This window comes from Diadema setosum, chromosome 16, assembly GCF_964275005.1.
Source record: "Diadema setosum chromosome 16, eeDiaSeto1, whole genome shotgun sequence".
Taxonomy (NCBI): domain Eukaryota; kingdom Metazoa; phylum Echinodermata; class Echinoidea; order Diadematoida; family Diadematidae; genus Diadema; species Diadema setosum.
Window position 1 is genome coordinate 35947248 of NC_092700.1, and position 72089 is coordinate 36019336.

General features: G+C 39.0%; 2 protein-coding genes and 1 pseudogene across 2 annotated transcripts; 2 read left to right on the plus strand and 1 right to left on the minus strand.

Moving 5' to 3' along the window:
- Positions 1–10492: 10492 nt before the first annotated feature.
- Positions 10493–14332, minus strand: LOC140239857 (arylsulfatase B-like; annotated as a pseudogene).
- Positions 14333–17594: 3262 nt separating this feature from the next.
- On the plus strand, positions 17595–20074 carry LOC140240128 (uncharacterized). Its single transcript, XM_072319938.1, has 2 exons — positions 17595–17973; positions 19090–20074. Exons 1-2 carry the CDS (start codon positions 17723–17725, stop codon positions 19331–19333), a joined length of 495 nt encoding a protein of 164 aa, XP_072176039.1. The 5' UTR covers positions 17595–17722; the 3' UTR covers positions 19334–20074.
- Positions 20075–40814: 20740 nt separating this feature from the next.
- LOC140240122 (F-box/WD repeat-containing protein 2-like) lies at positions 40815–52442 on the plus strand. The gene is made up of 6 exons (XM_072319933.1): positions 40815–40885; positions 44005–44526; positions 46303–46505; positions 47435–47629; positions 48355–48496; positions 52415–52442. Exons 2-6 carry the CDS (start codon positions 44216–44218, stop codon positions 52440–52442), a joined length of 879 nt encoding a protein of 292 aa, XP_072176034.1. The 5' UTR covers positions 40815–40885; positions 44005–44215.
- Positions 52443–72089: the final 19647 nt, after the last annotated feature.

The following is a 72089-nucleotide window of genomic DNA, read 5'->3' on the forward strand; positions in this document are numbered from 1 at the left end:
ATCGATCAATATTGATTTGAATCTCCACCTTGTGTGATAATTACATTGCAATAACATTTTTGGTTTTTATGTACAAACACAATCGAAGCGTATTATAACAACGTATACATTATTTAAAGAGTTTTATCGCATGAGAGCTAACTCTATTCCTGTTAAGTTGAGATAAAGTTGAGATAAAGCTGCTTAAAAACAGAGAAAATAATGAGAAACTAGAGGACATATTATTTATTCATGAGTTCTAGAATATTACATGTCATGTCACAAGTGAGATATTACTGGAAAGGTTGATTTTGCTCTATCTGATGATGGGGTTACTTTTATATGTTTAAAAATGGCTTTAGCTTATTTTGCAATACCGATTTTATTTGCAACATAAAAATTGTGCCCGTTTTGGGGCGACATTCCGTTACAAAAATAGGCGTGGCTTCGCAAAAGTATGCGCGGACGTCGCAAATTTGGTCTCAAAAGTTGCGCGAGACTTGAACAAACAAAGTCAAGAAGCCTCGCGACGAGGCCTTCTCGCGTTACAGAATTATAGCGCGAAACGTCGAGGGGGGGGGGGGGCAGATTCCGCCCCCCCCCCGGCCCTTTTAGGGTTAAACTGACTCAGAACACTTTATGGCCTGTTAACAAGAAATAATAGTGACTATGGTGACATGTTCTCCATGAACGTACGGGCCACAATGGTTGTCTATTTACAGATGCTACTATCTGTACTATAATAATGTGGAAGCTGTCTACCTATTCAACACCAGATATCCAGTTTGATTCCAAATTCGAACAATGATTACGAGTCAAACGCTAAACATGTTGATCACAAGAATACTGATACCACAGGGGAGAACCGGCTCATGAATTCTAGATCAAGTATTGATTAGGATATTTACCTGGGACATTCTTTTAAAACACACACAGACACACACACACATAGAAAACGAAAATCAAACACTCTTTACCCACCTCTTATCTTGGCCCTCAAAGAGGCTTTCCCAGGTAACATGCGTAAACTAGACATTCAGATTTTAGCTATGACAATGGTCGAGAGGAAATAATATTCTTTATATTGTGTATATAAGGAGAAGAATAAAGAAAAGAGAGAGAAAAAACTCCAATCAAAACTAGACCCCAGAATTCGGGAAGACCGACATAAATTATCAGGTGATCCTTTCCGTTAAGAAATAACTATTTTAAGCTGTTAACATAACCCGCGTAGCCAAGAAATATTGCATCAAATCAAGATGTCCGTATTTCAGGAAATGATTCATTGTTACATAAACTACATGTGTGCGAAATATAGAGGTGATGAGGCATGAAGAATGCCTACTAAGATACAAGATAAGTTTTGTAAGTTGGTCAAAATTTGAACCCAATTTGTACAGTATGAAGATGCCGTTTTAGCAAAGACTTGTTATTTGAATTTTGACATTTCATTTTTTTTATTCTTATACCGAAATTTGTTAATTTCTAATAATTTTGCAAGCATCGGGGATCCATGAAAGATATTACTCATCTGCTTTCAGAGTATGTAAAGAAATAGGGGGTCATCGTACTTCTTATACGAGCTAGATTGAATGTAAATTAGCGGCTTGGGCATACTGTATTTGTAGATCAGTCAGATTGACTTGAAACTTGATAAATTTATTCCTTGACGTCTTAGGCATCCGACCCATGTAAACAAAACAAAACAAAATAACAAAAAACCGGGAAAATCTATTGCATACGAGCTGCGTTTGCGCACATGCGCGCGCCCATACACATCTGTCAATTTTTGACCTGAAATATTTGCAAACCAAATTTGAGCTGGATTGAAGCAAGTTAAAATTTCAAGCCACGCGTACGCGTGTTTTCCGTCTACAGTTAGATTTTAATGACATGGATGGATAGACCTTGATTGGAAGTGGGGAACAATAAATTTCATTTAAAATGTCCATTCAATTAAGGAAATATGACTTTGAACGTGATTTCAGAAAATGACGTCATACTGACGTCACGGATTACTGATTTCATTGATAGATTAGATTAGTCGTCCTCCGGATATGATACATAAATGACATAAGTTTGGAGTTGAAAGTCGAAGATCAAAGGAGAAATAAAGAAGAAATAAAGAAAAAATTTATACGGACACAGGTGATCCGTGAGGATATGAAGAGTTTATTTGCAAAAGAGGCTAGATCCACTTTTAGTACTTTAGAGAAAAATTGGTTTGTTTGAGAGAATTTGTACAGAAGTGTATAGAAAATCAAATTCTAATTTTGCGATAATTTCTATTCAAATGGTTGTCTGGTGGTGAAATTTTCACTGTAACTAACTCAAATGGAATTCTGTGCAGTGATGTTAATAACTCAATTTTCATCAAAAATGGACCTAGCCCCTTTTGCAAATGAGCTCTTCATAATATACAGATCACCGAATATGACAACTGTTCTAAAAGAAACGAACGCAATTATGATATTGAAAAATTTAGACCTCAAAGTTGATAAATCAATCACAATGTTTTGAGAAAACACTTAAAAACACAAATAACCAAAAAAAAAAAAAAAAAAAAAACAGAGAAGAAGCATGTTTATGAATATAATGTTGCGGTAAAATCCGGCACAGAAATCATATAGCGTGCATGAATAATTGTGTGTATCTGTATTTCCGACTAATACGTGTAAAACGGCTATTATTCATGCTGACGTTTCTTTCGACCTTGATGCTCGTTGATTGAATTCCTTCCCACCGCGTTTTCTTTTTACACTAAAATACCAATCATTCAACTGCTATTGTTTTCTATCCAGTTTGCCTTGACATGGCAATTCAATATTTTTCAGTGATAAAGATGAGACGATATATTTTAACCTGTTCACTTTCTCAACATCTCGAAAGTTATGCCATTTGGATATTCAGGCTAGCGGAGATGAAATCCGCTTTTATTTGCTTTACCTCTCCTTGAAATCCTACTCAAAATTACAACTTTTACAGAAATTCCTTTTTGAAATTGATTTTTGACACATCATGTAACAATGAAACAAATGAAAATCTCCCTCTCTCTTTCCTTATCCTTCTTGTCCTGAAGCATCATGACATGTAAAACGACAATATGTAATGAACTCGACACATTCAAAATAACCCTACTGGAAAGAACACAGTGTTCCACAGTGTGTTCACAGTGTGTTCATATAGTCGACTATCTGAAAACGCTCTAATTTAACAGTGTGAAGATGAGTTCACACTGTGTTGTGGTTTTTCACACAGTGTTCACATATAGTAATGTTTTGTTTCACACTGTGAACTCATATTGTGTTTACACTGTTAAAACTCTCGAATTTAGCAGTGTGAAGAGATTTCACACTGTGTCACAATGTTTACACACTGTTGTTCTCACACTGTGGGACAGTGTGTCCTTTCCAGCAGGGAACTGTGACTTCGAATTCGAGTCTGAAATGTGCAAAATATTCATTCGTTGTGTTTCCACTTATTCACGTCCTCACAATTTAATAAGATATAACAATTCTTGCATATACCCACAATTACCCATTATGGCGTTGAAAAAAACAAACCAAAAAGCAATTGTAGGGTGTGTCCGCTGGTACATGGAAAACAAATACATCTAGATTTTAGACAGTGTCTGAAAAATAAAAAGTTTGTTTTGCTTGTTTTATCTTATCTATTCACGTGTTAAAAACTTGCACTTAGCCGATGATATACAGAAGAAAGCAAATGTGACCCTGCATCACAAAACCAACAAAACGTCGCCAGTCATGGATTTTAAGTTAAGGAAAGATTCTGAAGAGTAGACTCTTGATAGGCTTTAAAATGATGTATAACTCAATTCAAATCGACTCTCGTAACCTATCTAAATACTGGAAAGAAAGCGCACACTCTGGAAAAGTGTGAACTGAGATATTAGGCTCTGGAGTACAGGATGTATTCAACCAAGCCGTGCTAGCTGTACGATGAAAGCAACAAAACACCGCATGTAAACCACCGGAGCAACAACTATGAAGGCATTATCAGATTAAGTTGAAATCGAGCACGTTTTATCAAAATGTTCTCTCCATGATTATTGCCAATTTTCAAAGCAATATAGCATTATCCTCTGAAAAGTTAGTAGACTTGAAAGTGCAGAGTAAGCACTTCATGAAATGAAAAAGACATACCTGATCATTCTACTCTTCCTCCCCCCCCCCAAAAAAAAGGTTGTAGACAACTGATGTAAACACACTTGTCCATTCATGTTATGATCCCAAACTAAAGAATAATGTTTAAGAAGGATATCTCTTTTAGAAAATAATATAAAAAATTCAAGATTCACTCGGTTGACCCATTGCACTTTTTTTTTTGAGTCCTCACGTTAAATCAAGGGGAGCGAATTTTTGTTTGTTTTGTGATGCATGGTCATATATAGTGGTACAATCAACGTATAAGAAAATACACAAAGTGCCTGAAGATAATCTAAATGTGTTGCGACATAGCCAGGGTAAAGAAAATGTGCCTCAATCAATCAAATGACAAGCATTTGATTTCTTAAAGCAAATACAGGAATAGCAAAAAAAAAAAAACAAAAACAAAACAAAAAAAAACAACAACAACAGTTCGTTAGAAAAAAAAAAGACAAAATATGCAAAATATCCAAATATTACTATTTTGGTGGGGCAGTGAAAAAATTATATACAGGAATTGGATATGTTGCTTGCTTTAGAAAGGAAAATCTTTTCATTTATCAAAGGGATGTTACAGTTTCGGTTCAGATGGTGCTTCAGGTTTCCAATGTTTTGTGATGAGGATTGTTTGAGATCATGTGATTTTTTAGTGAAATATGAAAGAAGATATAATTCTAAAAGGAATTCAAAGTTAATTTAATGAAAATTTTCTTTGAAATGACTGAGATATCCAAAACAAAGCGATGCTAATAAAAGGAGGACCCAACATTTTTAGGATGGCTTTGTTTTACTTTGTTTCTGGATATCTATTGTCATTTCAAAATTGATTTCTATCAACTAAACTTTGATTTCTATTAGAATTGCATGCTCCCAAATATTACACAGAGCGGAGTAAGTATCTTTCAAAAAGATTTTTTTCTTTCTTTTTGAGTAAGGAGCTGAATCCTCACCTGAAATAATGCTTTACCATTCCTTTCAGCTCTCAACGATCCGTATCCTCCACGTATCACAATTTGCTGCAGTGCTGATGGTGGGCTGAAGTACAGAGGACGCATAAATCTATTTGAAAAGCCTGTCACAACATGTGAATATAGAATAGAAATTTATGTACTTTCCGCTCATTGAGTTGATTCAATGATTGCAATGATCTAATCGAGGTAATGGCTATATCGATTCCTAAAGGCCATGATCCATCAGTTCTGACAAATGAGTACATTACGTGTATCTATTGTTGCGTGAAAATTATTTGCTTCAGAATTATCTCATATTCAAGTAATGTGCTGTTCAAGGCCCCGTCACTGTACGAGCACGCTAGCCTGGAAACAATAAACTGCACATTACTTGAATATGAGACCATATCATCTTAAATGAATCCAACAAGGATTAGAACAATCATCCTTCAGCATTCCCACTGATTCCCACTGATCAGTTACTATAGCCACCCCCTTTAGACTGAAAAATGGCGAGGGGCATTTTCCACATCTCATTTTCTCCAGCCTGCAGATTTGACAGCATTGATATGGCTTCCGGACCTAACCCTGATTACGGTCGTCAGAGGGGACTTTCCTTCTCCAAAACCTAAACAACAAAAGTAATCATCTTGAATTCCCTCTGATGTAGGCTCTCCTAGTGAAAATATGTAGTCTACTTGACATTCAGGCACCAGCAATGATATAATAATCAGAATAATAGAGCTCCGCAGATATGATATAAGTATTTATCAAATGAAAAAAATGGATATGGAGAAAAGGACAATATCATTAAAGGGAAGGTAAACTCAAAGAGCAATGTGGATTGAGTGAAAGCAGCAACATTAGTAGAACACATCAGTGAAAGTTTGAGAAAAATCGGACAATCGATGCAAAAGTTATGAATTTTCAAAGTTTTGGTGTTGGAACAGCTGGATGAGGAGACTACTAGAGGATATGACGTATGAGTGGACAACAATACAAAGAAAATATAAAGGATATTCAACAAAAGTTCACTTTTCTGGAATTATGAAAGAGCAGTGGACCAACCGCTTTCAGAAAGCAGGGGGAATAATTGCTACCCTTAACATATGTAAATATCAAGTTGATGGAATTTGTAATTTTCATGAAATATGGATTTTTTGTAGTATTTTCTTTATATTTTCTTGATATTGTAGTCCACCCATACGTCATAACCTCTAGTAGTCTCCTCATCCAGCGGTTCCAACACCAAAACTTTAAAAATTCATAACTTTTGCATCGATTGTCCGATTTTCTTCAAACTTTCACTGATGTGTTCTACTAATGTTGCTGCTTTCACTCAATCCACATTGTTCTTGGGGTTTATCTTCCCTTTAAGTAAGATGCTTAGTCTTAACGGTAGCAATCAAACTTTACAGGAGGAAAACAAAGGAGGAAATATGCCAGACTGTTTTTCAGGTAAAAACATTTTTTTGACAATTAATTTTGGTCTACTTTATAGTAGAAATATACAAACACCTTTAAGATAACAAAATCATAGGACTGATGACACGAATTTATAGTCTATCAAAATATTTATGTTGACAACAAAAACAACTGTTCTTTCTTATAGGTGTTACAAAGTAGCTAAAAATTTTCATTTCGTGTCAGCCAAGTTGCCATTATTGTCTATGAACGTTGTTTGTTTGAAATATGCATCATACCGTCCAGTCATTTTATCTTATTCTTTCATAAAACGAGGAATGAGTAGCGGTAATATTTTGTAGCAGGTATATCTGCTGCTCATCCTGACTAATTAACATCCGCACGAAGCTGATTGGAAAACGTCGTCCTTGGCTTGTCTGCAGAACTAAATGACAATACATTTGGATATTAAACGTCATGTGCTGATACTCCTATTGACTCGAAAATACAAGCGATGAAAAATCCAACCAGCCATTGTTATGATGATGATGCATTTTCAATGTCAACGCCCACAAAGCTGTCTGATATCCAATTGGTCAGCTGCTTATCACGTGACGCGTGCAAGTTTATAGGCCCACTATTGCATGTTGTCACTGTAGGCGCGCAGTTTTGTTCAGTAATTTTGGATATTCCACTTATTCATCTATAATCACCTCATAGCAACAGAATATAACTTTTAACATCATCCTTTTGATGACATTGATTTTGATAGCAAATACAGTTTCGCCTTATTAAAAAGAAATTGACATGCTGAAGGGTTTTCTATAATGTTTTTACCCTTCCCTATTATGAATATTATTACCTTTAGTTTCTGGATTTTCAAGCAATGGCTGTTTTCGAGTATTTCCATTGCATGATTGCATCACATGACAGTTACATACAGTTGAATGAGTTGGTTTTTTTGTCACCCTTTATTGCAGTTTAGTTTTGAATAAAAATGATTAAACTCATGCACACATACACAACACACACACACACACACACACACACACACACACACACACACACACACACACACAGATATCACACCATCAGTGGGGCCCTGTGGCATATAAGATACGACTCCTGACTCCCAATCAAAGGACCCGAGTTCGATTGCTGTCCAGCGCTTACGTCCTTGGACAAGGACGTAAGCACTTTTTACCCGCCATGCCAATCTCTATACCCATAATGGAGAAATGGGTACCTGGCAACGCTAGGGTAATAATAATGGCGGGGCCCTCTGGTAGAGCAGTGGCAACATTTTACAGGCTACCCTGGATAAAAATGAAATATGAAATTATTATTATTATTATTATTATTATTATTATTATTATTATTGTTATTATTATTATTATTATTATTGTTATTATTATTATTATTATCATCATCATCATCATCATCATCATCATTAGTATCATCATTGTTGTTGTTATCATTTTTATCATAATCATTATCATTATTATTAAAAATGTGTTTTTCTTCGTCTTGCTGTTGATCAAATTACTATGCAACATCGACGGCTGCTGGTACTTTAGAAGTCAATGTCTTAGAGGAGTTATTCAACCCTAAATGACAAAAGAATATCGCACTGAGAAATTTAATATCATAGGTAAAAACAACGGTTTTAATCTCTGCCATTCTATAGTGTTTCAATGTTTTCATAATGTTTGAATAGATTCTACTGAATGCGATGTAGAATTGCGCTGTAATATTTGTGTTTCGTAATGATTTGAATATATATGTAGCCTTTTGGTTGTTGCTGTTTTGTTCACCATTGGAGAGGGATACTTTGGGATTCATTGTCACTTGAAACTTGTGTAGTGCGGACGGTGAGGCACATGCATGACAAAAGGACACTCAGTATATAGGACCTATATACCTGCATCACTGATTCCCGAGTGACGACCGAGACAGCGCCACGTACGACGTAGTGTAGAGCGTGACACTAAGTAGATCCCAGATGGAGAAATTTCTCCTTTTGAAATCCCGTCTGCCCAAGATATCACAAGGCATTTTGTGGGCATACGATTTCGTCACCCTTTTCATAGATGAACTAAAGCGCAAAAAGCATCTTTTTCTCTTTCTCTCTCTCTCTTTCTCTCTGTAGGCATTATATATATATAGACAGATAGATATAGATGTATATAGATATAGATATAGACATAAATATAGATGTAGATTATAGAGATATATAGATATAGATAGATATAGACATGCAAGAAATGATTTCAGTGCATTGAGATGTTTCAGAAGAAAAAAATGACAAAGTGGATTTGTGTACATGCTGATGATAGCTTTGCAACCTGTAGACCAACACCATTCCGATTTTCCAACTTACTAAATTTCAGATTTGTTGTATTTGTTTTGTTTCAGTAGTAGGGAAAAGGGAAACTGTGGTAGTAGGGAAACTCTCTGGCAGTGGCTACAAACACTGTTAATTTCAGACTGAGGCCCTGCACATATACATCACGAAATACATTATTGTAGATACAATCATGAAAAACGGAAATAACGTAATACATAACACAGTTGCGGTACACTTACAACATGGCCATTGTTGAGTATTGAGCAATCATTGAATTCTAAAGTACACATTTACACACACACACACACACACACACACACACACACACACACACACACAATCTCTCTCTCTCTCACACACACACACACACACACAAACAAACACACACACATACTAAATTTGACATTGATGCGCAAATGAGAAATGATGAAGGATATTATGAGAGAAGGTATGTTGAAATTTGCCAACGAGCAAATAAAAGAAAAACTGGATATAAGCAGTGGCTCTATTAGCAAAATAAGGAGCTGTTTATTGCACTGAAATATTGATAATAGGTTTCATCAATGCAACCAAGTTTACTCGGAAATTTTTCAGTGAAAACAGTTTCGTAAGTTTTGAGCAATGTTGAGGAATATGTTGTTATCAATGATCTGTTACAAATTTCTCAATTTAGAGGCTTTGAAATGATAAAACTGAAATGTACAGTGATATATGATCTTAAAGCTTGATTATGAGACACGCTTTCTATCATACATCATGAAATACAAATCCTTTCTAAAACGGCCGGGGAAGGGGAGGGGGTTTGAATCAACCCCAGGGTCCTCACCCCCCGCCCCCCCCCCCCCCCGCCGACATTTTCCACGACAGCCGCGCGAATTTTTTTGATCGCGCCACTCTCTGACATTTTACTTATAAGTCTTATGACACCATTTTCGCGAAATTCGGGCATACCGTTACGACGCTGCATGACCGTTTTATACGTGCTTGTCAGACCGAAAATGGCCCAAAAACGTGATTTTGTGTACAAAGTTTATGCAAATGGAGTTTTCTCACTTAATTAAAAAAAGATGAAATCAATTAATTTTAGCATAATTATGCTGAAAATAGGTTCTGACTTCAATTCTGCGGAAAAATGATAAAACAAAAGGTCGAAAAACAAAGAAATTTATAAGAAATTCATGAAATAATAGAATACATAAATTAATTTTGACACCAGATTTTTTTTAAGTAGGCCTAAATTGTTAGGAACGCTACAAAGAATGTTAACACCTCCCCAAATTAGGATTCTATGAGCTTTATTTTCTGATTTACAGCAAAATGTATGATTCTATGCATGTATTACCATAATTAACTAATAAAATGAGATTTTTTTTTTCTTTTTTTTTTTTCTTACAGTTTGAAAGATTCCGCCACAGGTAATGCATGTGCCAATGATTCAAGCACTTCCCCCGGCCACAGAAAAGAAAAAAAAAAAAAAAAAAAGCCCGGTCTGCTTATAGGGTTAACAGTGAATGAATGATAATTATCATCAATATAGTGTGATGCAACATAATAATATCGAGTCATAATATAATTATCATAATGTTGTTTCTTGGATCTGATGATTTCATGATACCCCATGCTTAGGATTGTTGCGTTCACGGGTTTCATTCCCAAGGTCCCCAGGCACCTCCGTGCAAAGCCGGATTCGCGCGTGGATCCCACGATGGATATCTTACCGGAACCGAGTCTTGATAATACCGGTCAAGTCGGTCCAGCATCATAGAGACTATACGTCCGGATAGTTATCCGAGAGATTGTTTTCCTCCAAGAGGTCCGCGGTGATGTTGAATAGCCAAAGATACTGACCTGGCCTCAAAATAGGGTTTACTACTCCTAGACCAGACCAGTCCACGAGTTTGGGTGGGGCACTGGAAAAGCAAAACACAGAAAGCACAATAAATTATATCTAAAAATGTATGTTTGTTTCGTCACTACCAACCTACACAAACTTTTCGATTCTCAACTTCAAATAATCTGGTCTCTTTCATATTCCGCTTTCTGACAAATTTTGGAGGGGGCGGGAGGAGCTTTCGCTCACGCTGGACAACACTGTGGAATTCACAAGAAAGTGTGTTCGTTGTCATGGACAGACGTGCTTCTACGATGAGCTCTTCTAGATTTTGCTACACACAATACCTTGGTATTTCCCTCAAAATTCTCTAGGAGTACCCTGATTTTCGTGTCTGACAGCCCTGGCCAAGCGCTTAAAATGTAATCTGGAGCATAAGGTAGGGGGTAATTTATTCTCTGTCGGTAACAGACCTGGTTCACTACCATGGTACTTAGACTGAACAGTAACAGAACCAAGGATCCCCTGCAGAAGAACTCAAAGTTTTATCCATACCACAAATTACTCTCAGTGTTAGAATTCTCAGACTTTACTGTCTACTAACTAGGCTTCCATGATCCGCCATGGCCTGTCTGAATTTTCCAGTCACCAACGCGGAGTGCCGCCCGGATCGACGAGTTGAAGCGTTGAAACCGAGGAACTCCTGCAATTAAGTGGTTCGACCACATCTCGGACCACGCGTCCTGGTCGGTTTGCGAGTCTTCCGGATAGTACGGGTGCACAACGAGCGGATAGATGTTGTGCAACAGCTCCTTCCTGGGTGATGGAACCTCGCCCCTAGGAAAAAAAAAATCAGTTTGTTGAGCTCGAATTGATGGTGATTAATCGTCCTTTGGGGAAACATTTACTATCAAACAATGTAAAGGAGTGGTGCACCTATGATGGATTGTATCATGAGCAACAACACTTTAGTTCAATAAAAGTGGACGTTAGGTGAAATCGATTATGGAATAACTCTTCGTGAGGCAATTGGGTGACCCCAAACCACAATTTCACAGTGATTAGACTTCTTTAATGGATAACAGGAACGCATTTTACGTGCAATTAAAATGACGTTACTTCGTTACTTTTATGGTACTAATGTACTGTTGTCATAAATCAACGCCGAAAAACATATATGCAGGGTCCTTTTCATGAAACTATCATTAGGATTATAAAAGGTCTTTACACCACTCTCAGAATAGCCGATGTCGCTCGAAAATCTCCCTTAAGACTTTCATGAAATGGACCCCCTAATAATTCGTTTGTGGTCTAAATTTTGACTCTTTTTTGTAATATAATAGTCGCTGAAACAGCTTCTCAACCTCACTGTAAGCGTCATGTCGAGTGATGGCGCGATTCCGCTATCTTGCTGGCACCGCAAGATTACAAAGCGTTAGCAGTCTTGACTTCTGCCGTCAACATAATACACTATGGTCAGACTGGACTCTATATCTTGGGGAAGGCAGGTTTAGAGTACCTATGTACTCTAGACAGGTTCTCAGAAACCGTACGTACAGTCAGGTTTAGTGCCTGCTTCGAAAAAGAATCCAGAATCTAGACTAGCCTGTTTGCTGCCCTCCCCTATATCCCTTTGAACAGTCATTGCAAAAGAGGTTATACAGTAGTTATGCCTGTTTGGATTCAGTGTATCTCAACTATATTCCATCTATGCTCTCATTCGAGATTTGATAAAGGAAACCCAAAGGGAGGAGAAATGTGGATTGAGTGAAAGCAGCAACATTAGTAGAAAACATTAGTGAAAGTTTGAGGAATATTGGACAATCGATGCAAAAGTTATGAATTTTTGAAAGTTGTGGTGTTGGAACCGCCGGCTGAGGAGACTACCAGAGCAAAATAACGTTATTGTGGACAACAATGAAAAGAAAATATAAAGGGAATTGAACAAAAATCCATTTTCATGAAAATTACACATTCCATCAAAATGATACTGACATAATAATAATGTTAAGAGTAATAATTATCCCCCTGCTTTCTGAAAGCGGTTAGTTAATTGCTTTCTCATTATGCCAGTTTGAGTTTCCTTTGAAATTCTGTGTTCAGTTAATACAATATCATTCTGGGTGTGTCGGATTCTAACATGTAGGGGAATATTATTCTAAGAATACCAAAGGAAGGGTAAGGTGAGCGCAATACATGTGTATGGCTCCAGGTCAGGGTTGTATTTCTATGGGCTCTGACCTGGTGTATAACATCCTCCGGGTGCTGTTCGTTATTCCGAAGGTTCGTTATTCCGAAGGTTCGTTAATCCGAAACACACAAGTTCCCTATACCTAGAGGTTCGTTAATCCGAAAATGAAAAAGGGTTCGTTAATCCGAACAATTGTGGCGTTATTCCGAAGGCTCGTTATTCCGAAAATGAAATAGGGTTCGCTATTCCGAACGCTCGTTAATCCAAAAATGAAATAGGGTTCGTTATTCCGAAGGTTCGTTAATCCGAAAGTATATGATAGGGTTCGTTATTCCGAAGGTTTGTTGATCCGAAGTGATATAGGTTCCGTATAAACTTCGGAACAACGAGCTTTGTTTCATTTTCGGATTAACGAACCTTCGGAATAACGAACCTTATTTCATTTTCGGATTAATGAACCTTAGGAATAACGAACCTTATTTTATTTTCGGATTAACGAATCTTCGGAATAACGAATCTCCGGAATAACGAACCTTCGGAATAACGAACCTTCGGACCAAAGAACCTTCGGAATAATGAGCTGTAACCCATCCTCCTTTGGGTAGAAACTACGAGCACTTCCATTGCCCATAATAGAAATTGAGTGCTATCAAAGAAAGACGCGTTAACAGCAATGTGCTTGTAAACAGAAAACAACTATTATTTGTTTGATACCCAGTTGCCGTTGCCGTTGCCGTTACTTACTTGAACCCTTACACTTTGCCCTTATATGACTACATGGAGATATCCATACCCCACTGGATGTGCAAAACAGAATTAAGTAGAAATTCAAAATCTCAATTCATTTTCTAAAACGGCAAGACGGACGGATATTGACATTTGTGCAGATGTATTTCAGTGGACACAATAATCATTATTAGCAGAAAAACACACTCATCGGATTAGGAGGGTATGCGTTACGTACTAGTCCCAAATCGTTCAAGGTGTTAATGACAGAAACTTGATGAGTCTTAAACAAAGGTTGCACAGATGCACCTTGAAAATCTCGTTGAAAGAGGGTTAAGTTTTTTTTGTGTGTGTGTGTCAAGATTTTGGACAGTGCGTACAAGGCTACGCAGTTTTCTGTGCCAATCGGAACTTAAGACGCAAAGGGTTAACACCCTTAGACCAGCTGCGGCCGGATTGTTTCACCTTATTGTGCCCCACATGTTGAAACCGTCCAGGGGCTTTGTCCCGTTCAGGCTACCACCCGCTACACCAGCCACGATAGTGGGCAGCTAGTCACTTATGTGCATCAGCTCGTGGTTGCTGCTGCCGCGGGACAGAGGCAGGTAGCAGCGGGCTGTGGACGAAGCCCACGCCCCGAACTCCCCCTTCCCACAGGGTCCCTTTCTCGCCCCTCAACGGCCAGTTGTTGGCGGCGCACTGCGTTGGTCCACCGTTATCTGCAGAAGATGTTACCATGGGAATAGAGCCGTGGTATCTTAATACCAAACGTTCTTTTTGTTCAGTACCACATAAATAGGCCTATGTCCCGTCCCTATTTTTTAATATCTTCCTTTGATATATATTACATTTTGAATACGTGATCCGTGGTGTGACTGTTATTTCTTAATGTTTGCTTTTAAATTCCTATATTGTTATGACATGACATAATATTATTCTCTGTGACATATATTCCCTTTTAGTGAATGTTTTATATTGGTGTACAGGAATATAATGCGCATATATTATATATCGCAAACGCATAGAAAGAGAGACGTACAGATATGACAGACAAATAGACACAACTACAATTAAGGAAATAAAATACTGATATCTACTTGATATGGCATAGTAAAATGCGTCCAATATATGGCTAATTAAATGATCATATACCGTTGACCCTTCATCACAAAATCAACAAAAAGTCGCCAGACACGGATTTTTAGGGCAGATTCTGAAAGAGCAGACTCTAAGCTTTAAAATGATGTATAACTCAATTCAAATGGACTCCCCTAACCTACCTAAATACTGGAAAGAGAGTATACACTCTGGAAAAGTGTGAACTGAGAAAAGAGGCTCTGAATTACAGGGTCTATTCAAGCGCTTAAAATCTTTCACCAAGCCGTGCTAGCTGTGCGATGAAAGGGACAAAACACAGGATGCCAACCATCGGAGCAACAACAATGAAGGGATTATTACATTAAGATGAAATTGAATATGTTCTATTGAAACATTCTGTCCATGACCAATGTCAACCTTCAAGGCAGTAGCATAATCCTTTCAAAAGTTATTAGACTTGAAAGTGAAGAGTGTACAAAGGATTTCAAGAAAGGAAAAGGGGCCTCATTCTGACAAGTCCTAGACCCGCCATCAGCACTGTTCAGTGTAATTTGTGTAAGATTTTCAATTTATTGGTTTCTCTGCTCTAGGACCACAATAAATTCCACGAATCTATACATGGAGCTGTTGAATTATGTACTACATGATGTGAAATTATGAAAATCGTCCCGAATGCCCCTTTAATGCAACGGGTCCACTGAACTACGTGTAGTTCAGTGAACGGGGGACCAGTGATGTCAATCTTTACCAGCAGAGGGCGGCATAAATTGCACAGACTCAATGCCGTATTTTTACGGCACTGCACGTACGCTACGCACAGACTCAAGTGCCGTATATACGGCATTACACTGCACAGACCATCGACGATCGCGACTGGCCTCCTCATGCACCATGTGCACGTAAGTTTACTGTAAATTCGATTAGAATATTTGGCAGATATGTCTACAAAATATGATAATTCAGGGCAGTCCGCCATGTGTCCACCACGGCTTTATGCTAACAAAGACTCGTAGGTTTGCAAAAGGTGTAGGAATATAAAGTAACTGAGCTGTGTCAACTTCATGTAGATATCTAGGGCCTACCTAGCCCCGGAGACCCGCCGTTCTGCGGCGGGACTGTACGTTGTACGTTGGGGCTGCTGGTCGCAGTTAGGGCCTACCCGAACGTAGTTCTACCCGATACCCTAACTATACACAGCCCAGTCGCCGCTGTATTCGCGTAGCGTTAACAGCGTCTGGTCGGGCTACCCGATACTACAGTACCCCAAATCTAAACTACACGCAGCCGCTGTCGTAAAGCGACAGTGCACAGCGGTCTGGTCAGGCTACCCCAAATCCCATGGTACCGTACGCTGTTTTCTATGTTTGCTGTGCATAACTTCCCACAACTTCAGCTTCGCTTCTCGCGGAGTAGAAGTGGTCTAGCTCTAGTCTAGATCAGAGATCTAGACTCTAGCTGTTTCGTATCGTATGGTATAGACCTCTACGCGGCATTTGATCTAACTTATAACAATCCTAGCCTTGGCCCTTGAAGTGTAAGTACATGTACCGCCGTTTAAGACTAAGAGTACATTATAATCTATTGTGTGAAAATTATTTGCTTCAGAACAGTCTCGTGAGTCGTATTCAAGTAATGTGCAGTTTAATGCCTCGTCACTGTACAGGCATGCTAACCCGGAAACATTAAACTACACATTACTTGAGTATGAGACCATTCTGAAGCAAATTGATATTCACACAACAATAGATATATAGGGGCCTAATGTACTCTTAAATGAATCCCACAAGGATTGGAACAATCATCCCCCAGCATTCCCACTGACTCCCACTGATTCCCACTAATCAGTTATTAAGAATGAGTAGCGAGAATCCTGCGATCTCATTGGTCGAGAGCTATGTGTTAATTTTGTACTGGCCACACGCTGAGTCACAGTGGTAAACATGTTATCGCGCACTTGTAGCAAGAGTATGCACACTTGTAACAAAGGTTCGCGCACTAAGCAAGCGGTTGCGCACTCAGTACGAGATGCCTATTGGCTAAAACAACCATGCATCAGTTTTTACTGATGCACGGTTGGCCATGCGTCCAGTAAAAACTGATGCATGGTTTGTGGGCTCTTGTTTACGGCAAGCCAAAAGGAAATGCATCCAGTAATTTTGTCATCGGGTAACACGATAGAAAAATGGGTTTTTGGCAAGAAAATTACCCATTCTATAAATCAGATGATGCACATGTCTTTTCGTGCGTCAGTCAGATATAGTGTGCATGTGGTAACTACATGGAATTTAGCCTAAACCCACTTGGCTTCACCTCATGGGTTAAGCATTCCATAGTTACCTTATGCACACAATTCCGACTGACGCACTCAGACCTGTGCGTCATTTGTATACTAGCCATCCCCTTTAAAGTTAATCCTCGCATAATTTCTTAATTTTGTGTGATATGCTATGTACAGAGGTATTCTTATTTTACTTTGCATATTTCAGGACCAAGGTCATTTCCGGAAATCTACACCTATGAGTGGTAGCACATGGAGTTCATTCAACAGTGTCCATTACCCAAAAGACATCAACCACATCAAGGCAAGCTGTAGTGCTGATGAAGCCTTGACTATATAAAAGTACATCTGCATTACTATTCATTTGACTTGTAAAATCCTGCCGTGTCTGCATGAGGGAGTGTACATCGCATATTAACTACAGCCACTGTCGGCATACAATTGTACTAATTTGTTATTATCATCCACAAGTGAGACTAAGAGTTTACTCTTTTCTTATGTTCAGGGCTTCTTTTGACCAATAGGGACAAGAGGATATTTTGAATATTGTCAAGGATCCCATAATGGCAGAAGAGAGTCAACTCGACGAGAGACCTTCTCACTCACAGCAAAGGCCGAGCTCGGCTCCCAAAGATGGACCTGGACACCCACTCGCACACAGCAGCTTATCTGATCACCAGTATCAACAGAGTCGTGCTGTTTTGAGATCTAGGAAGAAAGCCCCGTCTGTGAGACTGCAGAAACTGCCTGTAATGGTGCTTAGCTCCCTCGTAACTACCCCCAGAAAGTCACAACCGGGATCGACACACATTAAAGTCAGAGTTTCACCGGCTGCTGCACTGAGGGCGTTGCACGGTAATACTGTCACAAAACGGCATGTGCCAACTCCTGGTCCAGATGTCGAAGGGGAGCCTTTGTTCGAGGCATCTGACAGACATGTGGATGATTCACCCAGGAGGGTAGATGTTCGTAAGGAAATGCCCTCCAGTAAGAGAGTATCAAGGTTAGTAGACGAGTTGACACTCTAACAAAGTCTGGCTTTATACGTGTGTAGAAAGTTCAGTTGTTTTTAGGAATTTTTTTGATACTAGTTATAACATGGCTATTATACATGAAAGGATGTCATACACTGTATGATCTTTCATTATCATGGAGGCATAGTTCCCAGATCTTTCAGATTGTATTGATTTACTGTACGAGCTGAAATTTTCGCGGTGGTTTTATTTTCGCGAATTTCGCGAATCGCCTTTGAACCGCGAAAATAACAACACGCGAAAATAACAACGCGCAAATACTTGCGTTCAGTTAGACCGTCGCAACCGTGAAATCAACAACACGCGCAAATGTCCTCCAAGTAGCAATTCGCGAAAATATCTGTACGCGAAAATTTCAGCTCATACAGTACATTGTAAGGACTTTCAAATTGTGAGGAGTTAGCATGATCTATAAAAATGCACATTAGGGCTGCTTTACATTTATTTCTTACATGTAGGTCTGTGGAATGAAGAATACAAAGCGTACTTCCTTTCGCTTTCCCACCTTCTTTCTCATTTGTGTGCATACTTAGTCATCTTGTATCAACTTGTTTCACAGAGGAGAACACACTTTGCTTTAACTTTTTAGCGAGTAAAGATTTTGTACATAATGACCTTATGGCTACTTAGAAGGTACAGTATAGCAATATTGCTCTCATTTTGGCAACTTTCTAAATGATTTTAAAAACCTGTGCTGCATGTTTATTTTTGAAAATTTTCAGTTACGTTTATCTGAAAGCCTATTAAGACTTTACCAAGAGAATGATGTGTCACGGAAGTCATTCTTGCATACTTTCATTGACCTTTAACCTCTTTCAAATAACATGATTCTATATAAAAAAAAAAAAAAAAAAAAATGGTTAGGCATAAAACTATAAAAGTATTGGAAATGGACAGGTGTTTTAGAGAATAATAAGATGGGCGATTTTTGGCATTTCAGTTGCTATTAAATGGGTTAATGGAGATAAAAATTCTTCATAAAACTTCATGAGAATAGTGATATTCTGTGAGATTAACTGAAGTGTTCATTGCAGCGTATCTATTCTTGCTCATTATGTAAGTGTCTTCCTCCTTCACCACTGCAGCCGTGGCCTGAGACATGATCATAACTACTCCTACGGCTCGCACCAGGGCCTGCAGCCGCCCGGCGCCATGATAACAAAGGACATGAGTTTGCAGATCACCGACCTGCGTCGCAAGCTGAAGATCACCCAGCAGAAGATGAGACGGACACGCCAGGCCCTGGAGCGGGAGAGGCAGATGCACAACGAGACGCAACAGACTCTCCAGGCTCTTATGGACAGCATCCAGTTCCAAGCAGTGTCATGATGATGCAGCTCTCCCGCTTCCTCCACGTCACCTAAATGAGAGGTGCCGAAGAGCAGCTGTGCTGTCTGGAAAACCTTGATGCTAATTCTGGAGGATGCCACCTCCAACGGCACAGAGGACACCCCTAGATGACTTGTGAACTATTTCCAAGGTGCAAGAGAATGTTGACATTTCGGAGCTTGGGTATTTGTTCCAAGTTCATTGTCACACTGCCAGCAACCAGGGGCCCGTTTCATAAAACTTGTCATCAGTGACAAGTTGTCATAGATGTGACAAGCTACTGAAATCCTTGCATCTGATTGGCTGCAGGGGCCCATTTCATAAAACTTGTCATCAGTAACAAGTTGTCATAGATGTGACAAGCTACTGAAATCCTTGCATCTGATTGGCGGAGAGAAAATTTGTCATAGAAATGTGGCAGTTGTCATTGATAACAAGTTTTATGAAACGGGCCCCAGGGATAGCCTGGTGGTAGTGTCGCTGCCCTGAAAGGAGTAGATGACAGGTTTGAGTTCCACTGGTTCCTTGTTTCCTGACATGTTTGTTAAATCACAGATCAGCAGTTGCAATCTTCGAATTTCATTTGTTAGAGGAAGACAAATTGAAGCATTTGTGAGAGGGTGACAAAGAAACTCACTATTTCCAACGTGTTCGGAAAAAGTTTGTGCCACAGCTTGCAGCAAAAGATGTGACAGGTGCAAGAAGAGTGTGATGTGGATTATGTTTCGAAGGGGAAATCCAGTCCAAATATAAGTTAGTCTGATAAGAAAGAGTAAAATATTACAAGTTTAATGGTAAAATTTTGATCAAAATCAGGTGAAAAATATGGAAGTTATGACATTTTGAAGTTTTACTAATTTTTCAGGAAACAGTTCTTGAACAGTCAATATGAATATACAATTGTACACTGCAAATTGCAAAGTGAGCACGTCATCCCCTCACAACTTGCCCTATATACTTGCCATATGTACATAAAATTGTGAAATTTCCAGTTTTTCATTCAAACTCAATTATGCCCGAGGCTCCAATCCTGGTATATCTAACTGATCACTATTCTAAAGTTATTCAACCAGGAATGACATCATGTTTCAGGCTTCAATGACAGAAACGATGAATTTTCATCATTTTTTTGTACATGATCGATGCAAAATTGTGCGGGTATGACATGGTTAACTCGCTCATTTGCATATTCAAACCCACTGTACAAGAACTGTTTTGGAGAAATTAGCAAAACTTCAAAATTTCATAATTTCCTTATTTTGCATCGTTTTCCAGTCAAATTTTTACCGTTGAACTTGTTAACTTTTACTTATTTTTATTAGACTAACATATATTTGGACTGAATTTCCCCTTTAAAATCAACCAGTGGTTTGACCTAAGGATGCCTTCACAAGTAGAGGAAGGAATGTTAATTTCCTTATTTTTCATCGTTTTCCAGTCAAATTTTTACCGTTGAACTTGTTAACTTTTACTTGTTATTAGACTAACATATGGGCCTATCCACAGTAATGGGGTACATTTCAAAGACACTAGGTAATCTTATGTTTCCAATGTGAATAACCCACCAAACACTTTAGCACTGTATAAAGCTCACCTAAGAGAGATAACTTTGTCCAGATTTTGCTCCAAGCAAGCTATCTTTAAAGATTTATTAAAAAAAAACATAAAAATAGTGAACGTATGTATCAGGTGGACAGACATTTGTGTACTAATGCATGACAGTCAAATTAAATACCTTATATGGTAAATGAGCTTTTCTTTACTAAAACAACTGATATGGATAAGAAGATACAATATCACCCCCAAAATTTGAATTAAAGGCATAATTTACCATTTGCAGATGAAAGCATTAGTGCTATAAAATAGTTCTAAAATGTGAGTTAGGGATAGAAACAACCACTGTCAAAATTTGAATCCGTATAATCGATGTTAAGTGTTGTTAAATACACAAAATGTGAACAATAGTTATAATAAAAAATTTTCCAGACTAAACCGTATACAGTTACGGTTTAATGAGAAAAACCCTGATATCTCCTTATATTTTAGGTTTTATTGCAAATATTTCATATGGTAGGATGTTTTATGATACAACAGACCTACACATATGCATCAAATATGATATCTTGAAAATTTTTGAAATCACTGCTCCCAAAGGTAAACTGGACCTTTAACTGTGCACTATAGTACACTTGTAGAAAAAACTAACGTACATTGTATGTAACATGTGGACAGACATGGACATTACATTTTTGTCCGTCCATGTTACATACGTTCAGCCTAAACTCTAGAAATACACCTTAATGCACAGGTAATTTGATTTCTTTGGATGATGTTATCTCTTATCATCCATATCAGTTCATTTAGTAAAGAAAGGATCATTTTCCATGGAAGATACTTAATTTGACTGTCATACATTAGTACACCAATGTCTGTCCACCTGTTACATACGTTCACATGAAATTTTCTTCTTCAATTTGGAAAAATAAAAAAAATATATAAGTGACTCATTTAAAGAAAAAAATATTCAGGAATCACCTAAAGCCGTTGTATTTCATTTAGAATGTAAAGCACCGTGGATATGTCCGAAACACTAAATGTAACGTTGGTGGGTCCCATTACCTTGGATATGCCCATATATTTGGACTGGATTTCCCCTTTAAAATCAGCCAGTGGTTTGACCTAAAGATGCCTTCACAAGTAGAGGAATGTCTTTTCCGCAAGGATGTAGGTAGTGAGAACCATTTACAATGTGTGCATATAATATACTCAGTTGTACATTTTGTACATCATAAAATGAGTGTTGTTGACTCAGCCAAAGGCACTTGTGATGCAGTGAATCCTTGCAAGTTTGTTCTATGGACAGGAAGCATCTTTACAGAGAACTGTAAGCAAGTCAAAGAAATTTTTGAATGCAATGCTGTTTGGTGAATTACGTGTAATTTTAGATCGTCAATTTGCTATTGTTTTCCGCTGATATCTGCGGTGGTGGATCTAGGAGGACCGCACCAGGTGCATGCCCCCCCCCCCCTTTATTTGTTGTTGAAACAAAAATAATTTAAAGCAAAAAATGGGGGGAGTGTTGCATGCATCCTCCTTTGATTTTGTAAACGTGCCCACTTTTTACAGAATTCATGGATCCGCCCCTGTATCTGGGTTTCGTAAATCCTATCTTCACACATAGTTACAGGTCATATTTCAAGACTATAGGCTACTGTAAAATGGATATTTTCAAGTGACTAATTATTTTTTGCACTTGTCCGGGTAAGATGAGTTTCATTTGTTTTTCATTCTGTTGAATCAAGACATCAATTACTGATACATATGGCAAGCAAAAATATTTGCGTGCTTTTATTTTCGTGCCAGTTTCTTGTTGGGCCAAATGTGCAAAAATTTCCACTTTTACAGTATCTCCCTGATGCAAGGCGTATACACCATTTTACATCCTAATTTCCTTTCAGCAAAAGCAAGGCATTGGAGAACGCAAATTATCATTCCTAGCCTTCCATCACTTTAAACACTCAGGAAATAAGGACGAAAGAGAAAGGATTGCTTAATGCAAGGTGAGGGGCATTTGCTTGTATTTGAAAAAATATTTCGTCTCACAGAGCTGAAATGCAATGAAGGCTTTACCATAAAATCCTGTACCTTACTAAGAAATCCATCTGCTGCTTTACTGGTAGAAAGCAATCTGTTCCACGCACTGAATGTGGCCATGGAATTGAGGGACCATATGACATCTTTCCAAAGTCTATTTCAAATGCTGATGCAATGTTCCCTTGTGTGACACAGAATTCTCCAACCCTTAGTACTAAATGAAATTAAAACAGCCTTAACCTCATGCAGTGCTTCTGTTCAACTTCAAGGTCATATGCCAGTGTCAAAGTTCATTAAAGGTCACATGCTATGAAAGCTAACCTGAAAGACTTCCCTGTGGCAAATGACTTTGCAGCTGCTGCTTGACATGGGACTAGTCCACTTGGGTGAGGTATGTGACCCTGCATCACAAAACCAACAAAAAGTAGCCAGACATGGATTTTACACTGTACTTGAATTATATTAAGGGCAGATTTTGACTTAGCAGACTCTACCCTATCTTAAGAATGGAAATAATGTACACACTCTAGAAAGGTGTTTACCAAGAAAACAGGCTTTGAAGCCAAGGGTCTATTCTGGTGTGACCACAGAGATGGGATTATCAGATTAAGCTGAAATTTAGTGCAGGTTATTAAAGCATTGTACACCAATACTATTACCAATACCAACTTTCAAAGCAGTAGCACCATCCCAGGGGTCGCACTTAGCTTTTTTTTTTAACTACAGTAGCCAGGCGGACTACTTAGAATCAATTTTGACACTGAAGCAATATTTTGGCTAGCCAGACGGACTAGTAACTTCAGAATTTTACGATTTTTAGCTAGTCCGACGTGATTTTGGGTGGCCAATGGCCAGCGGACCATCGCCAATTTCGAACCCTGCATCCTGTAAAAGTTATGTTTTGAAAGTGAAGAGTGTGGAAGGGTTTTTTAACCCGTGGAGGATGAGTCCTGAGTATATTCGGGCAAGTGTCTGTGGAATGTGTGTTGTAGCAAAATCAAACCATTCTCAAGGGGTCAAGAAATGAAAAGGGATCTCATTGCTCATGATATGTGCCTGAACTACTGTATATTAACGTGAATGTATGGAATGCACCTACAATGTGCAAGGTGTAACATCAATTAGCATTAACTTTGGCCACTGTGTCAGTAAACACCCTCTAATCACTGGATGCTAAGAATTGCATTTCTATCTCGCCCAAAACTGATTCTTATTCACCCTCACAACACACATCTTACAACACCTTAAAACATACATAATCACACTCTAAAAAGTGTGTTCTGAAAAGACAGCAAAAAGCACAAGGTGCCATTGGTTTTTATGACCCCAGACTTTAGATTTGAATGAAAGAAGTATTGCTCTTTCAGAAAATACAAAAACAAAAGAAAACGAAAATTGCTAGGTTGACCTATTTTACCTTGTGACTCCTAATGTAAAATTAGCATACTGATGTGCAACTTTTGGTTGTATGATGTACTGTCACAGAATGTAATTGAAAGATCTTTGTTTCATAGCACTGTCCAAGGTCACATGCTGAGAGCAAATGTTATTGAAGGTCATATTATACAGTGAAGTACGTAGCAAGAGTTAAAGGAGACCTCCGGATGATTTTCAAATTTTTACATTTGAACATATATAAATTACTTATACTGGGTACAGAGTTTCAGGATTTATAATGATTGGGATGAAAAATAAGAATGTTTTCGAAGTTTATAACAAATTGCAATGAACAAGGATGATGACATGGCAGCCTCACCATAAGAATGCATGAGATGTGGCTGAAGGAAGCAGCTCAAAAGAAGAAGGCATGCATAGATTACACACAGGTGAGCTTGCAAGCACGCGGTATTGTAATGGAATGACACTGCTACATTTCTGAGATATGTGAGGCTCCTATGTCATCATCTTTGTTCAGTGTAATTTGTTTAAGGTTTTTGAAAGTACTGTTTCTCTGCTCAAGAACCATAATAAATTTTACAAATCTATACATGAAGCTGTTGATTTATGTACTACATGATGTGAAATTATGAAAATCGTCCGGAATGCCCCTTTAATCTTCAAGACTGTCCTGGACTATACTCTCCCTATGCAGTGTAGGTTGGGTCTTGCTATCCTTATGACAATACATTGTTTATCTTAAACTTCCCCTGTTGCTTTGATTTACTAGTGTAATCAATATACATGTACAGTGTAATTTGTTGAAAATACACACAGTATTTCATCTTTACAGATGTACGTCAGCTTCACATTTTACCACAATAATATGTGTACGTGTATATCTTATGTTCATACTGCCTTTGATTTCATTTATTCATTTCTCATCAAAATTAGCATTGCGTATGGTCCTCAATATAGGTACAGTTTGTAGGGCACAATCTGGCCATTGCATTGTTTTCTTGATACATGCTTGTATTCAGTTTGCAATTTTTTGTTTTTTCTCGAGTTATTTAATTCAAATATTTAATTCCCCAACAGGTTTAAGTTCACTTAAAAAAAAAAGATTTTTCAATTTTTGTAGTTAACATGATTTCAGTGAATGGAAGTATATATATATATATTAGTTATACACCAAATGCTAATCAGCTATGGTACAGACATATACACACACACACACACACCCACACTGACATTCACATACATGTACACATGCCATACATGTAGACAGACTGGGCTCAACACAACATTTTTTTTTTCTCAGGTGGCCCGTTTGGGCTACTAAAGGCACCGATTTGGCCACCAAAAGATAGACTTTTTGGAAATTTGGTGGCCCGACATCAAATTTTAGTTGACCTGGGCCACCAGTGATGTCAGTCCCTACATATCTGTAGATACCTACATATCTGTAGATACATACATACATGTATTCAAAATTGCAATTAGCAAAGGCAAAAAATTGTGTTTCCATTTCTAGGAAAAGGGAAAATAAACTTCCAAAATAACTCCCAATTTTGAGCAGGTACATGAGAGTTATTTTCCATTGTGAGGAAGTCCTGAGGACCGGCACTTTTCTTTGTTTATCAAAATCCCAAAATTTTGTTAGGACAAAACAAAGTATAAACGTATACACTTGAGTAGATGATAATTTCGGGACCTGAGATTTTACTCCATTGTAACAAGAATTTGTAAACATGTTCATTATGAATTAATTAGAGTGCGCTGTTTTTAGCAATGCTCTTGGTATACTCTCAGATTCAAGAAATTGATTGAATTCCATACGTACATACGTATAAATACATGTAGGTACAACATGTATCTAGAAGTAAACCACGGCAAGGGCGGATCCAGGAATTCCATGGGGGGGGGGGGGGGAGGGTGGCGGTCACCTTTACAATATTAAAGGGGGAGGGGCGCACATGCCCCCTCCATTTTTTCTTTTCATTTCTTTTGTTTAAAACAAAAAATAAATAAAGGGGGGGGGGGAGCTGATGTGCCCCTGCACATTATGACAAGGCCTAATGACGAAACAGTTTGCCTCACAGTCTAAGGATCATGGTTGCTACTCTGTACTGTTGGAATGTATTTTGGTAATGTTTGCTTATATTTACAGATTTTCTTTTTCTATCATTATGTGGCAGTTGTTGCGTCCTATCTACGATTTGTTCTATTGTGTTTGTATAATGAAGGGAGTTTTCATCACTTAGATCTTTTTGTTTTGTTGTTATTGACAGAATTTATACTTTAAAATATGTTTATGAAAGGTGAATAAATGTACAATGTATCTGTACATTTGGTGAAATCACTTTGTTGTCTGGGGATGTAATGTTATTTCAGAAAGCACATGTAGCAGAAAACACATGGTTTCCTTGAAGAGTTCTTTAACCCTATAAAGCCCAAGCTATTTTGACCCCTTCCAGGCCCAAGGGGGGGGGGGGGGGGCACATTGTGCCCCCCCTATATAACTTCTTTATTATATGATGTATCACCGTCATATTTGGCACATGGGTAGAGCAACTCATACTCTACATGACCCAACATTTAAAATTTCTCAAGGTCACCTATTGAGGGCGCTATTTGCCAAAATACAAAGAAATACATAGGAAATATGCTAAAATCATATTTTTTCTTTATATTTCTTTATCCTATGTGTATATGTTTTTATTTTATATCAATCATTTTCACATTTGGCACAAAGGAAAAGCAAGTCAACCTTCATAATTTGTTATGGTTAAAATTTCTCAAGGTCAACATGTGGGGGCGCTATTCATTACAAAATAAAGAAACATATGAAACCTGTGATGTATTGCTTGGGATAGATACAAATATTGGTATCACATCTAATATTTCCATAATATTGGAATTCTGAGTTTGCAGATTGATGATATTATCAACAAGTGATATTACAGGCAAAGCTCGCATGATAATGTCACAAAATAAAAGGGTAGTCTTTGGAAAATGCTGTATTTTAGATTATTTCTATTATATCTATTGTTTGATGCCTACGTCATATGAAAATAAAGGAAATAATAAGAAGACCATTTCAGGGTAATATTTGACCATAATTACTTCACACTTTGGTCCTTCAGCAAATTACAGCCAAGAAAACCCTCATTTCATTCATTATTATATTGTTGATTGAAATTTGAACAGAAAAACATGCAAAATCTGATGAACATGGTTGTCAGTTTACGGTTGCCATGGCAACCAGCAATATCAGACATAGCTAAATTATATATCAAAATGTTCGCAATAAGATTTTAGGAAAAGTCACCAAATTTGGTTGAAATCAGGTAAAGGGTGTAGGAGTGGCAAACGAAAATTTGGTAGGGGGGGCACAATGTGCCCCCCCCCCCCCTTGGGCTTTATAGGGTTAACACAGGTAGCTCATTGGATCAAAAAAAAAAAGAGAGTAGTTTCCGTTTTTTTTTTGTTTTTTTTTTTGCAGTGAGTTGGGTTCATTAATTAGGTAAGTGTCACTAGTGGCTATACAAATGTCTCATTCCATGTCACAGTTTCTCCATCTGTATATAATACATATTAGTTTGTGTACCTCATAAGATTTTTTTTTTTCATTTTTTTTTTATAGTGACATTCTAACCTTTTATCATGTTGCCTTGTATGAAAAGCAAAAATAAAAGAAGTAGAACAGTGAAAATTAACGGGAAATGTCAGGCTGGGACATCAAATAAAAATGAGACTTAGCAATTTGAAAATCTATTATGTAGGTGTTTGGCACCTTTCCATTAGTTTTGTACACAAAATTTAACTTAGTGAACCACATTCCAAAGTATTTAGGCACGACAGATTTTGTCCATTTGAGAGGATAAGCAGAACATATTACTGCACTCTGATTATGTAGCTTTTACTTTTTATCGAGAGCAGGTGTGAACAAATCTTTCCAGAATAAGAAAAAGAGAGAAACTGGCGAATCTTTGTAAACAAACCGTATGGAGATTTGCTCATCACTTAGATGAATCAGAGTTGTCAATTTCTCCTACTCTGGAATATTTTTAACTTTTATTTATTTATTATTTTTTTTTACTTTTTTTTTGGTTGTCTATAGTTTCTTTCCCCACACATTTTCTCTGGTCTACTCTATTTTTTTCTCTAACAAAGGAACATATTAGTTGGGATGGAATCTCCTTTTTTTTGGCCTTATATTATTAAAGGGGAAGAACATTTGTGCAGTAATTATGTTTGAATCGTATGAAATCTCTTTTGCCTTTATGAGATCTTATGAAATTCGCCGCTTTGAAGCGACCATCAAGTCTCGATGGAAATATTGCGAGTGCTCGGAAAGCGTGACAGGTTCTAAAGCAATTTTTAAAAATTGTTTTCACGTGTCCTGTAAAATTCCATTAACTGCATCCATTTTCATATCTAGGTTAGGCCTAAGTGGTAGCGAAGGATGCCACGACAACCTAGAAATTCCCATTATATCGTCGCATATTACAAGTCCAAGCGTCATGATCTTAGTTATTGTTTGCTGATTCAAACTATTTTCCCCCTAATTGCTTCGCGATTACGTAGGTGTAAGTCCAAGAAAGCGGGAATGTGGTGTACGCTTAGAGTTTAATTCTTTCTATGGATTGGACTTAATCATGGACGAGCTATTAATTTATTGAAGGCAAACGGCATTGAGAGAGTCTCTTTATATAATTGGCTCAAGAGAGTTGGACTATTCTTTATCTTCCTTTAATTCTTTCTCAACGTAGGCTGCCTTAAAGTGCAGTTTTTATTCTTCGTTATACACGTTTATCATTATTCTCGTAATAACTGTTCACTATTATAGCATTGTCAAGAAAGGCAAAATATTACATTACGAAGGATTATGATGTAATCCTTAATATTTAAAAAAAAAAATCCGATTTTTAAAAAATGTTCTACCCTCGAAGACAAGGATTTAATTAATGCAGATATCTGAAAAGAAAAATCACTATGGTCTCACCTAAAGTGTTCTTTTGAGCTTTTGATTGAAACCGCCACCGTTTGGTTACCTATTTGTTCTTTCTATTTCTTTCAATCTTTAACCGTCGAGTGGAATTAAGTTAGAGTATTCCTAAGTCAGGCAGCCCGTGTTGGTGTACTTGAAACCTATCTATGTGTAGTCTAAGATTCTTTGCACTATCAATTACTGCAATATTGTATCGGACGGTGATTGAAAGTGCAAAGATTCTTAAATGTAGGTTTGGGTGCACTAACACGAGCTGACTTAGTTGAGAATACGCTAACTTAATTCCACACAACGTTAATTGAGATTGGCAGAAATAGAGAGCGAAGTTAGGCAAACGAATTGGAGGTTTTGATCAAAAGTTTAAAAGCAAACTTCAGGATAGACGATCGTAATCTTTTTTGTTGTTTTTGGCTTAAATTTCCGCATTATTCAATCATTGTCTTCCTTTACACTTATATGCGCTCTCTTATATAGGTTTCTTTTTTCAGTTGGAAATTTTACTTTCACGACTATTGCGTCTAATAGCTTCCTATATATCGTAATACTTTTCGTCTGTGTCAGTGGTTGTCTATTCATGCACTACTTTTAGTGCATGGCAGAGCAATCAAAGATTCATTTTTCCCCCTACTAGTCCATTTAGCAGCTCTTAGTCTACACACACACACACACACACACACACACACACACACACACACACACTCTCTCTCTCTCTCTCTCTCTCTCTTCCTGACCATTTTTTCTGTTTTTTAACTCTCTCTCTCTCTCTCTTAGTCTCTTCTATGTCTCTCCTGACATGTACATCTATCTCTCTATTCGCTTGCGCCATGCTCTTATTACTACCAACATTTCACGCATAATTGTCAAGATCATTGCCATCAGTTGTCTGCGTATAGTTGTGACAGACTTCACGTGGTATGTGCGGGTTGGTTTTCCGATTTAAGGGGATGCGCAGACACCCTTCAAGTTAAACCCATTAACTGACTCGGCCAGCTTCGCTTAATGACTACCCGAGGACGAATTCTCTGAATTCTGGCCCTACACTCTATATACAACGAAAACATTTTCGTTCCGCGCTTTTGAGATAAGTAGGAAGGATGGTTTCTTGCGTTAGCTCCAGAATGAACGGCAGTACCTGGTTTGCCGTCGTCGCTTTATCTATGGGATTGATCCTCTTCGTGTGCGTGAACATGCCCGAAGTAGTTGCCGAAATGCCGAGTTTGGGTATGATAATCATTCTTCATTGAAATATTCCTACTCTCTAAAAAAATCGAGTGAAAATATTCACTCTTGAAGGAGTGAATACAAAAAAAAAAGTGAATTTAGAGTGAAATTGGAGTGAATTTTGAGTGAAAATGTTCATTTTCACTCATTTTGGAGTGACCTCAGGGATCACTTGAAGATTTTGGAGTGATCCCTGCGGTCACTGTAAAACGAGTGAAAATGAAAATTTTCACTCAAAACACTCTTTTTTTGTATTCACTCCTTCAATAGTGAATTATGTTCACTCGATTTTCTTTTCTTTTTAAAGAGTACTGCTTTTCTTTGTAGCTGTCTTCTCTCTTAGCGAGCCTGGTAGTAATATTTACATGTCAAATTGTTGAATTTTGTTATTATTTTTGAAGTACACTGACAAGAGATGTATGACAGTAGAGACTTGTAAATGTAATAACAATAGGAAATTTTATAGTTCAATAATTATGTTAATGTTTTGTGCCCGTGTTAGTCAGTGCCTTAATAATTCATGATGGATGTATGCAGTGTCACAATATAAATATACTCGACGCAGAGGGAAAGACGAGAAAAACATGCGAAGATTAGCATATCGCCCTCACTAAAAACCCAAAGTACTACAATCTTATCCGATTTTCTTGGTAACTTAAATCGGATGGGACACTTACAGTACATAATTCGCGTCTAAGGTTTTAGCTTCAAGATACCCCGTGCTTAAGATGACTTCAACAAATTGAATATCAGATCAAAAAAAAAAAAAAAAAGTTTCATGACAATTTGGCCTATAAGGTCCTACTTATTGAGAGGGGTGATGCTCTTATCAACTTGCAACTTTCTTCCATTTTTTGTCAACTTTCTTTCAATCGTTCGTGCAAAATTGAGCAAAACGGACGGGCTCGTCAGTAGGCTAATTGCAGCATTTTCGTCTTTAAATGGTCACCATTGCTGGAACATCGCCTGTCAACACAAATCAGAAAGGAATGATGTACAAAGTCACTTTGTTCTCCTCTGTTTCATATCAAAAAGGGAATGAATATATCATCTCGCGTGATTCAAATGATCGTTGCTTCTACTTTTCCTGACCCATGAAAACATGAAAATAAAACTTCAATCATCAGATTCTCATGTTTTTGTTGTCATATATTGATGGAAATCTTATTATTTTCTTCACTAATTTCTTCTTTGTTACAACAAATTGAGCATGGTTTTGAACTGGCATGTATAGGTGGACTTAACTTACCCTCCCAAATTCTTGTTTGTTTTGTTCGTGCTTTTTCGTAGCGCACGTATTTAATATTGAAGCATACTGCCATGTACGTATAATCAGTAGGCGTTTTCACATCAGCCCGATGTTTCGAAATAACGCACTGCTGACTTTGGAAATTAACCCGATAACGAAATAGGGCGCTATTTGATAATGTGAACACAAATTAGCGCGCTAATTGTATCGCTCTGATCGAGAAAATTTCTCGAGCCCAACTCGGGAAATTTCTGAAATAGCGGGATAGTAGCGCGTTATTTGATAATGTGAAAACGACTCGCGCGGTGCATCCCATCATGCCTAGCGTGTGTGACCCGATCGATCGAGGCAAACTGCACACAAATCATGAGGAATTTTTGAGAGGGCACACACATTACTGATGCCGTTTGCACATACTCAGCTGTCGAGTTAGCTCGAAAAAAAAAATCGGGCTAATTCTCTTCGGGCTGATGTGAATAAGAAATGAAATAGCGCTCTAATTCGCAATCGCGAAAAATATCTCGAGCTTGGATTTTTATCGGGCTGATGTGAAAACGCCTACTGTGCCTTTGTTTATTTATACATTATATGATCGCGAATAAGTTCATGACTTGTTGTAATCCCTTTCTTCTATTACAGGTGCACAATTTGCTTGTTTGGGTAACCACAGCGAGCCCGAGTCGTACCTAGATACGACGTGTCCCATTCGCGTTCCGATGGCTTTCTCTTGCGGTATGCATCCGAGAGATCGCCCTTGTAAGTGTGATGCCGTGTGTATCGCTTATAGCGACTGCTGCCCCGACTACAACGGACAGAACAGCGATGGCGGCGAAGAGACGGCGTCGGGTGATCTCTCTGTGGGCCGCATACCAAACCCGGACGAAAGTTTCTCCCCCTTTTGGTCTTGCGTCTCTGTCCTTTCTACGAAATACGAATTTAAATATTTTCTCATAGATCGTTGTCCCGCTCGATCACCGCTTCACAGTCCGTTACGACGTCACTGTGAAAATCCTCCGAGTTCAAGCGATTATGACACTGATAATAATGATGGTGGGAACGAATATGATGAGAATGATATTTTCCTCACGCCCGTTGCTGTGGAAAATGTTGGACATTTCAAGAATATCTTCTGTGCTATGTGCCACGGCTTTCCGCTCACAAGCGTACTCCTCTGGAGCTGGCAATGGGGATGCATGCAGGGAACGTCTGTTTCTGATACCTCGGATCTTGATGAAGCAAGTCGAAACTTCGCTTGTTATGCAACGTTTTCCGCCCCGGAGAATGTCCCCGCGAGAGGATGCATTGTTACTGACATCACCACATGTTCTCCAGAGTACATGTCTGATGCCATCTTTACCGAGGACTGCCCTCCCTATCTTGCACCTGTCCGCGCTGAAAGAATCTTTTACCAAAATATTCACTGTGCCTACTGCAACGGAATTGATGTCTGCAGCGAGTACAGGAGCCTATGTTTGTCGTATTATGCATTCAATACGGCTGGGTCTATTGGTATGACCTCTATAGCTGAGTTTTTCCTCTTCAGTGCGAATGATGGCATCTACCAGGAAGCTTCAGTAAGCTCGTGCTCCGTTAATGAAGTGTTTGATCCCCTAACAAGAAAGTGTCAGACCATTTACTGCTTCCCCGGGTTTTTCTTCAACAGCACGACTGAACAGTGCGAGTTGCTGGCATCGGTCGGAGTAGCGAGAGCTTGCTTGACGGCGCAATTTCAAAAGGGAAATAGTGACTTGACCCTCTTGGAGTCTACAGAATCTCCACTTGTGACTTCTGTCAATAAAGTCATCGCATTGTTTCAAATGGAAGATCTTATCATCGCAGGTTCATCAGCAGTACTGTCAAATCTGTCGTGTTGGAGTGATGGTGGCGATGACGGACTGTATGATGAATGTGCACTTGGATATGCAGATAAGACGTGTAGGGTTTGTTTTGATTATGACGTCAATTCCACGGCAATGGTGACCAAAGACTTCCAGAACATTCCACCTACCCACGTGAGAGGAAGCGAGGAATGGTGTGTTAGTTCCGCGGTAGAAGACTCGCTCGGAAACTACTCCATATCAGAGGTTATTATTGAGGTTCCCGTAGGTTGGGACTGCACCCAGCCATCAAACGTGTCATCTTTGAACGACGCTCAGTTCCCTCCCTTCCAATTACATCTGACGAGACAAGACGGAGGGGTTTCCATGGTTTCCACGGATCTGGAAGAGTCATGTTCAGACGTGGTGTTCCTGCCGTGTGACACGCTCTTGATAGCAGAGGCAGGGGATTTTAAAACAGAAATGGCAATTGGGTCGGACGGTGATCATGTATTAGTCGTTAATGGAAATAAACTGCAAGCAAGTGAGTTCTTTCTCATGCCTGACGGTTCTGCAGCGTACTGTCTGCAGGAGACTTCGTCAGAGGTCGTATTCTCACTTCCAAGTGGACTTTCGATTTTGAGTCTCGTTGGTACAACTTTGTCCATGTTTTCTCTAGTTGTCATTATTGCTACTTATGCAACGTTTTCTCAACTGAGAAACGTAGCTGGGAAGTCTGTTTTGTCTCTCTCCGTGTCTCTTCTCATCATATTCATCCTGGTATCTTTGAACGGTGTCGCTGCCGGAGACGCGTCATTCTGCAAAGCAATGGCAGCCGCGTCCCACTACTTCTGGCTCACCGTATTCTTCTGGATGAACGTCCTGGCTGTCGACCTCAGCCGAACATTTGGCTCTCGAGCAAAGATGAGAGTAGGGAATACCTCTCAAATCTACTTTGTCTGGTACTCTGTGTACGCCTGGGGGACTCCGGCGGTCATTGTCGCTGCCTGCCTCACTATTGACCTCTGCGACTGCACAGCTCTGGACTTTACTTACGGCGGTGATGAGCTGTGCTGGATGACCAGAAGAGACCAGACTCTATACAGCTTCGGTGTTCCGTTGGGGGCGCTGATAATTCTTAACGCCATTCTGTTTGTGGACACCATCTTTGGTATTAGTCGTACCAAAAGGGCGATGAGGATTGCACAGAAAGAAAAACTGGACCTCAAAACTGCCACAGAGGATTTGCTATTCTCGATTAAGGTAAGATTTTCCACTGTTTTTTCTGTATAGCCTGAAATGTAATCCGAAAATGACTTGTGAGAAAAAGAGTTTTGCTATGCATCAGCAAGAGCCAGCATGCAGAAAGCCATTATTCTCTCAAGGATTAAATATTTCTGTTTGAATCAGGGCCTTGTTTCAGAAATTTTGTTATCAATAACAATAACAATTTACAATACAAGTAGTTGTTATAAGCTACTGAAATCTTTGTAACGTGCTCTGTTTAGAAAATCACCGATCTATTTCGTATTCGTCATGCCAAAAGAAGAAAAAAAAAAAAACCCACCCAGCTTTATGGTAATATTTAAGTCTTCTGCATGCTTCTCAAACTCCCCACACATCTATATCACCATAATTCACAGTTATGCAGTGTACTTGGATTATCGTGGAGTATCGCCTACATCTGCCTCTACGCCCAAGTCGTACAACTCTGGTACATGTTCGTGGTCGTCAACTCGCTACAAGGCGTGTTCCTACTGATGGTATTTGGACTCAGTAAGAAAAATGTCGCCCTCTGGAGGGAGAAGTTTGGCATGAAGAAGCAGGTCCTGCAGGCTGATGGATGTAAACTCAACTCAAACTCGACACCGAATTCGACGCCAAGTGCTGTAACGGTGTCAACAAATATTTGAATAATAATAGAAATCAGAAACATTACCAAATAGCTTTACTGACATCAAGGAGGACTTTATAACACATTACTTATTGTGTAAATTCTCAACATTTATTTTGATCGGATATTCACTTTAGCTTTTAGTCGTTGTTTGCATACCATTGATAGGAATCCTAAAAATAAATCATATATACACTGCACTTAAGAAATTGATAATCGATGAGTGAGTGACTAGACAATATTGGTAAGATGAAACCAGAGTACTATAAGTACAATCGCTGGACTTTGCCGCATCATGTACATTGTAATGATTATTATTAAATTTCTGTTGCAGACTTACCTCATGAGGATCAGATATAGCCTTCTATAGATATAATCTGCATGCACCGAAAGGTTTTTCTTTCTTTTGTCTCAGTCGTTGTGTATTAATTGTTAGCAATCAGGCATGCTTCTTACATATTCGTTTAGATTAGTACTATATCTTCCGCTCTCGATCAGCCGTTAAAAGGGTCTGTAGGATTGCAGTAGTTATGGAGTAGAGTATAGCGAAAGCGTAAATTCAAAAAGCAAATTACTAGTACAGTGAAACACCGTTATAGCGAGTTCGCTTATAACGAGGAACTGCTTTTAACGAGGTGATCACGTCGGTCCCATATTTCTTCGAGTGTAAACCTATGGTAAAACGGATCGGTTACAACGAGTTTGGTGATGAGATTCCGGTTATAACGAGGACATCTTCGGTGCGTCATGATAAAGAAACACATAAGCAATTTGATCGGATACAGCGAGGTTCCACTTCTTGACCTGCCGCTTTCAAACACGCGACAGACGAAACATTGAAAACCGAATTCACGCTATCCTTCAGGGCCCCGTTTCATAAAAGATGTAAGGATGTCAAATCTTGCTGGAATAACAACTTCCAATAGCAACAGCCAATCAGGAAGCTGCATTCTTGTCGTTACCATGACAATAGTCATTCCAGCAAGAGTTGTTATCATCAGCTTTTTATGAAATGGAGCCCAGCGCGCGCGTGTATGTGTGTGCATAAACACGCGAGCTTTGTTGTAGCGATCCCCATGTGGTCTCTCTATATGAATGATCTGAGGCGGAAAGAGGAAACAAACGTGCTAGGCTCAGTCGTCCCGCCGTTATCCCTCTTTTATCCTCCGTTATCAGTGACAAATGTGAATAATTTCATTCTTTCAGACTGGTCCGTTTAATGAGGAAGAGATAGGCGTAAAAGGGATCACGAATTCAACCATGTCGTGTACCTTTCAAGAACGCATGTGCAAAATGCGAAGAGATTTGGGGGAGAAAAATACAAAACGCATTTTCAACCCCTGCTGGTGCAAACATCATGGAATACAGCCTAAAATTAATTAATGTAATCATCGCGATCCGGCTGGGCGCACACAACGTAAATTAAATTGAATAATGCACGTAACTCAGCTTGCATGTTCAGAAAAACGTTTTTAATACGATGTGATTTTGTTTATCAAAATTTTATACTGTGTTTCACAAACGATATTTTCATTCTTTCAGAATGGTTCAATACAGGAGGAAGAGATAGGTGTATAGAAAGGATTACGAATTCAACACTGCCGTGCACTTTTCAAGAACGCATGCACAACACACGCGTAGAGATTTTTCGGAAGAAAAACAAAGAACGCGTTTTCAACCCCTTCTTTCTTTTTTTTTTTTATTCTATTGGTATCAACTCAAAAATGATTCCTTTTTATTCTTTCTCAATAATAATGATCCATTTACTTATGTAATAACAACGCAAAGACAGCTCATAAGTTTGATTACTTGGTATGTGACTCCATGCTTATGTTTTTCTTTGTTTTTAGTGCGTACGTTTATAACGAGGCAATATTGGTCTTTGTTTTGTCCCACGGACCTCGTCACCGGTTTCACTGTATACACGTGTACGATAAAGGGCTATTGATACTGTCTTGTTTGACATACTACAATTACAGTTGAATTAAAGTTTCAAAATAATAGTGGTATGCGTGCGTATGTTTGTTTGTTTTTGTTTGTTTGTTTGTGTGTGTGTTTGTTTGTTTGTTTGTTGTTTTTGTGGGTTTTTTTTTTTGGGGGGGGGGCTTAGTATGGGCCTATACGTGGAATATGATGGTCTGCATGCTCAAAGAGCTGAAAAAAATCGAGATATCCGTCAAAATCACACATGCCATGATTCTATGACGTAATCTAAGGTTAAATGAGTAATTATATTTTCAATTCAATCTATGAACTAGGTTATTTTAGGAACATAAATGAAAAAAAAAAAACGGCTTCATGAGACAGAGACGTAAATCATTATGTAGGTTTTGTTGCTGTTGTTTTCCAACAGTTAACTTGTCGAAGTGTAAGGCATATTATTATATACATGTATACTGGTCGATTGTAAAGGAGTAAACTATCTGTTTCTGAGAATATACTGCACAGTAACTGGGTCAATGAATGGGCATGAATGTCCAATTTTCCACATCGGCAGGCCTATCAATAATATTGTACGTACATAGTTTATCTGGATGCTTCTATTTGCTTCCTGCATTTTATATGATTCTTGGTATATATTTTTTTCTATTATGTGTTGTATTTGTCGCAAAGAAATGATTGTGAGCGAATGATATAAAACTTCTACATCACATTAAAAGTCTGAATTTTCTTGAATTTATATAAGGTCATGATGTATTATCACGCTGTCCGGCGATCAGTTTTCATCGCGTATAATAGTAACTTTATATACATGTATTAGGCATCCATGTTGTCTATGATTTCACGTCATCAGATTCCGTTTCACGATGAATTTTAAGATTATGTGTAAACTGAGCTCTCGTTGTAGCCACTAAACACGTGGGAAAAGCAGGTCCTACAATGTATAAAAACACACTAAAAAAAAAAAAAAATGTCGCTTTATATACGAGAATATGGGGATGAGAAATGTCGGTAATGTAGCTGCATGACTATCACTGAACATGCAATACAGGCAAACACACTCAAAAACTTTAAAAATCTCCGAAAATAAAGAATCCACCCCTCATCATGCTAATGCAATGTATAGGCCTTGTGATGGAGCTATAGATGAAAGAGTACATTTGAGGATAAGGGGTATTCTTTTGCTTTAAAAGTTGTTATAATAATAGGAACTAATTATAATATATAGCGATGAAAGAAGCCAGATGAGACGACAGGTAAGAATAAAGGGTATTCTTTTCTTGTAAATCAATTCCCAGCGGGGCCCCTGGCACGATATCAGCCCCCAATTATCTTTGACTCGCATCTCTCATGGAAATTCCATAGGCCTATAGACAGCTGATATAGACAATACATGTGTTAAAATGAGATGTATAAAAAGAATACATTTTTGATGCTTTTTTTGCTCCGACTGGGGTTATAATTTGTGGTACCGTTTCTATGATTCTCATCACCTGTGCCTCTGTCTCCTTACCTGTTTTAGATTACGTGAAATTACGTTGTGAAGTTTATGACTCGTCAAAACCATTTTTAAAGGACAAGTCCACCTTCATAGACATGTGGATTGAGTGAATGCAGCAATGTTATAGTAGAACACATCAGTGAGAGTTTGAGGAAAATTGGACAGCCCGTTCAAAAGTCATGCAATTTTAAAGTTTTTACTCAGTCACTGCTGGATGAGAAGACTACTATATAGCTTGTGACGTCGCATGTGTACAACGATATAAAGAAACATAAAGAAAATTCAACATATTTTCACTTTTCTCGCATGATATTAGAACACTTTATGTACGTGCCTCTTTCAGCAAGGCAGGGAGATACATCAACTTCAGGTTGAGGAAATGTGCACTTTATTCAAATAATTAAATTTTGTGAAATTCTCGTTATATTTTTCTTATATCGTTGTACGCATCCGCGACATCATGCACCGAAGTAGTCTTCTCATCCAGCGGTGACTGCACAGATAATCTAAAAATTCATAACTTTTGAACGGATTGTCTGATTTTTCCCAAACTTTCACTACTAGTGTGTTCTAACAATATTGCTGCATGTACTTAGAAGGTGATCTTGTCCTGCACTCTAAAAACGCAAATGTTGAATCAACATTTAAAAGGGCCGAGGAGTGACAGCATTTTTGAAGTGTTGCATCCAACTTTTAAAATAACATTTTAAATGTTGAATCTAGCAGGAAAATCAACACTTTGAAAATGTTGTCACTCCTCGGCCCTTTTAAATGCTAATTCAACATTTGTGTTTTTAGAGTGTGTAATCAAGGTCATTAAAAATTTGCATAGCTAGGAACAACATTTTTCGACCTCCCCTACAATTCCAGCACTCCAAACAGAGCGTAGTGAAATGCCATTATAATGTATTATCATCAAAGAAGTAAAGTAAGTTAAAATATTAAGTACTATAGTGAAACAGCTTAAAAGCTTCCCAATAAATCACGAATCCATATTACCTAGCTGGCACTGAATTGCTATATAGATTTTAAAGATGAACTTTCCCCCCCCCCTTTTTTTAATCAAAAGAGTTCTTCTTCATTACGCCTGGAAAATTGAAAGTGTTTAAGTCGCATTGTTATATTGACCCATATGAAAATGTACCACCTAATTGGCTTATGCCTCCTCCATCATCAGTAGGCCTGGCCTCCACTGACCTCCACGATGAAACGACACACCTCATCCGCAGCCATGCATTATGGAGGTATACTATAGTACTCGAGTACCCATCTGCCCACATCATAACTATAGGATTACCTACACAGCCTATAGTCGCTCGGGCTACCCACATCACTACTATAGGCCTACAAATGGATTAAAAGAACAACACTACCAGGACCAGCGCCATCGGGGCGGATCAAGGGGAGTTGGGGGATTGACCCAATGTCAATTCTCTCTCCAAATCGGCTGGCAAGCGGAAAAAACAAAACAAAACAAAACAACCCCCCCCCAAAAAAAAAAAAAAAAAAAAAAAAAAAACAGCAAACCACACCTCACAAATCTCCTACTACACCGCAGTATCCGAACAATAATTAGCTATGCAACATCAGCACTAATTTGTAGTTTTATCATCGTTTTTGTGTTTTTTTTTTTTGTTTTGTGTTGTTTTGTTTATTCTCTGCGATCAGATTTCCAGAGATTCATCCTTTTCCATGGAGCCAGCCAGCTCCAGCTCTGCCCGCGTTGCTTGCGCGGGCAGAGCAGCTAGCTAGCTAGCGCTACAGCGCGCTCGAGTGCAACTGAGCTGGATTAATTTCGTACAACCTAAGTGCGTCTTCTTGAAAAGCAATCGCAACATCTCTCCGTCAGAAGCCGAGCGAGCGAGGCTACATGTAGGCAGCTAATTTTCCAGAGACCTGCTGATAAAAATTACCACATTTGACCGTAAAGGAGCCACATTTTTGGTATGTCACTTGTTTGATTTTGTGTTTGAGGCTGTATTGCTCTGTGATATGTTATTTTATCCCTTTGAAATCCTGATTAACAAATGCAAATGGGTCTTTAACCCTGCCATTTCTAGTTGACGGTCCCATATGTGTATATTTACGTATAGTTTTATAAAGTGGTAAACTGCAGTTTACTATAAAATTTTACCTTGTTGACTCTACGTTGTACGTACGGTAGACAATTAACTACACGCAGCCGCGACAAAACGCGCGTTTTGTCGCGGCTACGTGTAGTTAGGTAGACAATCTACGTGTACGTGAATACTATTACTAGGTAATGTGGTAGATAGAAAGATCCGTCTGTCCGGAGCTGGAGTCTTTTATTTTTTGACGTTATCGCTCTCCTCCGTAGGAGGGGATCCGTGAAGCCAGACGCAGTCTCCGTGGAACATTTCCCCGACGACCAGATACAGACCGATCTTTCTGTCAAGTGATGTGGTAGTAGCCTACCCGATGAACTTTACTAAACTGTGAGGAAGTTGTCCAATAGCAGAACTAATAGAATGAAAAGATTAATAAGACAAGCACTGAAGAATTGATTCTGGTTGTTGTAATCACTACGATAATGGGTGTAGACGGGCTCTAATGCTTACTCTGGGGTAATGCTGTCTAGCTGTACCGTAGTAGGCCTACTCGACCGCCTAGCTCGAATGGGGTGCATGTGTGGTCTCCTGGTCATAAGCCGACAGTGAAAATACATCAACATGTGGTTATGGTTCGGTTGTGCATTATCGGTTATTAACCCTGGGGCACTCCTTCACACAGTTGTATTGAGGACCCAAACGCGAAGCGCTCGGGCTTGGCTCGTCACAGTTAACAAGTTAGTGCATTATTTATATGCCTGACCATTATCAAAGTGTGAAGGCCTACCATTCCATGCCATGCCTACGCTACAGTAAAAAGTGATACTAGAGTCAGAGAGCTGGAGCATACTGTGATGGGTGCTGCGTGCTGCTTGCGGTTTACTGGTTAGTTAGCCGGGAAGTGGAATCTAGCAGTGGGCTACATTGTACAGTACATCTTTCTATTTATAGATATAATATCAAACAGCCACCCGGAAAGTTTTGATAGAGTGTGCAGGTACAGCTACATGTGTAAGTCATTAAGTGTGGTGGTAGTCTGCTGTTTCATATTTTAATGGTGGTGATAAGCACAATCAGGGTATGCAATCATGACTTTCTCACTTTAAAAAATTGTAACTTCTAAAAGAATGCACCAACTGACTTAAAAATTCACATGCAGCATGCCAAGACATCAGTAATCACATGTGGTAAGACAATAGCTAATTTCTTCTCATTTACTGTTAATTATTAAAGATTAATTACCAAAAAGTCCCCCAAAACCCACGTAATGCGTCAAAAAAAGCGTTTTACAACTTACGTAAAATCAAGATTTGAGGTCCATATTTTAAGTCTACCCCTATGTGTTTGGTATCAAATTAATGGATTTTTTCCTGGCATTGCTTGCATGCAATAAAAAACAGTGGTTCTTTCAGCTGGAGAAAGTTATAAGGTCTGAAGTCCCATCCTGGTAGGAGTGTAATGCTGGCTTATTTTTGTGACATTGTGACCTTTTAACCCATGCTGTACAGCTATACATGGAGAAACAGCTTATTTTTTTCGCTTTTCCTGAAAGTACTGAAGACACACTACAATATGGTGTGCTGTTTGCCAATAAATGTTCAGCCAGTTTTGAGTTTTGAGCCATTTTCAAATGCTGAGTAAAATAAGTGCAGCCGTTTTTCAGTACTTTCAGTTAGGTATATCCTGATTTGACTACTTTAAAGAATCTTTTCCCCTTATTGAATATCCTTGTTTTTTTAACCATGAATTGTACATATGTAGAAATCTATTGTGTGAAAATTTTAGCAAATTTGAGCAATAGGAACTTATTTTTTTATATTTTTACAAATTGCTGAGCATAAATAAGACCGATACACGCCCATGTAATACTGCATGAAGGTCATATGATAAGTGTTCCGTGTTCATATTTCAATGCTTGTTCAATTTCTAAAGATATCATAAGCAAAAACATAGTATTTTGGCTTAATATGTCATTGTTTGAGTGTCACAGCTTGGATATCAACTCAAGTCATCATAAATCTCACATTCATTCTTCTATCTGTGTTTACAAATATGAGAATTGATCCAAACACTGTGCGCACATTCAAGGTCAAACTGTACAGATAATTTTTTAGATGAAAAATATAATATCTTCCAAAGTACCAGCCCTAATTTCATAAAAATTTGTAATAATGGCCACTATATGTCTGTTACCTATTCCTGAAAGTTTCGCCTCTTCACTCTTTGGCAAAAGTGAAATATGATAAAATATGTAAAAGTGGTTTTATTTGAATTCAAAATAATGCCTACAAAATTGATCATCCATTTCGAGAAGTGAAAATATGAAATTCATTCATATTTTGTGATATGTCATGGCTATGTGCTGGTGGTGAATGAAAGGGATATTTATCAGGAATATCTAACAGCAATATCAGATGAAAAAAGCATTCTCCTTTTTTTTAATGAATTTTTCCAATATATTAGTCATTTCAATGTAATTCGACACCCCAATTTAAATGCTAATTTATGCGCAGTTTAATGCAAAATTTTGACTCTTTCTTTACATGAAATGAAAATTTGAACACTCAGCTACAACAAACAACAAAAAAAGCATTTTCACCAAGTTTTTTCATTTTTGCCCTGTTACACAATTGCATACCCTGATTGTGCTATTGACCTGGTAAGAATAAAAAAACAACAGTAACATGACAGAAAACTTTAAAAGGCAAAAAGATTCACAGATAAACCTTTATGCAAGTTTAATATACAGTACAGTGTAGCTCTACAGATGTTTAGACTTTGTGCAACACATATTTTTGAACAGACATTTAGGATCTACAATGTATGTGTGCTGATGTCAGGTTTCAGTTACAGATTTCTTCAAATCTATCAGAATGAACAGAATTTTTATGAAAATCTTGTCAATTTTGTGTCTTAGTCGACTGTCGAAATCTACTTTGATATCACTGACACAATAACTTTTCATTTCTATTTCCCTTTTGAATATTTTTGTAGATCTCAAAGCCACCAATTGAGTGGAAGTACTGTACAAAGTGCAGACTGATATGAGTTCCATTCTGTGGGGAAAGGAGATCCAAGGCTGTCCTCTCAAATTGCATTGTTGCAAACTTTGCAGGAATTAGACAAGAAGAGGAAAGGAAAAGAGACCAGTTTATTCATGCTAAAATGATCAAATACACAAGTGAGCCACAACACATGTAAACCAATGGATTGGCCAGAATTTGAGCAGTGGCAGGCCCAGACTGAAAAGACTTTTGTTCACGAGCTGACTGATGGGCAGCGATGTGCCACCTTAGACCGCCTCATTGCCTCATGCGGAGACGTCCAGCTCCGGCACCTCTCCACCAAACTGGAGGGTCTCCTCAAGCGCGACTTCCTTCGGCTGCTGCCGAAGGAGCTGGCCAGCTACCTGCTCTCATGGCTGGACCCCATCTCGCTAGGCCACTGCTGTAGGGTCAGCCATCACTGGAATAAGATGGTCACTGAGTGCACTGAGGCCTGGCAGCAAGCTTGCAGGTGTCTGTGTTTGAATTCTGTAACCTTTTGACCACCTGTACCCCCTTTACAATATCACCACTACCTATGGTCACCCTTTGTGCATCTGCATGTTTCTCTCCAATCCCTTTGATCTTGTGCCTTTGTACGCATAGGGTGTTGAAATACAGAAGTATAATATGTGTGTCTTTTGTATAATTTGTGGTTCCTGTACTCTTCAATTAATCTGCATAGATTTGCCATTAATGTTTATAAAACCATGCAAAATAATGTGAACTTTGAATGAAACTTCATTCAGTGCTTTGGGATGACTTTGTAAAGACCCTGTAGATGCTAGAGGGTAAAGTAACATTACCCATTTACGCAAACATTGTCACAAAACCTGTGCTCAATTCCGGATACTCACTAAATGTGACCGTGCATCACAAAATGCACAAAAAGTCGCACCCCTTGATTTTACGTGAGGACTGAGTCAAAAAAAGGTGAAACGGGTCAACCAAGTCAATCTTGAGTTTTTGATATTTTCTGAAAGAGTGATCCTTCTTCTACATTATTCTTAAGTTTGGGACCATAACATGAATGGGAAAGTGTGTTTTCAGCAGTTTTTCTACAACCCATTTTGGGAGAGAATAGAATGATCAGGTATGTCTTAGAGTCCCCTTTTCATTTCTTGAAAATGCTTTACACACTCTTCACTTTCATGTCCAATAACTTTTGAAAAGATAACTGTACTGCTTTGAAAGTTGGCATTAATCATGGACAGAATGTGTTAATAGAACATGCTCAAATTCAGCTTTATAATCTGATAATCCTTTCATTGTTGTTGCTCCCGTGGTTTACTTCCTCTGTTTTGTCCCTTTCATTGCACAGCTAGCACGGCTTGAAAAAGATTAAGCGCTTGAATAGACCTTGTACTTAAAGGGTGTGTACAGTTCTGGTCGAGGTGAGGATTTAGCTTTTAACGTTTTGCGAGATATTCAGAAACCACTCTATGAGATGCCAAAGAGCATGCAGTTCTTAGGGGTACCAAAAGTTTATTCGATGGAAATCGGTTTTGAAATGGCCGAGATATCCAAAAACAAGGTGAAACAAAGAAATCCTAAGTTGTGGCATGTCGCCTTTTATTATTAGCACTTTTTTTGGATATCTCAGCCTTTTGAAAACCAATTTTCATCAAATAAATGTTGAATCCTTCTTAAAATTACATGCTCTTTCATATTTCATAAAAGGCTTTTCGTTATCTCACTTAGGAATGTTCAAAACACGAATCCCCACCTCAACCAGTACTGTACATATCTTTTCTCAGTTCACACTTTTCCAGAGTGTGTGCTTTCTTTCTAGTATTTAGATAGGTTAGGGGAGTCCATTTGAATTGGGTTATACATCATTTTAAAGCTTAGAGTTTGCTCTTTAAGAATTTGTCCTAAACTAAAAATCCATATGTGGCGATTTTTTGTTGGTTTTGTGATGCTGGGTCACAAATACTATTTCAGATGGCCTGCCAACATTCAAAAGGTCATTACTTTTTATGAGTCTCAGAGAATGCTCCAAAAATTTACCATAATCTGTTACTGTTGTTAAACTCCTTTTACAAAAAAAAAAAAAAAAAATACTTTTTTGCATGTTACAATACTGTCTTCTTCAACTGTGTGTTTAAAGTTTTACCAGACTAATATGAAATACACTAGGCGTAAGATTAAGAGTTGTAAATACACTATGCATGTTTACTGGGTTCGTTTTGCACCATTGAGGAAGTAGGCATCACGTGAGCATTTTTTTTTTTTTTGTTCACCTCAGGGTGCTTGGTATCCAGGTGCCAGAGGATGAAGAGCAGCGAGGAGGAGGAGTCAAGAACGGACTTCACTGGAAGAGTGTGTACCAGGAAGCCTTGTGGCGGTTGAAACAGCTGCGAGATGGATCGGCCTTTGACAGCACCACTCTCCACGGTCACACAGCCAGGGTGTACTCCTTGCATTACAGAGATGGCAAAGTGGCATCAGGTAGGCATGGAATGGTGACACGATATTTGCTCCTGCGACAATTGCTCTGGTCTTATTTTCTCCAAGGACTTAGGGTTAGGGTTAGGGTTGTGATAGGGTTTTAGGTTTTGTTTGATGCGAGGATTGGGTGTAGGGTTAGGGTTATGTTTGTGGGCAGAATTTAGGTTTGGCTTAGTGTGCAGACATTTCATAGAAGGCAGTCTCGCTGGAACAAATATCATGGAATCCTGAAATCATGACCACCAATAAATGACAAGTCTTGATCTGTGTCCCCGCAGTGAGCAAAGTGTGAAGACTGTATGCAGACTGAATTCTCACAAAGTCCACAGAAGACCTTTGAAACATTATCTCGACAATGTGATTCATTCTTTAGCAGTATTAATCCTTGCAAAGTTTGACTAACCACAAAGCAAGTCTTCTGTTTTGATCTACATTTGACTAAATATTAGCCTCTTCCACCAAGTCATGATAAAAGATAAGTTCATTGTACTTCTACGCTCTCTTCCTGAACCGCAGACATCAGGAATTTTCCATTTGGTGTTAATTTGAATAATTATGTGGCCCTGTTTGATAAAGCTGTTCGTAAAGTTGCGACTTGAACGACTTGAATATGGCAAGCCCAGTGCGTTTCCTAAGCATTGTTAGTTCCAATAACTAAAGTTGGAAGTGTGCAGAATGGCGTTCTTAATAACACACATTTTTAGTTGAAAGTGTATTTTTGCCCAAATAGAAATATTGACGTACAGTCATACTTTGTCAAAAAAAAGGTACACATATTGACACTTCATATTTCAGTCATTTGTAAATTCTTTTGTAACTTTACGAACAGCTTTATGAAACAGGTCCCTAGCATCTTTTCTACCTGCTCATAGTAATGTTTGCACATTTCCTTTTAATATTCTTTTTTTGTGTGTTTTGTTTTGGTAAAGGCTCAGATGATCTGACAGTACGTCTGTGGGATGTAGCAAGTGGGAAATGTCTGAAAGTTCTACAGACTCACACAGTAGCCGACATCAAGTTTGACGACCTGAAGGTCATCACTGCATCATTTGACAACACTGTGGCATGCTGGGATTTGAGGACAGGTCAAAGGTTACAGCAATACTCTGGACATTCAGGAGCAGGTGAGTCTTTGAAACTTGACATGAATGGTGTCAGCTACAGCTGTAATTTTTCAAGTGTGAAATGAGCTGAGAATTAATACTACTGCATTCGTTTGTTTGTGTGTGTGAGAGAGCTCTTGAAAGAAAGATTACATTTGTCACCATCAGTCTAGGAAAGCTAAATATTAGGCCACCACCTTGATCTTGACCTTGTAGTTTTTGTTAATACATACTGTCTGGATTTTGAAGTTAAGGAATGGTTCTAAAACTGAAACACTGTGGTTCATGTACAGTAAGGCATCTATCTACACTGTATAGTGTTTTGGAATGATCCGTTTTGTTTGAATGTCTGATTCTGTTTGTGAATTCCAGGCTAATTAGACCGTGATAACCAGTGGTGTACTATGCACTCACGTGAAAATGAACTTGGTTATAACAAAATTCCAATTACTACGATGTAAGAATTCAGGCCTCACATCATCTGCTCAATGATTTTACAGTTCATTTGTTTGATTGCAACAAAAGTTTGATATGATGCAAGAAAACTGGTGGTCCCCTTCTTTCTATCTCAATCCACTGTACATTGTATTTGGTAAAATGATGGTTGATATTATACCACTGTATATAATCATTCATGGTGTCCATTGTTTAATAGCATGGTCAAGTATTTACCGTAGATGGTCACTTCAGAGCAAAGAGTTGTTCCTGAGGTAAATATATGATTTTGTTTGATTTATATCCCCTAGTCTTCAGCATAGACTATGATGATGACTTGGATCTATTGGTCAGTGGCTCAGCAGATGAGACAGTCAAGCTGTGGAGACTGACCCAGGGTGCTTTCCTGGCCACCTTGAGTGGTCACTCTGACTGGGTGATCCAGGTAAAGTAGTGAGGGTCATTCAGCAAATCATTCTAGGGTAGACTCAGTGGACAGGTTGTAATAAAGAGCCACAAGATTGGCCCAAGTGTTAATGCTCTCTGTCGTAGACTACTTTCCAATCATACTTGCCCAATTCATTGTGACAGGTATTGATCTGATGTAGCTTAAAGGTAGGGAATCCCATTTGCATGCTTTAAATGAAGAGTTGTGTAAATACAGTGGTATGTTGAAGAGGGTATCATTTTAGAAACTCCCAAAAAGTATTCAGGGCTCGACCTTAGCGGGAGCCCGGGGACCATTGGCTCCCCAGAATCGCTACGGGCTCCCCAGAAATGTATGAAAAAAGCCCGGCTGGCTCCTTAAGTTTTTTTGCCGTATAGCCTCACGTTGCAAGACAGAATCATAGTTTATGTACACACTCACAATATTGACGAGCGCGAGCGGCCCCTGACGCTCGAAGTTTTTATCCCTGCGCCATTAAAAGAACATCGTTCGGGGATGGATAACCAGTCACAATAGTTAAGGTTTAAGCAATCTTTATTATGCTCACGCAACACAAACTGCCGGCCGAAAGGGGCGAAGGTTGTACAACAACAATATAACATACATCTCAAACACTGCCCGTAAGAGGGCAGTATAACACACTGGCGTGATCACTTTCTTCTTTCTGTCTTCTTCTACATAACACAATGGGAAACCATTGGCTATGGAATAATCATATACATTCAATATGCCAAGAATGTGTGTGGAATTAAACCAATCAAACTTCTGACTAATGATGTGGATAGCTAGACCACATTACGAACACTCAATGATTGGATAACATTAATACGAACATTATCCCCATATAGACACGGTCTCTAGAAACTTGTATGGACTGACTGACACCCAACTAATATGAAACACCAACATTACACTATGATAAGCACTGCTATCATACAGTACTTACTCACTGGATCAACAATCAGAATCATGCCCATACAAAAATACCAATAACCTATGCTATACATGTACAACCTCATACATACCCTGTACAAACATCTTCTACCAATCATAAAACAACACTTAATAAAACAAACTACTTTACGGTGTAAATGAAACAGAAAATATTTCACAATGTCAACTATCAAATATCATACAAACACATGTAGCTACCTCACTTTCTACCTTTTCTCACAATATGAAACACTACTACTGTAGGCCTACGTACCATGTAAGTACCATGGTCTCCCCACTCTCATTCACTCTTTTGTTACAACACTGTTAAACACAGCACATACAGCTGTAATCAATTATCTTCTAACATATGCTGGGATTTGGAACGAGTGTACATAAACACTACACTATAGCTGTCTTTCCTCTACAGTCTTAAAGCACATACACACCACACACAATGTTGTTACATTAGAACCAAATAAACATCAACATAGCCTGTAAAAGCGTAAAGACGAAAATCCCTAGATAAATCAAATGAAAGCAACATGGCATTGAAAACAACAATGTGGTGTGTTCATAATAATGCCTGATACATGTATTCAAATCGTTATGAATAAGACACGCATGTGAATGAAAGCCGCTGAAAATAGCCACCCATCTGATGAAGCAATATCAAAACCTTAATGTCATCATTAACTTATGATGTGAGTTATTACTACAACCCTTTGGCATATACCAAACGAAACAACTGACAACGATACATCCAGTAAAAGATGTACTGTACATGTATATAAAAACTAATTACAATATACATTGGTATCAGAAAAACGCAGAGATCAAATTCACCTGTACGGTGTATTACACTTTTAAAAACATACTCAAACTTCCGAAACATATTTTGTCCTTCAAGTGTATCAAAAACGGACTCCAACATTGACGTCACTCCATACAATATGACCTGACACATGATTCTTACATATCAAAAGGGGGAGAATGAGCTACATAAGGTCCATCAAAACTACATTGTATATGCCATGTACAATGTGTTACCATGCATATCATATAAACTTCATATAATGACAAATTATCATCATACATACTTATGTAAAAATCTCACCTCTCCTAAATGTGTGCAACATGTATTTGACATAAGACATAGGAAATGACTCAAAGAATCATACACACTGGGCAAACTGAAAGGCAAAAACACAAACATAAAAATGCTGACTTATACTTGAGTTGCTGTCAAAACCAGCATGTGTATGCTGCACACATAAAACGGTATACAGTACGTTATTCAGATTTGCACAAATTGCTATGTGCAAGTCAACTTTCTGCTTACATGATGTATGTACTACAACATGTACTTGCATCCAATAACAATATACAGCTATACATGCACTGTCTTCGTACATGACATGAATCAGAATCAATACAAAACACTTTAGACCAGAACAAAAATATTAGCAACTTTGTAATATAAGATGCTCAAAAAGGAAAAATGCATGCTGTGCATAGATTTCATACAATCACAAAACAAACAAACAAAAAATGAACCTGAATTTTAAATCTCAGAGTGCCAGTTTTAAATCTCAGAATACCAAAATATCAAAAATTACAGAACTATACACAATTCACACAAACTTCACCCATTATAAACAAAAATTCCAATATAACTAACATAATTATCAACTAAAGTTTACAATATTACCTTGCAAATAAAACATAACAGATCACAAACTTATACAGCACACTTTTTTTGTCTCACTTCTAAACACTAATTTCACATGTACATTATACATAATGATAAAAAATAACCGATAACCTTAAAAATCCTACATTATTTAATCAACAACAATCCATTTATCCTATTACCTGTTTACACAAATATAGTGGCTTAACAAACTTATAAAAAGAAAGCAGGCATGTGGCACACAATTCAATTCACAAGTCAGAGTCCAGGAACATCTGGTAGCTGAGGTCAAAAATGGGGGTTATCAATTATCAGGGAGCTTCTGAATATACAGTCAATGTCTGGAGGACGACCAGGAGGGGGTCCTACATGCAAGCACGTGTAGTGACCTGGTTGAGGGTGAGGAGCAATGTCTGGGGTTGGAGACATCACAGGTGTGGTAAGATGAAGACGACGGGCAGTAATCTTCTCGCCCCGAGGAAAGCGAGATGTACCTCCAGGAGTGGAGGCATTGGTGAAGGCACGGGGTTCACTGGATGCATCTGGGGGGCGCCCAGGAGGGTCATTGATCTTGATAATGCGAGGATGGTCGGGGGGCCCACTGTGTCGATGAGGAGTGGTAGTGCTACCAACACTGATGTTTAGAACATCCACAGGAAGCTCATCAGGGGGTGAGGTGTCCAAGGAACACTGGTTGACATCTGAAGATGGCTGACATGCTGGCCAGCCACAGAGATGACGAGGTGTGGCTAGGGCATCACAGGAATCATCATCAGTGACATCAGGGATGGTGCCATTCATCTCAGGGGTGCGAATGATGGCTAGCTCAGACTGGGCTAGACACTGACGTGCAGGTTCAGCGTCCTGGGAACAGGGGCGTAGGCCTATGCCTTGGTGGTGACAGTTGCTGGCTGGTGAAGGTTCGGTCACATCATCAGGGATGGATGAAGGTGGGTTGTACCGGGGAAGGCTGAGAGACATTGAAGGCGTACGGGACAGCCGAATATCTGCCTCTGGTGTAGGATCAGGACCATAGGTGTACGAAGGTCCATCACCAATTGTGATGCGGCGCTTCGCGGGACGGATGGTAATGTCGTGTAACACTATGAACGGAATGCCTGCCTCAACTAAAACATCCGGAGAGTCAACAACTAATCCTTCAAAGAGAAATGCCTTCCCATCTCTTGTGAGTGTAAGGCACGTCCCTCCAATGATTGCATACGGTGAAGAACGGTCAACTGAATAAGCCTCAGAAGAGTCCATTAAAACACCTCCAAGACTCTTAAACACTGAATAGCCAATCAAGTTCTGTGGAGAACCGCTGACAAGAGTAACGCGGACACTCTGTTGGCCATGGTCAAGATCAATGTAGGGAGACATACAGGCCTTTTCAGGCAACACTGAGGGACTAGCTACTGGAGACTGTGGCGACTGATCAACCCGGAAGTGGAACTCATCCGACTCCGATGAGCCACGATTATAGCAGCAAGAATTGTCTTGAAACCCTATTGACCTGTCTAAATCTGACATATCCTTTGCATCTCCAAGACTAGTACAGTCTGAATCAGCAACACATACCCTAGCAGACAAGCAGACGATATCTGTAGACAAAAAACTGTCATGAAGATCATCAAAACATTCATCAACTTCTGAGAAATCACATTCTGAATCTAGCTCATCATAATCATCCAGATAATTGTCATATGGACACAGGGAATCAGAGTAGCCAAGGACGGACGCCGCTTGGCGAGCACATGTAATGATATCTCTTTCATGCTCTGGTAGGAATGAGCAATCACTGATGTGATGCTGGTTCGGGCGATTGGCCACGAGACAGATTGGGCAACTGTGAACTGTATGTCTAACATTAGAACGACTGGACTCACTAACACCAAGACTACTCATACACATAGGGACAGGACGAGGAGTAATGCTACATGAACTTGGATTGACGCCATCACACCGAGTAGCATGCAATACTAGATCCTCATGGGGACGAGGTTGGTTAGGGTCCCCAAAGGGCTCATCACAACTGTCATAACTTTCATCATCATAATCGTCACAGAAATCATCATAATCAAGACCGACATAATCATCCTCAGTCATCCATTCATTGCTTTCATTTCTTTTGATTTGAATTGACTCAGAATCGCAAACACTGTAAGGTACATGGTACATTGTACTTCTGGTTAGAATACTGGTACTGGTAGGGGCGGCCTCTCTCTCGGGCCTGGGTGCGAGGTCGTTGCCTCAAGAGGGGACGGGGAACAGCCATTCAAGGGCTATGTATGGGACTACAGCAGATGCGAGCAAACCATAACTACCTATCACGACACGTTTTGCCGACCGACTGGCTGCCATATCATGCATAAAATCCATCGGTAATGAGGGAAGAGCAGGGTACTTGATCCCATGTAGCTGCCACCACGCCATTAAAAGAACATCGTTCGGGGATGGATAACCAGTCACAATAGTTAAGGTTTAAGCAATCTTTATTATGCTCACGCAACACAAACTGCCGGCCGAAAGGGGCGAAGGTTGTACAACAACAATATAACATACATCTCAAACACTGCCCGTAAGAGGGCAGTATAACACACTGGCGCTGCAATTGCAATATAGACTACACACTGTACATGTTTCATTTTCCAGCCGGCCCACGTTGCCCGCATGTGTGTGTGTCTGTGTGTACCCGACGTGTGTGTGTTCGTATCTTCTATTGTAGAATAGTGTGCGCACATGCAATTCGATGCTTGCGTACTGTGTACACCGAACGGAACTTCGCGCGCCTGAATCTCTGTCGCCTACGGACCCTGATGTCTACATCGATCGCCGTGGTATCCCCATGTGTGGCCGGCTGAAGAGCGTGAGTATAGTAGCTAAGCTACACACTGTAGCCAGCTGCCACTATAAACAGTACCCTGTTTCGTTTTGAGTCGGGGTAGAAGCGCTCCGTTGTGCAATGTCTGCTTCTTTTTCTCTACTTCTTCCGCTTTTCCCTTGCCTCCCAAGTACGAAATGATTTTTAGAGTGTTGTGTGTGGTTTTTTTAGGTGATCCGAGTATCCTCTCGGATCACCTTCTGTATCTGTACTGATTCTTTGTTCTTCTTCTTTTTCTTCTTCTTTCTCCGCAAAAGTTGTGTAGAGGTAATCTCTGAAAGTCCTCTTCCTATCAATGTCAAAATTATACCATACATGTATCATGTCCCAAAGACGATCCTCCTAATAAAATCATAGTGATTAGTCGACCGTGACGTCACTATGACGTCATTATATGAAACCACATTTTCATTCATATCTCATTAATGGAATAGAATTTTGCAATGAAATCTACGTCACATACATTTCAAATTATGCGCATTTTACTCATTTTTTCAAAATTCATATTTTCTCTTAAAACGTGCGCGTACGCGCGCGTTGAAATATTTGTATGCTCAAATCGAGCTCAAATTTTTTTTGCACACGTTTCAGACCATTTGGAGCATTTTTTGAAAAATTGAAAAAATTGGACGGACGCGTACGCGCGCGCACATATTCGCACACACAGCTCATATGCAATGGAAATTTCCCGGTTTTTTACACTAATCGGATGCCTGAAATGTCAAGGAATATTTCTACCAAGTTTCAAGTCAATCCGACTCAATATGACGTCATACGGGCCCGTCAAAGTTGAAATTTCGCGCGCGCGTCAATGGCGATATACAGTGCAACGATGCCAAAAAAACGCCAATTTTAAATCCGATTTTAATCGTCAGGATGGACGGTAACCCCCCATTTTCTTTACATATTCTGAAAGCTGATGAGTTGGACATGTTATTTCATGGGTTGGCGATGCTGGCAAAATGATTAAAAGATATCAAATTTCTTTATAAAGTAAAAAAAAGTAAATTTTCAAAATGACGTCAACAAATTTCAAGTTCACTTGAGCGTATCTCACTTATCCATTGCCAATTTACACCCAGATTTCAGTATGTTGTAGCTTAATATATGATCTTTCATTAATATAATTACAACATTTTGATTGGATGACGGCATCACCTCGTAAAAATGGATTGAAAGTAATATTGTCAAATTTGATCAGTTTACGTGTTATCTCTATGGGAGAGCAGTTTTTCTGGCAGTGAAAATTGACATGACTCTCTTTTTTGAGCACTAGCTCACTTATGCTTCGGTGAATTTCTCCCAGATTTTAGTATGTTGTAGCTGAGACTTTGGGCTATCGTGAGTGTGCCCTCCATTTTTTCATACGATGTCGGCATCACGTCGAAAAACTGGGTTGAAAATGGCACGAGGCTTCGATGCAGCGTCATTTTGCTTAATACACAGGGCCTATGGAGAATGAAATAGGTCATTGCGTAGCGCATCCGACTCGTAATCCTAAGGTCCCTGGTTCGAGGCTCACCCCTGCCAATTTTTTTTTTTTTTAACACTTTTGTTCTTTTTTTCTTTAGTTAATCTTAATCTCCCTTTCCTTACTTTATCTTTTTCTGATTTTTTTATGCTTCTCCTTCAAATTTCTATAAAATAACATAATTTTTTCTTTATTTTTCTTTCTTTGTATACTACTTTCTGTGCAATAGATGAACAACAACAATGGCTATCAATCCCATATTTTGCACATGTTTAGTACATGTCACGTACATTATTTCATAAAATAACAACTATTTGATCGGACACCATCTTGGGTATGTAAATTAGGGTCAAAGGTCATAAATGTTTCATCCTGTATCTTGGTGAATACATGTCCTCCCTTTCCCATATTTTGCACACGCAAAGACCATGTTACAAGAATCATTTCATAAAATAATAACTTTTTGCTTAGACGCCATCTTGGGTGTGCAAAGTGAGGTCAAAGGTCAAATATACTTCATTCTGTATTTCCGTTAGTGTGTACGGAATTCGGTACCAAAGATGACAGGTCTCACTCCCTTTTCTATTAAAATGAGAATACAAACATCACACGGCCAATGTCCCGTCAACACAGATGAAACCTGCATGGTCATGAATATTGGGATCAGGACTGAAATCATTGATTTTCGAAGAGATCGGATCACCTAATTTGTCAGTTTTGACAAATTCCGGTTCTAGTTTTTTTTGTAACGTTATTGCATCATTTTTCTGCAAGGAAGAGGTGAGTTTCTGTTCGTGTATTGATGTGCACTGTAGTATATGTGCAGGTGAAAACCGTTCGAACTTTCCTTCCCGAGTATAATCGTGGAAACTCGATGTATTTCTAGGCCTATTGTTAAAGGAGATCTCACATAACAGAATACTTATAACAAACTATTTTCCGGTCAAAATGAATTAATTTCCTTTGTTTTGTATCGTTTATTGACGATCCCAAGGATCTCGTCGCAATACAGAGTTTCCAATGTGTACTAATTTTAGCTTTCGCCTATTTCGGTGCTGCAAACTTTTGCTGGGGCCTAATCCTACTTACTACTAAACTTATCGTTCTATTTCTTCGATTTCTTCCATTTTATATCACTTTATCCGTTCCCTTTATACTTAGAAATATTTAAACGTAATTCTTTCAAGTGTCTCGTAACGGCGATTTCTCCGCTTTGCTGCAATACTTTTTCGAATCGAAGCGACGTGTGTTGTCTTTTCTAAATATTTGTGTTAGAAGGTGTTGATACTTTGTATTTGTTATTTATTTTCCTCGGTTTTTATCTCGAGGGACTGTGCGTGTTTCTTAATGTTGATAGGAAAAGGCTAAATGATCTGAGTGATGTCTGATATGTAGTGATGATGAAAACTATGCTGGTAAAAAGACAGCTTACTGCATGCTGAGCGTACGTGCCGTTTGTTTTATTTCACTTTCCCTCTTTATTCTTCTTTCCCTCTGACTCTTCTTTCCCCTCCAAAGAATGATAAAAAAAAAAAGAAATTACATACACCTCACAACAAAAAGATCCACGATCTACAAACCTTCGTAAAGTTAAATCTAAATGTTCAATATCAGCAAAGAATAAGGGGAAAGCATGAATTACAATAAATTAGAGCGAAGAGATTGTGAAATACTGAATACATGCGTACGGAAGCTTAAAAGTGCCAACCAGATGACGAGATAAGAAGACGAGAAGACAGGTTAAATACCGAGAAGCCGAGTTATTGCAACTCGGCAAGTCGACTTGCTTGGATCAAGAAGACAAGATGACAAGTTGTTGAAACTCAGCAAGTCGACTTGCTTTGGACAAGAAGTCAAGATGACAAGTTGCTGAAACTCGGCAAGTCGACTTGCTTTGGACAAGAAGTCAAGATGACAAGTTGTTGAAACTCGGCAAGTCGACTTGCTTTGGACAAGAAGTCAAGATGACAAGTTGTTGAAACTCGGCAAGTCGACTTGCTTGGGACAAGAAGTCAAGATGACAAGTTGTTGAAATTCGGCAAGTCGACTCGTTTGGAACAAGAAGACATGGTAACGAGTTGTTGAAACTCGGCAAGTCGACTTGCTTTGGACAAGAAGTCAAGATGACAAGTTGTTGAAACTCGGCAAGTCGACTTGCTTGGGACAAGAAGTCAAGATGACAAGTTGTTGAAACTCGGCAAGTCGACTCGTTAGGGACAAGAAGTCAAGATGACAAGTTGTTGAAACTCGGCAAGTCGACTTGCTTTGGACAAGAAGTCAAGATGACAAGTTGTTGAAACTCGGCAAGTCGACTTGCTTGGGACAAGAAGTCAAGATGACAAGTTGTTGAAACTCGGAAAGTCGACTTGCTTGGGACAAGAAGTCAAGATGACAAGTTGTTGAAACTCGGCAAGTCGACTCGTTTGGAACAAGAAGACATGATAACGAGTTGTTGAAACTCGGCAAGTCGACTTGCTTGGGACAAGAAGTCAAGATGACAAGTTGTTGAAACTCGGCAAGTCGACTTGCTTGGGACAAGAAGTCAAGATGACAAGTTATTGAAACTCGGCAAGTCGACTCGTTTGGAACAAGAAGTCAAGATGACAAGTTGTTGAAACTCGGCAAGTCGGCTCGTTAGGGACAAGAAGTCAAGACGGCAAGTTGTTGAAACTCGGCAAGTCGACTTGTTTGTGCCAAGAAGATATGATAACGAGTTGTTGAAACTCGACAAATCGACTCGTTTGGAACAAGAAGACATGATAACGAGTTGTTGAAACTCGGAAAGTCGACTTGCTTTGGACAAGAAGTCAAGATGACAAGTTGTTGAAACCCGGCAAGTCGACTTGCTTGGGACAAGAAGTCAAGATGACAAGTTGTTGAAACTCGGCAAGTCGACTTGTTTGGGACAAGAAGTCAAGATGACAAGTTGTTGAAACTCGGCAAGTCGACTTGTTTGGGACACAAAGACATGATAACGAGTTGTTGAAACTCAGCAAGTCGACTCGTTTTGGACAAAAAGACATGAAAATGAGTTGTTGAAACTCGGGAAGTCGACTTGTTTGGGAAAAGAAGACATGAGAACGAGTTGTTGAAACTCGGCAAGTCGACTTGCTTGGGACAAGACGTCAAATGACAAGTTGTTGAAACTCGGCAAGTCGACTTGTTTTGGACAAGAAGACATGAAAACGAGTTGTTCAAACTCGGCAAGTCGACTTGTTTTGGACGAGAAGACAAAATGCCGAGTTAGTTAGTGGAACAGAAAAGTCGACTTGTTGCGGACAAAAAGACAAGTCAACGAGTGGTTGGAATTTGTTTAGGACAAGAAATCAAGGTGACAAGCTGTTTATCGACATTTGGGGTCTAGGAACACTACCCCCTGGAAAACTACCCCATAATTACTACCCCTTGGATCTGGATAACTACCCCCGGATAACTACCCCCGGATAATTACCCCCGGGATAACTGCTCCTGGATAACTATCCCACAGATGACTACCCCCAGATAGCACTATCAAATAAAACATCATCACAACGACAACAACAAAAAAAACAGTGAATTCAAAGACAAATACAACTTAAACAATCACTGAATATTTCCGATGCCCCACCCTGACCCGATGGTGTTAGCTCATCCAGCAAAACTGGTAATTGGATTTATGTTCTTTCAGAAAAAAAAACAAAAAAAAAAAACTTGTCATTATAGTACCACCCAACGGCAACACATTGCCCTACGATGATCAAAGATATGTTCAGCTTATTTAGAAATGATTGTCCTCACCAAAATTTCAATGCATAAACCTGACGAATGGAGCAAAACTCTGGTATTTTTTTTCTGAAAATACTGTTTCCGTGACAACACAGTGTCTAACACCGACAAATGACGAAGGTTGCACTACAATCGGGATAACTACTTCCCGCATTAGTACCCCTGGTATAACAACTACTTCCCGATAAATACCCTGGGGAATTACCACTGCAATCTTCCACTTTACCAGCGCAGTTACCCTCCAGGGCAATCGCAGGGCTAGCCCCGAACAACTTACCTCCAGGGCTATTCCCGATAGGGCAACTCATGGGCGTCACCAGGGGGGGGGGGGGGGGGGGAGTGTCAGGGTGCTTCAATCTGCGAGCGACCTCAACGCCGGACGCTAAATAATTGGTTTTTCTTTTTCTTATTCAATTTTTATTTTTATTTTGCACCAGGGGGAAAAAACAAAACAAAAAACAAACAAACAAACAAACAAACAAAAAACAAACAAACAAACAAAAACAATCGCACCCCGGATCTGGCAGCACTGATGCATTATACATACAGTATTTACTATCTATCGACCGTACTGTATACGTAATATTTCATTCATTGTGCAACGGATTATCAATTCAGAAAAAGCAAAAGCTCCATCGCATGGGAGGAAGATACCCCCCCACCCCTTCCCCCGTTATAGGTCTCCAATCAGTGGCGTAACTGGGGTGGGGGGGGGGGGGCACGTGCCCCCCCCCCCCCCATCCGCTGGTTAAAAAAAAAATATCAAAATGGTAATTCAAGGGTTAGTAAACTGCTTTTGAAATTGACATGAAAGGGTGAGCAAGAAATTATCATTTTTTTCTCTAAGATTTCTTTTAACCATAATTAAAGAGGTATCAATAGTGTGAAACATTGTTCAAAAAGCCCGGAGCGGACAAAAGATTGTGATTCATCGTGATTCCTGGTTGGCATTCTGAATGATAGGCAGGATGGAGCAGTGTACTCAGAACATCCGAACGGCAAAGAGTCGCTGTAATGTTGCGCAATGTGATGTAGAATTACATCTCTGTACCTTACACTTCGTTATATCAAAGCTAGATCACTGATTGTTGCTTTACATACAATAGTATGTATAGCATGCTATAAGGATTAGAACCAACACTTGCTGTCGGGCGAAAGCTCGGTGGTCTAGTGGAGATGACGCCTGTCCGGTGATCAGGAGGTCGTAGGTTCGAATCCTGCTCGAGTATGTACGCCCATGATTTTTTATCATGGCTACTACTAAGACACTGATCAATTCAGTGCTTATTTACGTCGATGTAGGGCAATTTGTCAATCAGTTGCAATGAAAACATCTCGACGGAAGAATTTCATAAATTTGAATAACAAAGCAGTACCCGCTGCATGCTATAAGGATTAGAACCAACACTTGCTGTCGGGCGAAAGCTCGGTGGTCTAGTGGAGATGACGCCTGTCCGGTGATCAGGAGGTCGTAGGTTCGAATCCTGCTCGAGTATGTACGCCCATGATTTTTTTATCATGGCTACTACTAAGACACTGATCAATTCAGTGCTTATTTACGTCGATGTAGGGCAATTTGTCAATCAGTTGCAATGAAAACATCTCGACGGAAGAATTTCATGAATTTGAATAACAAAGCAGTACCCGCTGCATGCTATAAGGATTAGAACCAACACTTGCTGTCGGGCGAAAGCTCGGTGGTCTAGTGGAGATGACGCCTGTCCGGTGATCAGAAGGTCGTAGGTTCGAATCCTGCTCGAGTATGTACGCCCATGATTTTTTATCATGGCTACTACTAAGACACTGATCAATTCAGTGCTTATTTACGTCGATGTAGGGCAATTTGTCAATCAGTTGCAATACAATAGTCTATATCAAAATGCCTTGCATTGCCAATAATAAGACTTGACGGGCTATTTCCCAACTTTTCCAACACACACAAACACAAACAATTAGGGGATGCTCTAAAGTGCAGATTTTGGAAATCCTTCCCCCGCTTGGTCACTTCAACGCCCACTCGCTGGTCATACCTCCCCCAATCATGAACAATAAACCGACATCCTTGACTACCAGTGGCGCACCGCCCCCCTCCCCTTATTTTCCAAAGCGAAAACAACATATTTATAGCTAAAAACGGCAGTTTTTTGACTGTAAAATGTCAGAATTTTCACTCTCACTCGCTCCGCTCGCTCGTATTTAATCGCTCTGCCATTCTCCTGATGTTGCTGCCAGTATTAAATTGCCAGCAGTTGCACCCGGTGCGCCCCCTTAATTTCCAAAGCGAAAAGGATAGCTACAAGCGGCAGTTTTTAGACTGTAAAATGTCAAAATTTTCAAGCTCGCTCGCATTTTAATCAATTCAATTCAATTCAAACTTTATTTCATTTTTCGAAAAGAACATAAACATTTCACTTCCTTCGGTAACAGAATAAGGTTGCATAATCAAAACAAAGTAAATTGAGAAAACATAATTGTGGAACATTGGGGTAACAGAAACGTTGTAAGGAAAATTGATTGACTGAAGTGAAACAGACGATATAATCGTTATGCCATTCTCCTGATGTTGCTGCCAGTAATTGCCAGCAGTTGCGCCCTGTGCGCCCCCCTTAATTTCCAAAGCGAAGAAATATAGCTACAAACGGAAGTTTTTTTGACAGTAAATTGTCACATTTTTCAAGGTCGCTCGCTCCGCTAGCTCGCATTTAATCGCCTTGCCATTCTTCTGATGTTACTGCCAGTAATTGCCAGCAATTGCGCCCGGTGCCCCCCCCCCCCTTAATTTTCAAAGCGAAAAGATGCGTAGCTAAAAACGACATTTTTTTTTAAACTGTGAAATGCCAACATTTTCGAGCTCACTCGCTTCTCTCGCTTGCATTTAATCGTTGTGCCGTTCTCCTGACGTTGCTGCCAGTAATTGCCAGCAGTTGCACCCGGTGCGCCCCCTTAATTTCGAAAACGAAAAAAATATATATACAAACGGCAGTTTTTTGACTGTGTCAAAATTTTCAAGCTCACTCGTTCTGCTCGCTCGAATTAAATTGTTATGCCATTCTCCTGATATTATTGCCAGTAATTGCCAGCAGTTGCGCCCTGTGCGCCCCCCTTAATTTTCAAAGCGAAGACATATAGGTACAAATGGAAGTTTTTGGACTGTAAATTTGTCAAAATTTTCAAGCTCTCTCGCTCCGCTTGCTCGCATTTAATCGTTATGCCATTATCCTCATGCTGATGCCAGTAATTGCCAGCATTTGCGCCCGGTGCGCGCCCCCCCCCCTTCATTTACAAAGCGAAAAAATATAGCTACAAACCGCAGTTTGGGATTGTAAAATATCAAAATTTTCAAGCTCGCTCGCTCCGCTCGCTCGCATTTAATTGTTATGCAATTCTCCTTTTTTTTTCTTTTTACAAAAAGTCCCTCCGTGGAAGGGGTATCCCCCTCCTACACCCTCTCCCGCTCGGTTGCTTCGCTCCCTCGCCGAGGATCTCACATCGTCACATAATGTATCCCCGTAATAGTCCTTCATATTATTTTAATTTTCACTATGCTCTATAAACGCGACTTTTACACTCTTGTTTTTACAAAAAGTTCCCACCGTGGGAGGGGGTATCCCCCTCCCACACCCTCCGCACTGAAGGAGCGAAATTGATCATCGTCGAGGATCTCACACCGTCACATAATGTACCCCCGTATAGTCCTTGTATAGCGAAAGATTCGTGCATGTATACAATCACATGTATGTACATATATTGAGTATGTGTAAATGTACATGATGACACAGGATCCAATAAATCAAATAAAAAAAAATCTCACAGTTTACATTTACTGTCAAAACGCACCCCCGCCCCCTTGAAAAAAAAGCTGGTGACGTCCCTGCAACTCACCCTCTCCCCCGAAAACATCCCCCGTTCCCGTAGTCCAGGCGCAGCGACCCAGAAAAAATGACTTCGTTCAACCCACCCCGCAGAAAAGGTTTGCCTGCATGGGGTGGTCGGTTGGACCCTCTGGAACACCCCTAGGTAGTATGTGATATCAAATAGAGGTATCAATGAAATTTTACAGGCCATTTTATTTTATTTACATGACCATATTCTTCGAGGAAGCGTCTGCGCACACTAAGACTACTATACGTATACCACTATAGCACTGCTACAGGCGCCAATGCCAGTGGTACGTGTTATAGTCTTAGCGTACAAAGACTTTTTCCGCGACAAACATCGGTTTTTGCCTGCAAACTAACCTTTCACGCTAAGCTGGGGTCGGTGTAGTGTAGTTTCCAGACGTTTTTATTTCGTCTTTATTTCTCCGAGTTGAAGCAAGCCAAGTGAGAGTGCATACCCAGCGATTGTGACGCCCGAACCGTTTTTTGTGGCAATCATTGAGCATGCACCCTCACTCGGCTTAGCGCAATACAGCGGGCTTCTGCACAATACACAAGCTGTAACTCAGAGAAATAAAGACGAAATAAAAATAGCTAGAAATTAAGTCTAGGGTCGGTAACGCTTGTCGCTATTGGGGCACTGAAAATGACAAAATTATCACAGTTTTTGCATTTATTTCACAAAGGATTCATAGAAACGCCTTAAAACTATATGTGCATGTTGCTAGAGATGTCAGCAATACAATGGGATAATATTGTGCATGGTTACCATGGTAACCGGATGCCTACAGGTGATTGGTAACTCCCAAAAATATCTGAAATTTAGACAGGTTTGCTTCTTTTGCCTTTCGTGCACATCACTCATTGTAGATGAGCTCTACACTGTAAAATTAGTCTGGATAGAAAGGGAAAAGACGCCCAAGATTTTTCCCTCATTCTCTCCTCAGCATTAATTCATTACTGTACGTTTTGAATGAAATTTACATATCATGATATTTCATTTTATTCTATATATATATATATATATATATATATATATTTTTTTTTTTTTTTTTTTTTTTTACAATAGTTAACGAACACAAAAGTACGCTTAATTCTTTGATGGATAATCCAGCGCACGTGTATATTCCTTCTTCAGAAAGGAATTTATCGGTATTCTTGAATAAACTTCCTTTAAGAACATAAACAATCAATTGCTTTCCTCTGCTCTTTTCCAGGATTGTTTTGAATAACCATCGCTCTGTAAATACTTGAAAGAGCTACTACAGAATATTGGCTTTGCTTTCTGTATTCATCTTATTTTTTAGGGAAATTTGTGTCCATACATTATTAAAAACTATATATATACATTTGCCTATGCTTTGAAATCAAATTTGTGTTGAAAGTACGACGGATGCAACTTTTTCATGCATTTTACTATTCGAAAATGATATCTTTCTTTCAATGGCCGTTTATTATGCCTTTGCTTTCAAATTTTGCTGTAACTTGAGAATGCTTCAAAATATTCTTCACATATACCTGATGTCGTACACTTTATGCAGAAGGAAGGACATGCTTATTGAGCTTTTTGAAATTATGGGCTTTAGTTTTCGAGTTATTGACAACTAAATTCTGATTGGATAATACTAGTTGCCATGGCAACAGGGAAAACTTTTTTAACGAAAATCAATAAAAAATTGTGTGTGTGTGATTTTTTTTTTTATTGCACTATAAGATTATGAATAAAACAATGTTTGCAGCATCAGGAGGAGGCATTTGGGGGTTACCAGTCACCTTTAGGCATCCGGTTACCATGGTAACAATATTATATGGTGCACAATATTATAACTTACAATGAATCCCACTGTATGGATGACATCTATAGCAACACATACATATATAGTTTTATGCAGTTTTGATAAATTCTTCATGAAATAAATGCAAAAACTGTGTGAGTTTGTCGTTTTCAGTGCCCCAAATAGCGACAAGCGTTTACCGACCCTAGTCTTAATTTCTAGCCGTTTTTTCGTCTTTATTTCTCGGAGTTGCAGCTTGTGTATTATGCAGAAGCCCGCTGTATAAATTGCGCTAAGTGGAGTGAGAGCACACACCCAGTGATTGCGATTCGGTCGTCACAATCACCGGGTATGCGCTCTCACTCGGCTTGCTTGAACTCTTGAAATAAAGACGAAATAAAAACGGCTAGAAACTACACTACACCGAACCCAGCTTGGCGGGAAAAGTTAGTTTGCAAGCAAAACCCTTGTTTATCGAAGAAAAAGTATATGCGTGCTAAGACTACTACAGGCAGCACTGGCACTGGCGCCTGTAGCAGTGCTATTGGTGCGTGTAATAGTTCTTGGCGTGCGCAGACTCTTTTACTTTTGTTCCAACAAATCATGATGAAAAGTGGCCAGTAAAATTCTACTGACACCACAATTTGGAACGACATACTACCTGGGGATGTTCATAGAGGTCCCATCTACCACCATGTCTGGTTAAACCTTTTCTGCGGGGTGGGTTGAACGAACTCCTTAATTAAGCCTCTTACAGGAATTAGCGCCTTGACTACCGGATAAATACTTGTACCACCAGGACAATTTTCGCAGGGCAACTACCCACCAGATAAATATCACCCGGTTGATTACTCCCTCTAGGGCTTTCCCACCAATCCTGATAGCCTACAACTACTACCTCTGGATATCAAACTTCTTACCCTCCAGGCCAATTCACCAGAACAATTCCCTATCGGGCATCCCCCGAACCCACGGCCCACGACAACTACTCAGAGGCAGGCAGGGATGAAATGTCATGGAGTACCCCATGAATATGTCTACTTATGGGCCCACATATTTTACCTTTATTTCATAAATTAATAAGTACATTATTGCATCTATTTTGAAAATTCTTATCACCGCCTCCAGATGTGTCTAGGAGAATTTCGATGCTATTTTCTGTTTATACCGTATTTAGTAGTCCGGCAGCCAAAAACCATTTTTTTTTGCCCGAAGTACTTTTTCTCTGATACAGTTTTTTTTTTCTCTGATGATTATTCATCTTTTGGGTCTTTTCAAAGGTATTCAGGTGGTTGTGGAGCTCTCACCCTTGGGCAATTTTGATTATTCAAAATGGCGTCCAACATGGCCGCCACACAGCCCTCAATATAGGAAAATGTATGTAATCATGTGTTTTAAATGCTACTATATCAACGTTTGGATTGGAGCAGTTGTCCAAAGGTCCAATGACTTGAACAAGATATTTTTGACATTTTTTGTTGCAGGACAGTTGCCACGGTAAACATTGAATTAGCTTAAAATCCTTAAAATGCACAATATAAATACAAAATGATATGGAATCGGGTTTGTGTGTGTGGTGAGGGACATGTTGACCAAAATGTTTGGCAGAAATTCGTAGAAACTATTTTACCTAAAGGACCTGAGTAGATGGTTGCCATGGATACTTGCTCTTTGGCTGGTTGCAGACACGATATTTTACATACGAATGTATAGTCTTGGGATGTTTCAAACTGTATAAGTAACCTGTAATATATATATATATATATAGAGAGAGAGAGAGAGAGAGAGAGGAAGCTTATCAATCTGTAAAAGAAACTGACTACATCGTTGTCTTCCGAATTTGCCTTTTTCTTGGTGTTATACATGTTACCATGAGAGTATCATCTGAAGAGATAATTGCCTACGATGTCTTGAAGCATCATAAAATTATATGATATATGATATTACCAAATTGAAGAACAACTATAAACCTGTCTTGTAGCTATGAAAATTTCTTCTACTCTTCTAGGAAATTGCCTAATAAAAAAAAACTTTCTTTAGAAAAATAAATGTCAACACTCTGCAGAGCAAGGAGAGTTAAGCCATAAGTTGGGCCACCTTTAGAAGACATGTGCTACTTGTTTGAGAGTTAAACCACGATGTCAAACCATAAAGATTAGATTACAAAATCGGCATACAAGTAGTCAGTAGCCAGAAATAAATCTTAGCTTAACAAAATCGGTTTTATCCTAAATTCAAGCATAGAAAGATATGAAAATTTAAGAAGTTCAAACACTCAAAATGCACTTTATTCTTAAACATCCCTTAATATAAGAACCACTCATATCGGGGCTGGCGCTATGTTTTTTTAAAAGTGAGGCGGCCCAGTTTATATTTCTGGTGCCACTTCTGGGTTTTACTGACAAGCAAAAAAAAAAAAAAAAAAAAAAAAAAAAAGGAGGGGGGAAGAGGGCTTAACTATTATTTTCTGATATTACTTCCCGGGGTAATAGGCTGAATCAGCTGACAAGAAAAAAAAAAGGTGAGGGGGCCTATCCCACTTTTCTTGTGCCTATTAAGTATAAAAAAGTGTGGGGATCCTGGTGGTAAAACCCTATATATTCCTATGTATTATGCCCCCCCCCCCCAAAAAAAAAAAAAAAAAGAAAAAGAAAAAAAGTTGAGGCGAGTCCTCACTCTTTGTTTGCGTCGGCTCTGTGTATTACAGTGAAAAGTAACGTTTTGCGTAATGATATTTTGCAATGGAACTTCTTCAAGTTTGAGGGAGTTGCATCGTTGCTTGGCAGAAGAGACTAGAAATAGAAAAAGGGGAATTGAAGAGAGAGGCGACATATGGGGATAGTAAGGAGGGCAAAAGTGAAGAGCGTGGGATAATAATGGGTCGGAAGTTGAAGTTGTACTATTAGTGGAGACGGTAGAAAAGGGAACAGAGAGAGTGGCAAGAAAGAACAGAGTGAGAATCAAGTAAGATATTCAAGATTCTTTAAGTTTGCTCATCCCCTCCCTATGTCTTCGATACTATAGTCCCTCGCATAATGAAGCAAAGTAAAAATAAGCTACTCATCAGAACTGGAACCTGAATCTTAAAAAACTTACATGACCTAATTTAGAAACCTACATGTACTACAGAAATGAAACAAGAAAAGTAAGTCATAATATGTTTTGTTTTGTTTTGTTTTTACAGAAAATTATAACAAACACATATTTTCTTTGTCACAGTGTTTTTGCCTTATACACTTGTATCATATCAACTTCGGTTAAATCAATATGCATGACTCATGAATAAAAACTACACGTAAGTATAGTGAGATAATTAACAGGAAATCATGTAACAAACTGGATTATTTCATTCTCAAGGACTGTAGTTTATTACGAACAATGTATGTATTATGTCAATGTCATGAATGTGAAAGTTATTTCATTATAGCCTTCACCTTGTACCACATAGGACGTCTCATTTTTGAAATGTTGTTTTCACATAACACTTAATGAACGATTTTTAAGGAAATTTATGCAGGCTGTAATATTGCAATGTATGTTCCAATAATTTGACAAAACCATGAAAATATTTCACATTGTATGATTTTATTTTTGTATTACAACTTGGAAACAAATGAAAACATGCACATCCCAGCTAACAGTCGGTTTATCCATCCAATAAGTATTACACAAAGATGTTAGTCTCTTGCCATCTAATTTTAATAGTGTCAAGCAATTTTGTTGCAATGTGTATATATATGCATGTTATGGGACTGTCCTTGAAATTGACATTGAGCAGTTACCATGGCAACCAGGACATATCAACTTCATAATCATAACAGAGGGAGGTACTGGTATGTGTAACCAATATAGGCATATGTGGAGTAAAGACCTGAAATATGATATTTCACATTTTCACATCATTGCTATACTGCAATTCAATCCTTAGGCATTTATTCACAATTAAATTCAAGTTTAGGTTGCTATGGCAACTATAAATATAAATTATGGCTAGATTAATGGTAACTTCATTAAGGTTTTCTTTGTAAGAGGTATGCAGGTAATTGATATTTCGTTGACGTCGCACAAATAACAGGCATTTTTGTGTATTTTGCATACTTTGCTAACTTTTTTGAGGTTTGTTCCAAGTATTTGATGGTTACCACGGTAACCAGATTCTGTTCGACTAAAGACATTGTACTAATATTACTGGCCGTTTAGATAAGTGTTCTAATTGAAGTACTAGTGTTTTAGTGACATTTTTCTGACTCTTGTATAGGCTTCATGGCGGCCATTTTGGACGCCACTTTGAATAATTAAAATTGCCCAATGGTGAGAGCTCCACACCCACCTGAATATCATTGTAGAGATCCCAAAGATGAATAATCAACAAAGAAAAAATATATATATATATATCAGAGAAAAAGTACTTAGCCCCCTCGGCTGCCGGACTATAGCATTCATTTCAGTATTGCCCTGCTGCATCATTTTGCAGTAACCACTACATTATAGGTAACACAGAACATTATTTCCATTTAAAATTGCCCTTTTCTAATATTAGGCCCCAAACAATCACCTCTCCTCCAATTAATTTGACACAAGAAAATTACCACTCCCATTTAAATTTTCTAACATCGTTTGTTATTTCAGTCGGAAAAAAAACTCATATTCTGTGAACAGCGAAAAATAACGGGTATCAACGAAGTCTTCGAAATCACAGTGATTAATTATTCGTTTCTTTGTAATGATCTCGGTATTCCCGAGCCACTCAGAGCCGATAATACATTAACCATCTTTTTTTTTGTCTTGTCCCTTTGTTTACTTGCTTGTTTGCTTGCTTTCTTAGCGGTCGTGCTGGTCATCCAAGGCTAACGCTCAGAGATCCCCATTTCTGCTTCTGTCTAGGAATGTAATCGTGAAAAGCTTGCTTGCTTCACATATGATAATGACGATTATGTGAATAATGAGATATTAATAATGATAATGATAATGATAATAATAATAATAATACAGAAAGAAAGAAAGAAATACTAATAATGGTGCCTATACATAATTGCACAGGGCGCAGGTCTACTTTTTTCGATGGCGTTTCAGAAATAAAATGAATTTAAATATCATACTGTTCAAACAAGAAAACACAGAAGAAAATGACAAGCAACAAACAACCACATATACCAGATAAAGATTGCAATCGTTCCGAACATTACATATTGCAGTTATAGTCTTATTGTGAGGGGAACAGATACGTTTTAAGTTTGGATTTCAACATTTTATAGATGACAGCAATAGAGTAGGTATACGTGGAAAAGGGTATGAACAGAATGATGTACCAATGAGTTTTTGTGACATTTTTTTTTTTTTTTTTTTTGGGGGGGGGGAATATTACACAATAGCGAATAAATAAAATTACAAAATAGCAATAAAAGAAATGTTACCATTTTATTGAATTTATTGGGCACTATTCAGGGCCGCGCCACATTTTGAGGTTGGGGGGGGGGGGTCAAAATTACCTTTCAGTGAAGAAGAAAGGAAATCAAAAGACAAGAGAAACAACAACAAAAAAGTCTTCATACTGACAAGTAAAAACAAACAAACAAAAACAAGAACAAAAAGACTACATATTTTTGCTGCCACTTCCCTCCCACTTTATAATTCATGCAAAAGAATGGGACATTCGCTCCCTGTAAAGTGTGTGTGTGTGTGTGTGTGTGTCGGGGGGGGGGTCACCAAGCTTCTCCCACTCCAAAAAACAAAAACAAAAAACAAAAGGGGTGCGCCGGTCAGGTTATTGGCTTGTAACCGTGGTAATGGTGACTATCGCCGATCATCCCCCCCCCCCGTTTGGGACAAGAAGTCAAGATGACAAGTTATTGAAACTCGGCAAGTCGACTCGTTTGGAACAGAAAGACATGATAAGAGTTGTTGAAACTCGGAAAGTCGACTTGCTTGGGACAAGAAGTCAAGATGACAAGTTGTTGAAACTCGGCAAGTCGACGTGCTTGGGACAAGAAGTCCAAGATGACAAGTTGTTGAAAATCGGCAAGTCGACTTGCTTGGGACAAGAAGTCAAGATGACAAGTTATTGAAACTCGGCAAGTCGACTTGCTTTGGACAAGAAGTCAAGATTACAGTTGTTGAAACTCGGCAAGTCGACTCGTTTGGAACAAGAAGACATGATAACGAGTTGTTGAAACTCGGCAAGTCGACTTGCTTGGGACAAGAAGTCAAGATGACAAGTTGTTGAAACTCGGCAAGTCCCTTGCTTGGGACAAGAAGTCAAGATGACAGGTTGTTGAAACTCGGCAAGTCGACTTGCTTGGGACAAGAAGTCAAGATGACAAGTTGTTGAAAACTCGGCAAGTCGACTTGCTTGGGACAAGAAGTCAAGATGACAAGTTGTTGAAACTCGGCAAGTCGACTCGTTTGGGACAAGAAGACATGATAACGAGTTGTTGAAACTCGGAAATTCGACTTGCTTTGCACAAGAAGTCGAGATGACAAGTTGTTGAAACTCGGCAAGTCGACTCGTTTGGGACAAGAAGTCAAGATGACAAGTTGTTGAAACTCGGCAAGTCGACTTGCTTGGGACAAGAAGTCAAGATGACATGTTTTTGAAACTCGGCAAGTCGACTTTGCTTGTGCCAAGAAGATATGATAACAAGTTGTTGAAACTCGACAAATCGACTTGCTTGGGACAAGAAGTCAAGATGACAAGTTATTGAACCCCGGCAAATCGATTTGTTTGGGAAACAAATACATGATAACGAGTTGTTGAAACTCAGCAAGTCGACTCATTTTGGACAAAAAGACATGAAAACGAGTTGTTGAAACTCTGGAATGTCGACTTGCTTGGGACAAGACGTCAAATAACAAGTTGTTGAAACTCGGCAAGTCGACTTGTTTTGGACAAGAAGACATGAAAACGAGTTGTTGATACTCGACAAGTCGACTTGTTTTGGACAGAAGACAAAATGCCGAGTTGTCAAACACGACAAGTGACTTGTTTTGGAAAAGAAGACAAATTGGTTAGTTAGTGGAACAGAATAGTCGACTTGTTGCGGACAAAAAGACAAGTCAAGTCAACGAGTGGTTGGAATTGTTTAGGACAGAAATCAAGGTGACAAGTTGTTTTTCGACATTTGGGTCTAGGAACACCACACCCCTGGAAAACTACCCTCCGGATAACTGCCACTTGGATAATTATCCCTCAGGACAATTCCCCC

Bases quoted from the DNA above. Each gene is read 5' to 3' on its own strand.
- LOC140240122 (XM_072319933.1), top strand. From the start codon at position 44,216: ATGGATTGGCCAGAATTTGAGCAGTGGCAGGCCCAGACTGAAAAGACT. The intron at 46,506-47,434 runs GTAGGCATGGAA...GTTTTGGTAAAG, and splicing joins AGATGGCAAAGTGGCATCAG to GCTCAGATGATCTGACAGTA. The intron at 48,497-52,414 runs GTGAGGGTCATT...AACACTGAATAG, and splicing joins TGGGTGATCCAGGTAAAGTA to CCAATCAAGTTCTGTGGAGA.
- LOC140240128 (XM_072319938.1), top strand. From the start codon at position 17,723: ATGGTGCTTAGCTCCCTCGTAACTACCCCCAGAAAGTCACAACCGGGA. The intron at 17,974-19,089 runs GTTAGTAGACGA...TCACCACTGCAG, and splicing joins TCCAGTAAGAGAGTATCAAG to CCGTGGCCTGAGACATGATC.